This window comes from Mesocricetus auratus, unplaced genomic scaffold (assembly GCF_017639785.1).
Source record: "Mesocricetus auratus isolate SY011 unplaced genomic scaffold, BCM_Maur_2.0 Super-Scaffold_100003, whole genome shotgun sequence".
NCBI classification, from domain to species: domain Eukaryota; kingdom Metazoa; phylum Chordata; class Mammalia; order Rodentia; family Cricetidae; genus Mesocricetus; species Mesocricetus auratus.
The window spans coordinates 51,394,131-51,451,855 of NW_024429188.1; the positions used below are offsets into that span (position 1 = coordinate 51,394,131).

The window sequence follows — 57,725 nt, forward strand, 5'->3', positions numbered from 1 at the left end:
AAGTCAAGGAGGATTCTGGGAAACAGAGGCACAGTCAGTCACAATGTAGGATGCCAGAGGAGTAAGAGGTCCAGACCCTTTCTTCGGTAAAAAAAAGACCATTTGGAAATACTCAGATTAGCAGTTATAGATTAATAATTAAGTCAGAGCTAGCTGATAAGAAACTATAGCAAATGACCAACAGCTTGATAATTAATATAGTGTCCTGTGTGTTCATTTGGGACTGATGTAGCTCTGGGACCAGGCTGGTGGGAAAGAATGCTCATTACATGACCCCCCCCATAAAGAAATGGGAATTTCCCTAGGAATCTTATGCTGGAAGAAAGAAAAGGTCTTAGTCAGAGGGAGAAACTTCTGGAAAGAGGATTCACAGTTCTAATAATTTGTCAGATCACCTCACAGGATGAGATAATGATGGCTTAGTGGTGGGCAAGACCACACTTTACCTTAGATTGCCTAGATGCGCATGTCTTTAACTCTCAATTTAAACTTTAATCTCACTTCAAAACCTAGAAGTTGGACTGGCAAGGTTCACTGAATTGCTCTGTCCCTTTTCCAAGTGTGAACCCATTGAAGACATTCACAAGAAAACAAAAGGAGGGAGGGAAGAAATAGAAAGAAAGAAAGAAAGAAAGAAAGAAAGAAAGGAAGAAGTTCTTTATGAAGAAACAGTACCGTGTGTATCTTGACTTTTCAATATTCTAAATGATGTAATCCTGAATTGACTGTCAACATATTTCTCTGTTATCATTTTACCTCATGCCCTAGATAGCACTTTTCTACTCAAATTCTGATTTTCTAGTTCAAGTCACCAAATCTCATCTTACTGACTTTTCTTTCATCAAGCAAAAAAAAAAAAATACTGTAAACATCAGTGTGGAAGATTGGCAGAATCTAGTCTGCAGCGAAATTTTCACTATTTTTGTATCACTAAATATGAGGTTTTAAAATAAATAATAGAAAAATGTTTATGTTGAGTGCTTTTTTGCACTATATTCTGCTTAATAAGAGCATTATTTTTTATCAAGTTGCAGTAAGATTATTGATACTTATGGAAGACCTGCCCTTTCTTGAACAGAAATGGAAGGGAAGTGGATTTGGAGTGGGAAGAGAGGGGGTGGAGGGAGGGTATGGGAGGAGAGGAGAGAAGGGAAACTGTGACCAAGATGTAAAATATATAAATTTATTTTTTAAAAAGAACATTACTTTAAAATTAGCACAAAATATATCCACCCATGTAAGGAGAGACTTACATACCTGTAGCACTGACCATGTCCAGACAGGTATGTGGGAGAAGGCAGGGCATAAAGGACTAGGAGGACGTGGTCACTGCTCTCTTGGGGTTCTCGTAGAGGTTCAGAGGCCAGCAGGGGGCTGACCTCAGGTTCTTGGCTTCTCATGTAAGTGACTTTCCCCTCAATAAATACTATATGACAACCTACCCTGTGCAGCTCCATATTCCACATTACACCCATTTTATAGATTGCTTCTAAAGGTTATCTAATATGCAAATGTAGATAGATAGCAGGTAGAAACTAATAACCAGCATGTTCACATATAATTATTATTTCTTAATTGCCACTGTTATTTGTACAATTTTTATGCACAACTGTGTTTTGCTCATTGACATTGACTATTTTGACATTTTAGAATACAAACTGAATTCATCATTTGTCTCAGCATGCTGTGTTGCTTTAACTTCTTTAGATATAGTTTCAGCAACCCTTAAAGCAGAATTTAATGAACTGGTATTTCCTGCCTAAAGTATACAATATCCAGGGTTCTGCAAGTGAATCTAGTTAGATCCTCAGCCTGAACATGGTTTTGCTTTTTGGAAGCTCTAGGTTGGCAAAGTGGTATATAAGTACGCTTGAAAAACATGCCATTTTCTGACATGTCAAGAAGCAAGTGAGTACTTCAGAATAAAACTCTAGCATAAAAGTGCCATCACTGCTGAGGCACAGCCTAACTTTCTGGCTTTGTGATACACCTCTGCCATCTGTACTCTTCCCTAAATATGCATGGATCTACTTATGATTTCTGAGTGTATGGTTCTTATTTTTAGATTTCTGTTGTTCTCAGTGTAAAATCTTTTGTAACTTCTGTGTGCTGCTTATAGTCTTGAAAGTGATTTTACTCAGACATGTTCTGTTCAGTGTGCCCTGACCCATTCATGAGTATTGATTTTACTTTCTTTGCTTCCATTATATATCACACTTTATTAATTTAAAGTTTAAAAATTTTGTAGTTATTTCTCTCTCACTAAGTAGTTGGTGTCTTTGAGGATAAATTGCGTTATTTAAATTTCATCATATAAAAATAAACATTTTCACATACTTTTTTAAGAAGTTGTTTTGGAGTGGATTTGTGTGATCTATCTTCATTGCTTCCTCTCTTGCTATCTCCTTGGACAATACATCATCCAGGGAACAACCAGATCCCCCAGTGCTGACTCTATGTGACTTCTGATTCCTACTCTGTTATTGTATCCATTCCTTATTTCAGAAGATTGCACCATGGTCAGTGTTGCCTACACATCCATTGGCAGATTACTCTGGCAATGTACTACTGACAAGAGTCACCACAGGGAGAGACACACAATGGTGGATCAATTTAAGGAGAAGGGGATCACACCATTGGGCATTTGGGTTACACAATCCCATTAATATAACCACAGACATCCTTACTACGGCTAGAGTTCCTTTTTTTTAGTGCTTATACCATTCAGACTAAGCTGTATCCTAAGGTAGTACTTTTGATTCATAACTACTTTCTAACTTCTACGATCGAACTTTTACTTCAAATTAGATTAAACTCCTACTATTAACTACTGCAGAAGAATCATAAGTTCCAGGTAAGTTTGACCTGTTACAGCAAATCCCTGTCTTAAAAAAGCTATAATCCAAGGCCAATACTAACAAAACCCAGAGAGTTATCAAAATAAAATTATAACATTTGAGATATGATTACAGTAATGAACAATGTGAGTCTCTACACTATTGCCCTCATTTCTTGTTATATTTTTATTACACTAACCCCTCCCCTGTAAGTCCCATTTATAGAGACCCAAAACTATATAAATGGCTAGAGGGACTTTGTCATGAATTTCCATCATGACTGACAATCAATGTGAATAAGTAAAATCATGCATGTTACACCCATATTGAAAGTTCCTCCAAGGCTTAACCTTCTCCCAGTACTAAGTTTTCTATAATACTCAGTGGAAACAAGCTGGACAACAATAGAAAAGTTGGCTGCCATATTAAATAGTCAAAGCTCTTAAGTGTTACCTCAAAGATGGCTCTACTAAAAATTTATTAGATCCTATGTAAAACTCTACCATCTCTCTGCTAATAGGGCAGGAGAGTTTCTATCCAGATGATCAACTAATTCCTTATAGCTATTAGAAAATTGCTGGGCCCTAGCACAGACACTGAGGTCAACAATACATGGGACCTCCTGAAACTGAGAAGCTTCTGTAAGGCAAAGGACACAGTCAACAAGACAAAAGGGCAGCTCACAGAACGGGAAAAGATATTCTCTAACCCCACATCTGACAGAGGGCTGATCTCCAAAATTTACAAAGAACTCAAGAAGCAAGTCTCTAAAAAAACCAAAGGATCCGATTAAAAAGTGGGCTACAAAACTACATAGAGAATTCTCAATAGAGGAGTCTAAAATGGCTGAGAGACACATGAGAAAGTGCTCAACATCCTTAGCCATCCGGGAAATGCAAATCAAAACAACTCTGAGATATCATCTTACTCCTGTCAGAATGGCTAAAATCAAAAACACCAACGACAATTTTTGCTGGAGAAGATGTGGAGAGAGGGGAACACTCCTCCACTGCTGGTGGGAATGCCGACTCATACAGCCACTTTGGAAATAAGTATGGAGATTCCTCAGGAAAATGGGGATAAGCCTACCACAAGACTCAGCAATTCCTCTCTTAGGCATATACCCAAAATATGCACATTCATACAACAAGGACATCTGTACCACTATATTCATAGCAGCATTATTTGTAATAGCCAGAACTTGGAAGCAACCTAGATGCCCCTCAACTTAAGAGTGAATAGAGAAACTGTGGTACATTTACACAATGGAGTACTATTCAGCAGAAAAAAACAATGGAATCCTGAAATTTGCAGGCAAATGGATGGCACTAGAAGAAACCATCCTGAGTGCGGTAACCCAGTCACAAAAAGAGAAACATGATATTTACTCTCTCATATATGGATTTTAGACATAGATCTGGGGAGTGCCAGCCTACAATCCTACTGCCAGAGAGTCTGGGAAACAAAACCTGTCTGCTGTAGGCAGACTCCTACAGCAAAACACTGAGCTCAACTCAAGAAACCCAGTGACAGAGAGGGAGGACTGATGAGCAAAGTGGTTAATACTGGGTTGGTTTAACCCCCAGAAACAGCTGGCCTAACAAGGGTTAGCTCTCGAATCCCAGACTGATGGCTGGGAATCCAGCATGGGACTGATCAAGACCCCCTGAATGTGGGCATCAGTGAGGAGGCCTAGGTAATCTATTGGGCCTTGGGTAGTAGATCAGTATTTATCCCTCACATTCAAATGGACTTTGGGTGCCCATCCCACAATGAGAGATGCATTCTCACCCTGGACTCTTGGGGGAGGGTCTAGGCCTTGCCCTGGATGAAATGACAGAATATGGACACCCCCATGGAGGGCCTCACCCTCCCTGGGAAAATGAGGGGATATTGGGGGGGGTTGGTGGGAGGGCACGGGAGGAGGGGAGGGAAATGGAGAGGGACCTGGGATTGATATGTGAAGCAACCTTGTTTCTAATTTAAATTTAAATCTAAAAATAAAAAATTAAAAAAAGAAAATTGCTGGGCCCACTAAACCTAATAACAATAAAACATTGACAAATACTTGAAGGACATTTCTGATCAATGTTACTTTTTTTGTGGTGCTGGGGAATCAAACTCACATTAGGCAAGTGTTCTACTACTGAGTCACATCCAAGTTCCAATATGAATATTTTTGAAGGATCCTAAAATAACATATAAGGGAAATAGTAAAAATCACACAATATGCAAAGAGTTTTATTCAGGGCTTACTACAGCAAAGAGACAACCACTGTAGCTTTTATTTTAGCAGAGACTCCGTGGCAGGTAGAGGAGTGAGAAAATTTTGTAGTGGGAAAGGGCAAGATTCTGGTATGTACAGATTGGCAGCTATTAAATTTGGGAAGCTGCAAACCAGCTAACTAGAAATGGGGCATCCTATGTGATTTCTCAGAGTTGTATATTCAACTGTCTCTTGTTGGTCCAAAGTTAGAAGCATAGACAAAAAGTATGGAAGTTGTTAATTATTAATCAAGTCCTGGCCATTTGGGGCTGATTGTTACAGAAGTTATTCTTTAGCTTCCTAGGTCATTACTAGTGTTAGCCAAATGACATCATACAAGGTCTTATTTGAAGTAGGTGGCTTTCCAGGGATATTTATTGTAGACAAACATGTTATATTTTTTAGAAGGTTGTTAAAAGTTGTGGATTATAATTCTACTTTCATATATGGTCCAACCCTTGCCAATTTGTGTTTTCTGTCACTCAGTGCACATCTACCATACAGAGATGAGACCAATAGTTTTCAAGTTGACCCAGGAAGAAATGTGTTGGTGTTCTGGTACTGCTGCACCCTCAGGGAGCATCCCTTAAGGCTGTTAAAACTATATAAATTAACTCCCTTGAAAAGATTCTTTATGAGTGGATATGATAGAGCAGGTGGCCCTTCACTGAAATATAGCATCATGATAAGAAGGGACAGAAATAGACGGGATGTATGATACAGTCAGTGCTTATTTTTGAAATAACATGGCCACCTCTGAGTATCCCATATGTAACTATTCTATAGTACACGGTATAATTTTGTGTGTGGCTATCAAAGTAACTTTATTTAAATTGCCAATAATTCATGTGAAGTCTATTGCAGGCCCATGGAAGGGCCCTTTTTGTGTGTACTTGACAATCATCAGGAAACGGGCTCTAGTGCACACCAACATGAATAAGAAGGAACTCTCAACTTCCCAAATCTAGATGTGTCTTCAGCTGCAGCACAGTATAAGACGGTATATTGAACTGCATTCTGGAAAGCTCACCCCCCCTCACCCTGGCCAAGCCTCACTTATGAAGGTGAGCCTGACCTCCAAGCCATGGACATTCACCACTTCATTTAGAGGCTAACCAGATACAACTATTTGGGTAATGGTGTGCTAGGCCCATAAGAAATTTTGTGGACCCATGTAACGAATGCAAGGTGGATAACATAAAATCTTGTCAGAATATGGCATCATATGGTCTATTAAAACCAGTTTGTATTGCACTAAGTCACACAAAATTATCTTCACGAGAACATACAGAATACTGGCAGCATAGGTTACCATGTAGGCTTATAAGGAAAACAAATGATTCCCTCTCCTTCCAATCCTGGGCAATGTTTCCTGCACTTGACTGTGGTTCAAAATCCCAGTCACTTTTGAGAAACTAATAGAAAGCTCCCCCAAAGATTTGCCTCCATAAGCCCTGCTAATTGCAGTTTTCCAAATCTGGCAATGAGGTTTCCTAATAATCCCCATAGTGCTAACTGCCCTAGGATCACTAATTTTGGATGTGGCTGGACCAATTGCAGGACTCCACATAAAGAGATCATATTTTTCTGTATTGGTAAGGGTTGGGATTGCAGTGAAATTATCTACGTAGCTACAGGTTTCCTAATTAAAACTAAATCCCAGCCCTTTGACCCTTTGGAGAAGGGGCAGGTTCTTATATCTGGCAGCCATATAAGAGTGATTAGAGGCTTCAGTAGAGAAAATGACAGAGGAGACAAGGGAAGGGATGAGAGCTTCACTCTTGCAAGCAGCACGCATATTTTTCCTCATAAACGGGTTTGAGGAATATACAAATCCTAAGGATACTAACTACCAATTTTGGAAATCTATTACCCTCTAATAGGTACCCTGGGTCTGAGAAATAGTGTTACCTCCATTTTTATTCTCTGCGCATCTGCTTCAAGTTCCATGTTTCACCCTACCAAAGCCTCCCTCCAGCTATTGCGCAGTTTTTGGTGCAGAATCACCAGGTCCACTTTCGCAGACCCACGGGAGGGGCTGGGTGGGGCGGGGTCGCCTTGTCGCAGAGCCCATCTGCGCTTGCGCGGACTGCGGCAGAAGGCGGGGTGTGAGAGGCGAGTATTCTGAGACTAGCGTTCACTGTTGGCTAGAACCTTCCTTCTTTCCCACCACCTCTAATTTCGGCTCCTGTGACTTGCTTGGAACTTTGGTTCTGGCAGCAGCAGCAGCATTACTGCTAGCGGCAGTGCTGGGCAGAGGCGCCTACACACCTCGCGTCCTCTTCTGCGAGATCGCGGGCCTGTCGGTGTCAGCTTCCACACGCCGGTCGACAAGACCATGTCGCTGGTAAGCCAGAATTCGCGCCGCCGCCGCGGTGGAAGGGCAAATGGGCGCAACAGCAGCGGGAAAGGTCTCCCTGCTGCCGTGCCAGGCCCAGACGTCCCTCAGGATCCCAGCGATCCTAAGCTCCTCCAGGGCCACTCCGCCTCTGATGGCCCAGGCACCTCCGTGCTGCCCACCCCCCGGGAGGGCCCAAGCACCTCTGTGCCACCCACCGCCCCAGGGGGCTCAAGCGCCTCCGGGCAGCTCATCATCTCTGAGGGACCAAACACCTCCGAGCTGCCCATCTCCGGGGAGGAGGGCCCTGGCACCTCCCGGCCTCCTGCAGTCTCCGCGGGGCTGAACACCGCTATGTCAATCCCCGCCGCAGAGGGCCTGAGCACCTCTGTGCCGCCCACCGCTCCTAAGGGCTCAAAGGCCTCTGAGCATCTCGATGTCTCTGAAGGGCTGAACATCTCCGAGCAGCCCCACTCCGATGAGGGCCCTGGCGTGCAGCCCACCCTGGGTGAGGGCCTGGGAACCACGGTGCCGGCCACCTTCTCCGAGGAATCGGGCATTTCCGTGCCGCTTCCCTCTGATGAGGGCCTGAGCACCCCGGTGTCACCCACCATCTCGGAGGGACCGGGCATCAACGTGCCCTCCCCCGCTAGTGAGGCCCCAAGCACCTCGGTGCCGCCCACTGCCTCTGATGGACTGGGCATCAACCTGCCGCCCACTTCTGCTGAGGGCCCGAGCACCTCCGTGCTGCTCTCGGCTTCGGAGGAACCCGACATCTCCGTGTCGCCCCCCTCCGCGGAGGGACTGAGCACTTCCATGCTGCCCCCCTCCGGTGAGGTCCAGAGCACCTGGGTGCCGCCCACCATCTTGGAGGGATCTAGCGTCAATATGCCACCCACGTCCAAAAAGGGACTGCGCACCTCGGTCCGGCCCGCTGCCCGTGAGAGCCCGAGCACCTCGGCTGAGGGCCGGGTCACATCCCTGCAATCCATTTCTGCTGAGGGCTTCGGCATCTCAGCGGCGGCGTCCTGTGCTGCGGAGGGATCCGCCACCTGCGGGCTGCTTCCCTGCGGGGAGGGCCCGAGCACCTCCGGGCTGCACATCCTGGGGAAGGGCCCGAGCACCTCCGGGCTGCACATCCTGGGGGAGGGCAGGAGCACTTCTGGGTTGCACACCCTGGGGGAGGGGCCGAGCCCTTCGCAGATCCCCCTAGGTGCCGAGGGCCTTGGCGCTTCCGCAATGTCCACTGCCGCTGACAACCCTGCCGCAGCAGCGTTGAGCTGCGGTGCTTCGGCGGGCATGAACTTGTGCAAGTGTACCTCCCTTGGTTTGCAAAAGGCCTCTGCTCCCTCTGTACGCCCGAAGCGTTCGGAAGGCCCCCTGGAATTCCAGGTCCTGAGAGACAGTGAGAATTCCAACTCCATTACCATTATGGGCCTTGGCACCGCCCACGTTGCTCTCACCCTGAAGCCTCAGGATCCTATGGAGCAAAACGTAGCAGAATTGTTGCAGTTTCTGCTGGTGAAGGATCAGAGCAAGTACCCGATTAAGGAATCTGAAATGAGGCAATTCATTGTTAAAGAATATCGCAACCAATTCCCTGAGATCCTCAGACGAGCAGCAGCCCACCTGGAGTGCATTTTTAGGTTTGAACTGAAGGAGCTAGACCATGAGGAGCACACCTACATCCTGCTCAACAAACTGGGACCTGTACCCTTTGAAGGGCTGGAAGACACCCCAAATGGGCCAAAGATGGGCCTCCTGATGATGATCCTGGGACAGATATTCCTAAATGGCAACCAAGCCAGGGAAGCTGATATTTGGGAGATGCTCTGGAGATTCGGAGTGCAGCGTGAAAGAAGGCTGTCTGTTTTTGGGAACCCGAAGAGACTTCTGTCTGTAGAGTTCGTGTGGCAGCGTTACTTGGACTACAGGCCCATAACTGACTGTGTACCTGTAGAGTATGAGTTTTACTGGGGCCCGCGATCCCACCTCGAAACTACCAAGATGAAAATTCTGAAGTTCATGGCTAAGATCTATAACAAAGATCCTATGGACTGGCCAGCACAATACAATGAAGCGCTGGAAGAAGATGCAGTCAGAGATGTTGCTGATGATTGGCGGCCTGTTCCTCACTTTAGGAGGCCCTTTTTTGAGGAAGTTTCTCCAGAGCTACTGGCTCCTGATTCAGATGCTCCTGGCTATCCCTCAAAATATTCTCCCCATTCATGGCCTGAGTCAAGATTAGAGAGCAAGTCAAGGAAACTGGTCCAGTTATTTCTGCTGATGGATTCAACTAAGCTGCCTATACCAAAGAAAGGAATCCTGTATTACATCGGTCGAGAGTGCAGCAAAGTGTTCCCTGACCTCCTGAATCGTGCTGCTCGCACCCTAAACCATGTGTACGGCACAGAGCTTGTGGTCCTTGATCCCAGGAACCACTCCTACACCCTGTACAACCGAAGAGAAATGGAAGATACTGAAGAAATTGTGGACAGTCCAAACAGGCCTGGCAACAACTTCCTAATGCAGGTTCTAAGCTTCATCTTTATAATGGGCAACCATGCCAGGGAGTCTGCAGTCTGGGCCTTTCTGAGGGGCTTGGGAGTTCAAAATGGAAGAAAGCATGTGATTACCTGCAGGTATTTGAGTCAGCGCTACATAGACAGTTTGCGGGTTCCTGACAGTGATCCAGTGCAGTACGATTTTGTATGGGGCCCTAGAGCCCGCTTGGAAACCTCCAAGATGAAAGCCCTGCGATATGTGGCCCGAATCCACAGGAAGGAGCCTCAGGACTGGCCAGAGCAGTACAGGGAGGCCCTGGAAGATGAGGCCAATAGAGCTGAAGCCGGGCACCGGCCACTGGTTGTCCGTAACTTGCGATAGATGACTGTGTGGCAGTCAGAGTGGCCTTGTATGGCCGGGCCTAGAGCCCTGGTTCTCACGTATTGGGGTTGGGGGGGTACGTATTGTATTTGATATTTGTGTTCCAGTTCCATTTATGTATTTTCATATTTAGTTCTTGTCTGGTATCTTGAAAAGTTTCAATTGTTTTAATAATATTGTCCAGTAATGTAAATGTGATTGACCACTTGCTGTCTCTGTTGTACTTTGCTATAAGAGTTTTGATAGTGTTATAAAATGTTTTGGGACTCTTTCCATCTTGTTGCATTGTCTAAAAGATAATATATAGCATATAGCTATAGATATAGGCTTTTCCTTGAAAGCTTGAAAAAAAATCATCAGTAAAGTGATCTAGCTTCAGATGTTAAACAAATATACAACAACTGACAAAGTGCTAAGTTGTGGCTGGCTTCCCTTTCTGTCTGCTATTGTGTAAAGAATACTACTGTTTACCTGTATTTGCTTTGCTGTACTAAAAATGTATTGAAAAATAAAGGTGTGATAAATCAAGCAATGTTAATCCACTAACTTATTCAGTAGATATTTATTATTTTCCTCTCATATAACAGGGACAGTAGTGTATTCTGGTTATAGTCTGATAGACATATACAAGATATAGCCCCTTCTCTAGAACTCAAAGACCAGAAGTTTTATTATTATATAAGCTAGATAGTACACTAAGTAGAGAGTTCTATGGGAGTTAAGAGAAGGTACACCAATATAATTCCTGAATCCAACTAGTCCATAGTGAACATCATAGGGATGGGAGGACAAGATTGGGTTCTTGATACAACATGAAGTAAATGGACTCAAACCTGGATTTTAGTCTTCAGTGGGTATTGGCGTGGATTGAAGACAGTGATCTGAAGGTAAGGCATTTCACATGGCATATGCTGTCTCATTGGGCTGGAGTGATAGTTCAGTGATTAAGAGTACTTGGGTACTCTGCTTTTCCAGAGGACCCAAATCTGGTTCCCAAGCACCCACTTTGGACACCTCACAACTGCATGTAACTCCATTTCTAGGGTATCTAATGCCTTCTGGTCCTGGCAGCTACCCACACAGGTGGCAGACACTCACACATGCACAAAAATAAAAAATTAATAAAAAGGTATGTGAATTCGCAAGCTGTGGATGTAGCTCAGAGTGTCTGCACAAGGTCCTGGGTTCTATCCCAAGCCACACATAAACCAGTTTGGTGGCTCACATCTGTAGTCCTGGCACTCAGGAAGTAGAGGCAGGAGGTACAGAAATTCAAGGTTATTGTGAGCTACATAGAGAGCTCAAGGCCAGCCTGGGATCCATAAGGACTGTCTTAAATACTTTAAGAGGATGTTTAAATTAATTTCCTTTGAGATATACTGTACTTTTAATATGCATCCCCAAACTGAGTGTTTAGCCCTAAGTGGTACACCTTTCTTACCCCTACCACCACCAAGGTTCAGGGAACATCAAAAGAGGAAGAGAACATGGAAATAACTTTAAGAGCTGGCTGGTGGGGCAGAGGGCTATGGAATGCAAAGTGCTGCACTTGGCGTGGCTGCTGTATTCATGAACTCACACCAACTGTGGTTGCCCTCACAAGACCTGCACAAGATCACTCTAGCAAAAACTCTCATATAGATGGGGAAAGTGCTCTCCAAGCTCCACCTTTATTGAGCAGCTAGCTCTTGGCAGTTGATAGCTGCAGTGGGAGGGAGAATAATTCTTTTTTAAATGTGTGGCCACTGGTAGGTTTTCCATGCTCCATTAGATGGCCCCACACACGTGTACACAGGGGCAGTACAAACTGGACTTTGTAGGTTATGTTTTAAAAGTGGACACAAAATTGTGAGGGGGCGTTAGGGAGGATTTGGAGGGAGTTGGAAGAGAAAATGGGGAAGGGGTGGATATGATCATGGTTAATTGTATGTATGTGTGATGTTCTCAAGAATAAAGAAAAGGTAATATTTTAAAAGGGGGCTAGAGAAATGGCTCAGAAGTTAAGAGCACTTGCTACTCTTCTAGAAGACTTCAGTCCAGTTTCCCAGCACCCATACCAAGCAACTCACTGCCATCCGGAACTCCAGCTCCAGAGATCCTACATCCTCTTCTGGATTCCACAGGTACTTGCACACATATGGCATACACACAAACACATGTGCATGTGTGCACATGCACTTACACATGATTAAAAGTAAATAAATAAATACATGTATAAATAAATCTCTTATCTTTCAGCAATATACACCAGCACACTTTTTGAACCCATTTTGCATGATGACCATAGGTTCCTTATCATTCTATTTATATTGTCTTCATTCAGGTAAACAAGTTAAAGGAGTAGACCACATGCAGAAAACCTATTTTTCTAGCAAAGGTAAAATAGCCATACAAGAGTAATATGGTGTTTTTTAAAATTTTCTGCTTAGGTATATTATAGTCCATTGGCAAAATACTAGTCAAATAGTCAACATTGTTGTCAATGGAAGGAGAATGTACTTCTTCCAAGGAAGGATATGTAGTGGTCAGCCTCATAGAGAAGCTACACATATTTTGAATAAAAAAGTCAGTTGACCACATAAAAATTAGTATTTCTTGTGAGATGGAAAGCTATTGGAAGATTTTCATCTGAGGAATGGATGGATTGGAGTTAGTTTTGACACTGAATTGAGTTAGCTCTTGCCCTGAAAAACCAAGGGGCCAAGGAAAATATAACTTCTAATTTTAGGATAGCATTTCTTTTCTAATTCTTTTATGAAATTTTCTTTTTAAAGGAAAATTGGACTAATATAGTTATAGACAGGCATTTTTAAAAATAAAATACCCAAGAAAACAGCTTCCTTTGTATGAGGATATTAAATGAATTAATGCATAATGATTAAGATTATGTGGTCTAGGGCTATAGTGCCTGGTACAAATTCATGGTCTCCATCATTATCAGGCATGGGACACTGAATAAATTAATTAACACTTTTGCACTTCAGTAGCCCTGTTTGTAAAATGGGCATAATGATTTTTACCTGGCCCATAATTTTGTAATAATTAAAATAACATGTAAAATACAACTGGGTCTTTTCTAGTTAGCAATATGTAGATGATGTTGCAGGCTGATTTTTCCAGGAATTAAAATGAGAAGTGGAAATTTCCCTGAAAATTTTATTGGGGCTCAATACCCACAAGAAAGCAAAGGAGGTTGAAAAGTGGAACAGTAATAGTTGCTGGAAATAGATTAGTTGATCTCACCAGCAAGTTTCAAGTCATGGTGATCTTACAGATTTGTCCCAAGTTAGGAAACCGGCACTGAATTTTATACTTCCATAGTGCCGCTCAGTCATTGGATCTATCCTGTCTGCTAGTAAAGAGCCTTGTCTAAGGGCAAGTCAGTTCTTTCCAGACAAGAGTGATCTGTTGAAGCATAAACCCAGTAAACATCAACAGCTTCAAGTGCTGGAGGAATAAGAACTGGGACATCTGGGTGATACATAAAACATCCACTAAAGCTGTTGCTTCATTCCCTTTAACACACCCCCTCTGTAGTTCTTTCTCTTATTGTTATTATCAGTAACTACTGTTGCCATCAAAAGGGATTAAATAACTTTGCATTGCTCTTCATGGGTGTTGTTCATCCACATCAATGAACCATTTTACTTTAGACATGCCCTTCTTGAAAGAAAGACTCTAATAATATACCTTTTACTAGTTGAGCTCTGTATTAGTTTTCCATGTTTCTTAGTAGAAGTGTGTCTTTTGTAGTAACATATATTCATTGTACAAAATATTGGATTTGATTATGACATTCTTATGCATATATCATGTATTTTTATCTTTATTACCTCATCATACTCTCTTGTTCTTTCTCCCCCATTTCATTGGTCCTGTTCATCTTCCTTCTGTTTTCTTTCTTTTTTTTTTTTTTTTTTTTTTTTTGGTTTTTCGAGACAGGGTTTCTCTGTGGCTTTGGAGGCTGTCCTGGAACTCGCTTGGTAGTCCAGGCTGGTCTCGAACTCACAGAGATCCGCCTGCCTCTGCCTCCCAAGTGCTGGGATTAAAGGCGTGCGCCACCAACGCCCGCTTCCTTCTGTTTTCAAGTCTTCATTTTATTTAGACTGAGATTATACATATGGGAGAAAACATGAGACATTTGATTTTCTGGGCTTGGCTTATTTTGGTTAACATGATTATCTTCAACTCCACCCATTTTCTTATCATAATATAGTTTTATCCATTTATAGTTACACCGTATATATGTGACACATTTCTTTATCTAGCCATCTAAGATGGACATGTAGACCTACTGCATCACTTGGGGATTGAGGATATGGCCACAGTAAACATGGATGAACAGACATCTCAGTACCAAGCTAACCTGGAACCTTGAGGGTAAGTACCCAGGAATAATAACTGGATAATGTACGCATTTTGGTGAATCAGATGGGACAGGTATTCTGGCACTCGGGAGTCACAGAATACTGAGTGTTACACAGGTCAGGTGGAAAGGTATCCTGGAGCTCAGGAGTCACAGAATACTGAGTGTTACTCAGCTCAGATGGAAAGGTATCCTGGAGCTCGGGAGTCACAGAACACTGAGTGTTACACAGGTCAGGTGGAAAGGTATCCTGGAGCTCAGGAGCCAAGGATCACCACAGGTGACAGTAAGCATAGCAGCTTACAGCCCTGCCTCAGGGAAAGGCTTCCCCAGGATATGGGCTCGACTCAGGCAGGACAGCATCTTCAAGCTGAGGCTGTTCGCTCACTGTTGCAGTTTTGCTCGGCATGAGGTTTCTCAGGAGAAGTTGTTACACTTCAGCTCTGCTCCAGGAGAGTGGAGAGAACAGATTGCAGCTCTGCCAAGAGAAGGTTTCCCTAGCAAAAGGGTTACAGCCCTGCTCGCTCTGCTCTGCTCTGCCCAGGGTCTCCTCTGCTCTGTCGCCACCGCAAAAGTATTTCACCCAAAGCTTATTGAAGGTTTTTTTTGGAAGAAAGAAACCAAGGAATGGCTGCCCTCTGCCAGAGTAGCAGGGGACAGCAGGGTAGCACGAACAGCCACAAGTTGAACAGAAACACAGTTTATATCGGGTTTACAGGGTGGGGATTGGTCAGATTTAGTGCTGAGCTCCGATTGGCTAGAGCTCCTGCTCAAGGATTGGCTAGTTTTCTGCACAGGATTAGGGTGAGATTTGGCTCTGGTTTCAGGGCCAAAGTGTGTTTCTTTTTCTGGTCCTTTTTAGCCTTTTGGCTCCAATTTTAGGTCCAGGATGCATTTCTTTCACTGGCTCTATTTCCTGGGACAAAAATGTGTTTCTTTGGCACTGGTTTCAGGGTCAGGGTTCATTTCTTGGTTCTGGTTGCAGGGCCAAAGTGTGTTTCTTTGGCTCTGCTCAGGGTGTGCTTCTTTGACTCGTCCTTTTCCCCTACATACTCTGCACCACTTGCATGCCTGGTATCAGCAGCAGACGATTTGAGAGACCCTGAGGTGAATTAAGGTGGAAGCAAGCCTTCATGTGGGTGCTGGGTGTTGAGGACTGGTCCTTTGTAAGAGCAGACAGTTTAACTGATGAACCACCTACAGCCCTTGCTCCGGAAGTCCTTAAACTGTTCTAGGTCTAATATCACAAACTCAGGAAAACACCCAGAGGTTCTAGAAGGTTCTTTGTGACTTGACCGTTGAGGCAGGATTGTAAACAAAAATAAAAAAACAAAAAGAAAAATTAAGAAGGGCTTGAGTTTTTCTACAGTCCATGCTGCACGCCTACACAGACAGCCTCCATTAACAGTCCTGGTGGCAAGAACACCCGGAGAGTATATAAGGGGCGGGCTGTAAAGAGGATCACCACATGGGCCAACCAGAGTGCAGTAGTGAATCACGCCACCAGGTGGGCGACCAATAGGAATGCAGTGGGCTCTATAAAAGCCGAGCCCTCAAGGCACCTAGCACACTCGAGGAGCAGAGGAGAAAGGGCTTCTTCACGATGGCACGCACCAAGCAGACAGCGCGGAAGTCGACAGGAGGCAAGGCTCCGCGGAAGCAGCTAGCTATGAATGTGGCTCGCAAGACTGCACCGGTTACTGGCGTAGTGAAGAAGAAGCAGCACCGCTACCGCCCAGGCACTGTGGCGCTTCGTGAGATCCGCCGCTACCAGAAGACCACCGAGTTGCTGATTCGCAGGGCGCCGTTCCAGCACTTGGTGCATGAGATAGCTCAGGGTTTCAAGACTGACCTGCGCTTCCAGAGCTCTGCGCTGATGGCGCTGCAGGAGGCCTGCGAGGCCTACCTCGTGGCGCTGTTCGAAGACACCAACCTGTGTGCCATCCACGCCAAGCGGGTGACCATCATGCCGAAAGACATCCACCTGGCTCGTCGCATTCGCGGAGAGCACTCTTAAACTTAGACTCCACAGGCTCCTGATTATTGCACTATCCTAAACCCAAAGGCTCTTTTCAGAGCCACCCACCACATCTATAAAAGTGGTTGTAACCTTGTATGTAAATTTGATCGATAATTGAAAATATATGCAAATTTTTTGCTTTTAAAAGCTGGCCTCAGAATAAAATCTTTGAAACCTTAAAAAAAATCACAATGAATGCATGGGATGTCTTCAAGAATAAACAGGCCAGGTATTTTGCTCTTTGGGACCTTATACGAACATTTCTACTGACTCAGTAATTAATTAATAGGGATGTTTAGTATGTTACGTGATGATAATGAGTATATGGGCTTGTAGTAAGTGAACGGAAGAAAGACATCCCAAACACAAAACAGCAGTGTGCAAATAATAGGAATTACACAGACAATGTTTAGGGAGCCAGTTTCAGGGACTGGCATAGAAGATGCATGTGGCAGGTAGGCTTAAAAACACAGTAATTTTTTCTCTTTTTTTTATCATTTTTTATTTTAATTTTAAATAGCTTGTTTTACATGTCAATCCCAGTTAATTTTGCTGGGCGGTGGTGGCAAATGCCAGCACTAAGGAGGCAGAGGCAGGTAGATATCTGTGAGTTTGGACCAGCCTGGTCTACAGAGTGAGTTCCAGGACAGCCTCCAAAGCCACACAGAAACCCTGTCTCGAAACCCACCCATAAAGTATAGCAATTTGCCAACATTTCACAATAATCATGTGCCTTTCATAGAAGCAGAGATTCAAAAAGGCAAAGGAAAGGTCTCACTTGGAGATCTCTTATTAATCTGTTACAGCCTACTAAGAATTTTACATATACTCCAGTTTGTTTGCTTTTCTGGTCAACAAATGATAAACATATATAGCCAATTGACTTTACAGAAGATATGGCTAAGTATTGAGACATATTTGTCCTACCTTAAAGAAAAACTCTCTTCATTAACCTGATTAAATGCCCAAGGAGAGAACAATTATCCTTCAAAAATGTATATGCTTGCCTTAAATAAGTACAGACAGACGTATCTGAGCAATATCCACAGCTGAAAAGTTCAGCTGTAAATGGAAACACAAATTTCTCCTTTAAAAAACATTCACATGGACTGGTGACATGGTTCAGACAGTAAAGGTGACTGCTACCAAGCGTGATGACCTGAGTTTGATCCCCAGAACCCACATTGTAGAATAGAGCTAGGTGATTGATTGATTGATTGATTGATTGAGTGATTGATTGCCTGATTGAATGCGACAAAGAATTAAAAGACCCACACTTGCTAATCAATAGAGCTTCTCTCCGGAACAAAGGAGATGAGTAAGGAAATAAAATTTGATTTCTACTGAATCTGCTACCCTCAATCCACTCATCCGGAGAACACTATTTAAGAAAGCAGATGGCAGATGGGTGGCAGTGGCACACACCTTTAATCCCAGCACTTGGGAGGCAGAGGCAGGTGGATTTCTATGAGTTTGAGGCCCATCAGAGCTACACATACAGGAATCCTGTCTCGAAAAAAAAATCAAGCAAGCAGAATGCATAAGTGATCGATATACTATACAGGTTTATTTATTTATTTATTTATTTATTTGGATTGGTCTTCAGAAGTACTCTCAGTTCCCATTACAGGACAAGCAGGAAAGTGTGAAGATGAAGCAGGAACGCGAGCACTACTACAACCTCACATGCAAGTGTTTTTCCTTTTTGCTTTTTCGAGACGGGGTTTCTCTGTGTAGCCTTTTCTGTCCTGGAACTCACTCTGTAGACCAGCCTGGCCTCAAACTCATAGAGATCTGCCTGTCTCTGCATCCCTGAGTGATAGATAGTATTAAAGGCACGTGCCACTACATTGGGCTGTATCTCTTTTTTTAAAGACTGCCATTATGATTACAATTAGATGGACTCTCAAAATAATTTGAAATTCCTGAATGACCAATGCGTCCATTTCTTTTCTTGTTGCTGTGACAAAGTATCTGAAGCAGAATTTCAGGGAGGAAGAATTTATTCTGGCTCACAAACTGAAGATTTAGGTTGAGGAAGACACGACAGCAGGAGTGTGAGGCAGCTAGTCACACCGATTCCCAGTTAGGACACAGAGACAGAACGCAGATGTTCCTCTACCTTTCTCCTTTTGATGCAACCAGGACTCTGTCCACAGAATGATCCCTCCTGGAGTTAGGTTTTAATTAACCTAATCTAGATAATCCTTCACAAACTCGTCCAGGGGCTCCTTTCTGTGGTGACTTTAGATCCTGCCATATTGACAATCAATATTAACCATCACAGATACTGAGGTTGAACAATTTTTCACGCATTTATTTTACATTTTGCTTTATCCTTTGAAAGAACTATCTGTTATTGCTTTGATTGAGGTGTTTGATTTCTGTAGGGTTTTTTTTTCACTCTTTGTGCATCCTCGGTATTAAGCTTCTGTCTGCTATGCAGCTGGCAAAGACTTCCTCCCATTCTTCCGGCTTCCTCTTGTCTTAGTTGTTTCCTTCCCAGCTTGGAACTTTCTTCATTTCATGAATCCCATTTGTCGACTCTTAGGCTTATTTTCTGATCAAGTAGAGTCTTGCTCAGGAATCCTTGCTTGTGCTTGAAGTGTTTTCTCTCCTTTTTCTCACGACAGTTTCAGAGTTTAAAGTATTATATCATTTACACTGATCCAGGAGGAGTTGACTTTTATATAGGCTAACAGACAGGGATCTAGTTCATTCTTCTTTATATAGATAGCCAGATCTCCCAGCATCATTTGATGAGGAAACTGACTTTTCTTCAATGCACTTTTGTACATCTTTAGAATCAGTTGGCTGTATTCACATGGGTTTATATCATGGTCCTCTCTTCTATTCCATTTATCTGCGTGTCTCTTTTTGTGCCATTAGCATGCTACTTTGTTCCTGCCGCTGTATGTATAACTTGAAATCAGTTTTCATGATACCTACAGCTTTCTTTTTTATGTTCAGATTTCTTTGACTATGTAGAATCTTTTATGCTTCCATCACTGTCCATCCATTCCTTTGAGACTGGGTTGCAAATTGAGCCTGCAGCTAGGCTGGTGACCACCAAGCCTCAGTATCCTCTTGTCTCTGTCCCTAACAATGCTAAGTTTATGAACACATAGCCAGGCATGCCTTTTCTTTTTAAGTATAGGGTCTGAGGATTCTACCTTAGGTCCTTTTCTTATTATCAAGTGCTCCTACTCACTGAACCATTTGTTTAGCCACTAAAATATATTTTAAGACAAATGAAAATGGGGTTGTTTTCTTGATTTAATTCTCAACACGTTTGTTATTTGTACATCTAATGATTTTTGTGTGATAATTTTGTATCCTGCCATTTTCCTGCAAGTACTTGTGAAATCTATAAGTTTTCTTATATAATCTATTATGTATAGAATCATATCATCGCACATGTGAATAATTTGACTCTTCCTGTCTGTATCCCTCTTATTCCTGTCTCTTATTACTTTAGCTAAGACTTGGGATACTGTATTGAAATAGGTGTAATCAAGATATATACTGAAGGAGAGACCAGCGTGGGTGGAGGGCGCGAGCCGACCGAGCGCGCCAACCATGGCCTCCAAGTGTCCCAGCTGTGACAAGACCTTGTACTTTTCTGAGAAGGTCAGCTCCCTGGGCAAGGACTGGCACAAGTTCTGTCTCATGTGTGAGCGCTGCAACAAGACGCTGACCTCCCGGGTCATGCTGAGCATGATGGGAAACCTTTCTACCACAAACCCTGCTGTGTATGCCTCATTGTTTGGACCCAAAGGCGTGAATATAGGGCATGCTGGTTCCTATGTCTAAGAGAAGCCTCTGACTGAGAGCCTCAGGCCTCAGGTAACATTGGCCCCATTGAGGTCCCTGTGGTGCGAACAGAAGACCAGCAGACCCCCAACGGTCCCACCAAAGACTCTAGTGTCACCACATTCACTGGGGTACACAATATTTGTCTGCGATGCAACAAGAGGGTGTGCTTTGCTGAGAAGGTGACCTGCTGCCACCAGCTCTTACTGCTCTGGGAGTGCTGCTCCAAGACACTGACCCCTGGTGGCTATGCTGAGAATGAAGGCCAGCCCTACTGCCACAAGCCTTGCTATGGAATTCTCTTTGGACCCAAGGGAGTAAATACCAGTACTGTGGGCAGCTGTAGCTATGACAAGGACCCTAAAGGCACAGTCCAGCCTTAGACCTGCAGATGCTGTCCTCAAGGTCCCATGCTTGACTCTGAGGGAAAATGGCCCACTGTCTCCACTGCCTGCTGCTGTGTCCGCTGAGCTGCCTGTGTCTGAGAATGTGCAGAGGGTGTCGGGGATTGACAACACAGAGATCGGAAGGCTCCTCAAGAAGGCTCTCCTTTATTCCTACTCTGGCTGGTTATTATATACCCTGACACCAGAGGTGGAGGTGGGTGGGTTTGAAGAGGTGAATAGTCTTTGGAAAAGGTCGAACGCAGGGCGGTTGCCGTGGGCCAGCCCTTTTCAGGAACTTATTGCCCTTGGCATTGTATTGCTTTTAGTAAACATGTTTTCAGTAAACATTGTCTTACAGCTGCCTACTCCCAGGCCAATGGGGAAGTGGGTCTCTGCTCAAGGTCTGGTATCCCCACAATTCCCCCTTTTTAATTTTTTAATGAGGCACTCCTGGCTTAGGTCAAGTAGGGTCACCTTCTCTTGCCTGTCTTTGGGGGACCTTGAACCCCTGTCTTAGGTGGGAGGTGTCTTCCCCACAGGTTGACCGTCAACGGAAGAACTTCATCCTTAAATCATCTGTAACCCACCTTCATAGCTATCGGGATTGCCATGGACTAAGGTAAGCAATACTTGGTTATGGATCTCTTGCCTCTGGAACAAGGCACGTTTGAGCTCGGCATAAGGCCAGAATGAGTACTGCCACTGCCACCATTTCCAGGACCCCCATTGACATAGCGCCTCTCCATCACCGTACCCATCACCAGATCAGGGCCATAACATTCTACCAGCCTTCCTCTGTTACAAGGGTAACCCAAATGTGATTTACATTTACAATTTGATGGTGAAAACAGTGATAAAGTTTACAATCGTTCTAATATCTGCTCAGGAAAGCATTTAGAAAGTGCGCCTGCACAGATACATTAGGTACAACCATTGATGTTACACATGTAGCATTATAAAAAATATGAACAATAGGCTTGTTGCACTATCCACAGAGCACCAATTTGTTCCTGTGGTGATGCAGTTTGTTGATTTAAAGTCACCAGCCTCAGCTGACTATGCGACTTGAGACAAAGGTCTCTTTTTGTCACATTAGGACAAGTTCCATTTCTCCAGAAAAATACACTGGCATAGGTGTGATTCCAGAAACAGGAACCACCAAGTCTGATATTTCAAGTGACCATGTCCTGTTCAAATACTGAAAAGAGGCTTTTGCCACTCATCACAGTCCATACCAATGTGCAAATGTTTTAAATGGGTCCTTTTTTCCCCCAAAGGGAAAAACTGGCAAAATGAATTCTGTTGTTTCAAGGTGTGTCAAGGGCAGACAGTTAGTCTTTCCAGTTCTCTGTTGGCTTCGGGATGAAAACTCACAGGTCCGGGAGGTTGATGCAGCAGGCCTGTTGAGAAACTGGAAATCTAGAACCGACTGTTTTCCTTCTTTCTCGGGCTGTAGATTGGATGACATCAAGGGTCAGGAACACTGATTTAGGAGATCTCACTCAAACTGGCTTAGGTAAGCTCCTATGGTCTCAGGTCCAGTTTTTCTCTGCTCCATGCATCTCACTAAATGGTCTGACAGCTGCCAAAGCTTTATTCTTTTCCTGCAAGAAAACACAAACATGCCCTCGACACCAAATTAGGGTCTTCTCCACTGTCTAGTGCATGGATGTCTCCGTTTGACCTCAGCAATGGTTGCTCTGAGGGCGATCTCTCAGGGTCCCCTTACTTTCCTGACCTTTGACAGGCGAAGGCCTGGAGATTTAATCTGGTACACCTAGCTTGGTACCCCTTTTTAACACTTTTGCATAGCCTTACAGGCCAGCCTTTTAGATCTCTCAGTTCCCCTTTACTTTCCTGACCTCAGTGGATCAGGTGAAAAACTTGAGATTTTTTATTTTATTTCTTATTTTACCTTTATTTTTTGAGACTGGGTTTCTCTCTATCCTTTTGGAGGCTGCCCTGGAACTCAATCTATAGACCAGGATGGCCTCGATCCTACCTACCTCTGTCTCTCGAGTGTTGGGATTAAAGGCATATGCCACCAACACCCGACTCTCTGAAGATCATAGCAAACCTCCTCCCAATCAGGGACATTTATGCCTCCCCCAGTAATGAACCATGGGCTCACTCGCTCAATCCATTTTAAAAAGCCTTCCATGGTTGTAGTCCCCTGTTCTTCAAGTCACTTTTTTACGTGATACTGTAATTTAAACTTCCAGGGACTATTTCCCTTACCTCAGTGTGTCTTGACTGCAAACCCCGGGGCCTGAGTGGCTTAGTAGGAAGTCTGCTGGGTAATGTCCAGAACAGCACAGAACTTCAACACTACTTCTTTCTTCCTTCCTTCCTTTCTTTCTTTCTTTCTTTCTTTCTTTCTTTCTTTCTTTCTTTTTTGTTTTTTGAGACAGGGTTTCTCTGTAGTTTTTGGAGGCTGTCCTAGAACTCGCTCTGTAGACCAGGCTGGCCTCAAACTCACAGAGTTCTGCCTGCCTCTGCCTCCCGAGTGCTGGGATTGAAGGTCGGCGTCACCAACACACAGTGCGAGGTTTCAGGATTTTTAAAAAAAAGATATATATTGAAGAAAGTGGGTATACAATCTCATTCCTGATTTTAATGAAATGTCCCCTGTAGTCTAGAGCATTTTTATGAAGCTAGTACTATCCTGATTCCAAAACAGATAAAGTCATCGCAAAAAGAAAAAATAAAATTGCTGATGGCTAACCAGTCTCCTTGATAAACACAGATGCAAAATGCAAAGTGAATTCAACATCACATCAAAAAGACCATGTACGTCAACCAAGCTAGCATCATTACAGAGACATAGAGATTGTTCAATATATTTTAGTAAAATCAATGAATGTTATTCAGCACATAGGCGCATAGTCAGAAATCATATGATCATTTACATGGATGCAGAAAAGGCATTTGATAAAATTCAATATCTATGATAAATGATTATTTATGTGGGACACAATTTATTTACAAAAGAGTGTAAAATTCACCATCGAATATGCCATGTTTTGTTTATTCTCATAGGAGACCTGCCCTTTGCTAAACAGAAACAGAGGAGGAATGGATGGGGGAGACTGGGGAAGGGCTGGGGAAGGGCCTGGGAGTAGAAGAGGGAAAGGAAAGCTTGGCCAGGTTGTATAAATAAACTTATTTTAAAATGAAAATATCAACATAAGAAGTTGAGTGTCTGAAGTGCTGTGCCTTCTAAGGGCTGACTTTTCTCCCTTACAACCTCACCCAACCCTTGCCAAGGAGCCAAGGCAACTATACAACCACTTAGTCTTCAAAGATTCCTCCTCCCCCAGCTCTGCTCAAAGAGGGTGAGAGCCAGGTGAGCCTGGGGCAGTGGGACAGATGCCACCATAAACCACCATGTAGGGAGTGGTCCATCCTAGCAACAAACAATGAGATCCTTTACGATAGCCAAATAAGGAATGAGGAACCCATCCAAAAAGTCTCTCCCAGGATGACAACCACCAAATACACTAGACATAAGCAAGGGTTAACAGCCTTGAGACATGTCACTTTGCTATAGAGGAGCAAGCCACTGCTCAGCACTAAGAAATATCCCACTAGGACCTCCTCTCTCCCATCTGCCAAGGATCCTTAGACTGAGGCTATTCTATTCCCTCTCTGTTCATCCAGCCACGCAGAGTGGAGCTTACAAAATCCACTGGGAACCAGGCAGTGGTGGCAATCTCCTTTAATCCCAGCACTTGGGAGTCAGAGGCAGGCAGTTCTCTGTGGGTTTGAGGCCAGCCTGGTATACAAGAGCTAGTTCTAGGGTAGCCTCCAAAGCCACAGAAAACCCTATATCGAAAAAAGCAAACAAAAAAGCTACTTGGGAACAAGAAGACAGAACGTCGGTCACCAGATAGACATCATGCAGCTGCCAAGGACCAGAGACCCGAGCATCACAGGCGTTTGGCTTACGTGTATACTGTGTTGGCATTTAGGTGGAATTTGGATGGGTCAGATATTCTGGCACTAGGGAGTCACAGAATATTTAGTGTTACACAGCTCAGGTGGGAAGGTATCCTGGAGCTCGGGAGCCAAGGACCACCACAGGTTGCAGTAAGCATAGCAGCTTACAGCCCTGCCTCAGGGAAAGGCTTTCCCAATGTATGGGCTCCACTCAGGCCGAACAGCATCTTCCAGCTGAGGATGTTCGCTCAGTGTTGCAGTTTTGCTCGGCAGGAGGTTTCTCGGGAGAAATTATTACAGTTCAGCTCTGCTCCTGGGGAGCAGACAGCACAGATTGGAGCTCTGCCAAGAGAAACTTTCCCTGGCCAAAGGGTTACAGCCCTGCTAGCTCTGCTCTGCTCTGCCCAGGGTGGCCTCTGCTGTCTCCACCGCAAAAGATTTTCACCCAAAGCTCATTGAAGGGGTTTATTGGAAGGAAGAATCCGGAGGAATGGCTGCCCTCTGCCAGAGTAGCAGGGGACAGCAGGGTAGCACGAACAGCCACAAGCTGAACAGACACACGGTTTATATGGGGCTTCCAGGGTGGGGATAGGTCAGATTTAGTGCTGAGCTCCGATTGGCTAGAGCTCCTGCTCAAGGATTGGCTAGTTTTCTGCACAGGATTAGGGTGAGATTTGCCTCTGGTTTCAGAGCCAAAGTGTGTTTCTTTCTCTGGTCCTTTTTAGCCTTTTCACTCCAATTTTAGGGTCAGGGTGCATTTCTTTCACTGACTCTGATGCCAGGGACAAAGTGTGTTCTTTTGGCACTGGTTTCAGGGTCAGGGAACATTTCTTTGGTTCTGGTTGCAGGGCCAAAGTGTGTTTCTTTGGCTCTGCTCAGGGTGTGTTTCTTTGACTCGTCCTTTTCCTATACATACTGTGGACCACTTGCATGCCTGGTACCAGCAGAAGATGGTTTCAGAGCCCCTGAGGTGAATTAAGGTGGAAGCAAGCCTTCATGTGGGTGCTGGGTGTTGAGCACTGGTCCTCTGGAAGAACAGACAGTTTAACTGCTGAACCACCTCCAGCCCTTGCTCCGGAAGTCCTTAAACTGTTCTAGGTCTAATATCACAAACTCAGGAAAACACCCAGAGGTTCTAGAAGGTTCTTTGTGACTTGACCGTTGAGGCAGGATTGTAAAAATAAAAAAAGAAAAATTTAAGAACAGCTTGAGTTTTTCTACAGTCCATGCTGCACGCCTACAGAGACAGCCTCCATTAACAGTCCTGGTGGCAAGACCACCCGGAGGGGCAGGCTGTAAAGAGGATCACCACATGGGCCAACCAGAGTGCAGTAATGAATCACGACACCTGGTGGGCGACCAATAGGAATGCAGTGGGCTCTATAAAAGCCGAGCCCTCAAGGCACCTAGCACACTCGAGGAGCAGAGGAGAAAGGAGCTTCTTCACGATGGCACGCACCAAGCAGACAGCGCGGAAGTCGACGGGAGGCAAGGCTCCGAGGAAGCCGCTAGCTATGAATGTGGCTTGCAAGACTGCACCGGTTACTGGCGTAGTGAAGAAGAAGCAGCACCGCTACCGCCCAGGCACCGTGGCGCTTCGTGAGATCCGCCGCTACCAGAAGACCACCGAGTTGCTGATTCGCAGGGCGCCGTTCCAGCACTTGGTGCGTGAGATAGCCCAGGGTTTCAAGACTGACCTGCGCTTCCAGAGCTCTGCGCTGATGGCGCTGCAGGAGGCCTGCGAGGCCTACCTTGTGGCGCTGTTCGAAGACACCAACTTGTGTGCCATCCACGCCAAGCGGGTGACCATCATGCGGAAAGACATCCACCTGGCTCGTCGCATTCGCGGAGAGCACTCTTAAACTTAGACTCCACAGGCTCCTGATTATTGCACTATCCTAAACCCAAAGGCTCTTTTCAGAGCCACCCACCACATCTATAAAAGTGGTTGTAACCTTGTATGTAAATTTGATCGATAATTGAAAATATATGCAAATTTTTTGCTTTTTAAAACTGGCCTCAGAATAAAATCTTTAAAACCTTAAAAAAATCACAATGAATGCATGGGATGTCTTCAAGAATAAACAGGCCAGGTATTTTGCTCTTTGGGACCTTATACGAACATTTCTACTGACTCAGTAATTAATTAATAGGGAAGTTTAGTATGTTACGTGATGTTAATGAGTATATGGGCTTGTAGTAAGTGAACGGAAGAAAGACATCCAAAACACAAAACAGCAGTGTGCAAATAATAGGAATTGCACAGACAATGTTTAGGGAGCCAGTTTCAGGGACTGGCATAGAAGATGCATGTGGCAGGTAGGCTAAAAAAATACAGTAATTTTGCTGGGCAGTGGTGGCACATGCCTTTAATCCCAGCACTAGGGAGGCAGAGGCAAGAGGATCTCTGTGAGTTCAGACCAGCCTGGACTACACAACGAGTTCCAGGACAGCCTCCAAAGCCAGACAGAAACCCTGTCTAGAAACCCACCCACCCACAAAATACAGCAGTTTGGTACCATTTCACAATAATCATGTGCCTTTCAGAGAAGGCAGATATTCAAAAAAGCAAAGGAAGTCTCTGATTTGGAGACGTCTTATTAATCTGTTACAGCCTACTAAGAATTTTACATATACCCCAGATTGTTTGCTTTTCTGGTAAACAAATGATAAACATATATTGCCAGTTGATATAACAGAGGATATGGCTAAATATTGAGATATATTGGTCCTACCTTAAAGGAAAACTCTCTTCATTAGCCTGAGTAAATCCCCAGGGAGAGAAAAATTATTTTCAAAAAATATATTTGCTTTCCTTAAAAAAGTACAGACAGACGTATCTGAGCAATATCCACAGCTCATAAGTTCAGCTGAAAATGGAAACCCAATTTTCTCCTTAAAAATGCACGTGGACTGGTGACATGGTTCAGACAGTAAAGGTGACTGCTACCAAGCGTGATGACCTGAGTTTGATCCCCAGAACCTACTTGGTAGAATAGAAGTGATTGATTGATTGATTGATTGGTTGGTTGAATGCAACAAAGAATTAAAAGGCCCACACTAGCTAATCAACAGAGCTTCTCTCTGGAACAAAAGAGATGAGTAAGGATCAAAATTTGATTTCTACTAAATCTGCTACCCTCAATCCACTCATCCGGAGAACACTATTTTAGAAAGCAGATGGCAGATGGGTGGCAGTGGCACACACCCTTAATCCCAGCACTTGGGAGGCAGAGGCAGGTGGATTTCTATGAGTTTGAGGCCAGCCAGAACTACACACACAGAAATCCTGTCTTGAAAAAAAAAAATCAAGCAAGCAGATTGCATAAGTGATCGATATGGTGTTTTTTTTTTTTTTTTTTGGTCTTCAGAAATACTCTCAGTTCCCATTACAGGACAAGCAGGAAAGTGTGAAGATGAAGCAGGAACGCGAGCACTACTACAACCTCACATGCAAGTGTTTTTGCTTTTTCGAGACGGGGTTTCTCTGTGTAGCCTTGTCTGTCCTGGAACTCACTCTGTAGACCAGGCTGGCCTCAGACTCATAGAGATCTGCCTGTCTCTGCCTCCCTGAATGATAGATAGTATTAAAGGCACGTGCCACTACATTGGGCTGTATCTGTTTTCTTAAAGACTGCCGTTATGATTACAATTAGATGGACTCTCAAAATAATTTGAATTTCCTGAATGACCAATGCGTCCATTTCTTTTCTTGTTGCTGTGACAAAGTATCTGAAGCAGAATTTCAGGGAGGAAGAATTTATTCTGGCTCACAAATTGAAGATTTAGGTTGAGGAAGACACGACAGCAGGAGTGTGAGGCAGCTAGTCACACCGATTCCCAGTTAGGACACAGAGACAGAACGCTGATGTTCATCTACCTTTCTCCTTTTGATGCAACCAGGACTCTGGCCACAGAATGATGAATCCCTGGGGTTAGGTTTTAATTAACCTAATCTAGATAATCCTTCACAGACTCGTCCAGGGGCTCCTTTCTGTGGTGACTTTACATCCTACTAAATTGATAATCAATATTAACCATCACAGATACTGAGGTTGAACAATTTTTCACGCATTTATTTTACATTTTGCTTTATCCATTGAAAGAACTATCTGTTTATTGCATTGATTGAGTTGTTTGATTTCTGTAGGGTTTTTTTTTCACTCTTTGTGCATCCACGGTATTAAGCTTCTGTCTGCTATGCAGCTGGCAAAGACTTCCTCCCATTCTTCCGGCTTCCTCTTGTCTTAGTTGTTTCCTTCGCAGCTTGGAACTTTCTTCATTTCATGAGTGCCATTTGTCGACTGTTATGCTTATTTTCGGAGCAAGTAGAGTCCTTCTCAGGAGTCCTTGCTTGTGCTTGAAGTGTTTTCTCTCCTTTTTCTCACGACAGTTTCAGAGTTTAAAGTATTATATCATTGACACTGATGCACTAGGAGTTGACTTTTATATAGGCTAACAGACAGGGATCTAGCTTCATTCTTCTTTATATGGATAGCCAGATCTCCCAGCATCATTTGATGAGAGCCCTGACCTTTCTTCAATGCACTTTTGTACATCTTTAGAATCAGTTGGCTGTATTCACATGGGTTTATATCATGGTCCTCTCTTCTATTCCATTTATCTGCGTGTCTCTTTTTGTGCCATTAGCATGCTACTTTGTTCCTGCCGCTGTATGTATAACCTGAAATCAGTTTTCATGATATCTACAGCATTCTTTTTATGTTCAGATTTCTTTGACTATGTAGAATCTTTTGTGCTTCCATCACTGTCCATCCATTCCTTTGAGACTGGGTTGCAAATTGAGCCTGCAGCTAGGCTGGTGACCACCAAGCCTCAGTATCCTCTTGTCTCTGTCCCTAAAAATGCTAAGTTTATGAGCACATAGCCAGGCATGCCTTTTTTTAAAATATAGGTTCTGAAATTTCAACCTTAGGTTCTCTTCTTATTTACCACGTGCTCTTACTCTCTGAACCATGTTTTTAGCCGCTAAAATATTTTAAGGCAACTGAAAATGGTGTTGTTTTCTTGATTTAATTCTCAACACGTTTCTTATTTGTACATCTAGTGATTTTTGTGTGATAATTTTGTATCCTGCCATTTTCCTGCAAGTACTTGTAAAATCTACAAGTTTTCTTATATAATGTATTAGGTAGGGAATCATATCATCGCACATGTGGATAATTTGACTCTTCCTGTCTGTATCCCTCTTATTTCTTTCTCTTATTACTTTAGCTAAGACTTCAGACACTATATTGAAATAGGTGTATTCAAGATATATATTGAAGCAGAGACCAGCGCGGGTGGAGGGCGCAGCCCGGCCGAGCGCGCCAACCATGACCTCCAAGTGTCCCAGCTGTGACAAGACCTTGTACTTTTCTGAGAAGGTGAGCTCCCTGGCAAGGACTGGCACAAGTTCTGTCTCATGTGTGAGCGCTGCAACAAGATGCTGACCTCCCGGGGCCATGCTGAGCATGATGGGAAACCTTTCTACCACAAACCCTGCTGTGTATGCCACATTGTTTGGACCCAAAGGCGTGAATATAGGGCGCCATGGTTCCTCCATCTACGAGAAGCCTCTGACTGAGAGCCCTCAGGCCTCAGGTAACATTGGCCCCATTGAGGTCCCTGTGGTGCGAACCAAAGAACGGGAGACCAGCGGACCCCGAACTGTCCCAGCAAAGCCTCTAGTTTCACGACATTCACTGGGGTACACAATATTTGTCTGCGATGCAACAAGAGGGTGTGCTTTGCTGAGAATGTGACCTGCTGCCACCAGCTCACCCTGCTCTGGAAGTGCAGCTCCAAGACACTGACCCCTGGCGGCTATGCTGAGAATGAAGGCCAGCCCTGCTGCCACAAGACATGCTATGGAATTCTCTTTGGACCCAAGGGAGTAAATACCAGTACTGTTGGCAGCTGTATATGACAAGGACCCTAAAGGCACAGTCCAGCCTTAGACCTGCAGATGCTGTCCTCAGGGTCCCATGCTTGACCCTGAGGGAAAATGACCCACTGTCTCCACTGCCTCCCCTTACCTCAGTGTGTCTTGACTGCAAACCCCGGGGCCTGAGTGGCTGCGGGGGGAAGTCTGCTGGGTAGTGTCCAGAACAGCACAGAATTTCAACACTGCCTCTTTCTTTCTTCCTTCCTTCCTTTCTTTATTTCTTTTTATTTTTTGTTTTTGTTTTTTTTTTTTTTTGTTGTTGTTGTTTGATTTTCGAGACAGGGTTTCTCCGTATTGTTTTGGAGGCTGTCCTGGATCTCGCTCTGTAGACTAGGCTGGCCTGGAACTCACAGAGTTCTGCCTGCCTCTGCCTCCTGAGTGGTGGGATTAAAGGTCTGCGCCACCAATACTCGGCACACGGTTTGAGGATTTTTAAAAAACATATATATTTAAGAAAGTGGGCAAACACACCTTATTCCTGATTTTAATGAAATGTCCCCTGTAGTCTAGAGCATTTTAATGAAGCAAGTAGTATGCTGCATCCAAAACCAGATAAAGACATCGCAAAAAGAAAAAAGAAAATTGCTGATGGCTAACCAGTCTCCCTGATGAACACAGATGCAAAATGCAAAGTGAATTCAACATCACATCAAAAAGACCATCTCCATCAACCAAGCTGACATCATTACAGAGACATAGAGATTGTTCAATATATTTTAGTAAAATCAATGAATGTTATTCAGCACATAGGCGCATAGTCAAAAATCATATGATCAACTACATAGATGCAGAAATGGCATTTGATAAACTTCAACATCTATGATAAATGATTATTTATGTGAGACACAATTTATTTACAAAAGAGTGTAAAATTCAACATCAAATATGCCATGTTTTGTTTATTCCCATGGGAGACCTGCCCTTTCCTAAACAGAAACAGAGGAGGTGTGGATTGGGGGGAGGGCGTCTGGGGAAGGACTTGGGGGAGGGCCTGGGAGGAGAAGAGGGAAAGGAAAGCTTGGCCAGGGTGTATAAATAAACTTATTTTAAAATGAAAATATCAGCATAAGAAGTTGAGTGTCTTAATTGCTGTACCTTCTAAGGGCTGACTTTTCTCCTTTACAAACTCACCCAACCCTTGCCAAGGAGCCAAGGCAACTGCACAACCCCTCAGTCTTCAAGGATTCCTCCTCCCCCAGCTCTGCTCAAAGAGGGTGAGAGCCAGGTGAGCCTAGGGCAGTGGGTCATATGCCATGACAAACCACCATGAGTGGAGTGGTCCATCCTAGGAACAAACAGTGAGATCCTTTACGGTAGCCCAATAAGGAATGGGGAATCCATCCAAAAAATCTCTCCCAGGATTGCAACCATAAAATAGACTAGACATAAGCAAGGGTTAACAGCCTTGAGACATGTCACTTTGCTATAGAGGAGCAAGCCACTGCTCAGCACTAAGAAATATCCCACTAGGACCTCCTCTCTCCCATCTGCCAAGGATCCTTAGACTGAGGCCATTCTACTCCCTCTCTGTTCCCCCAGCCACGCAGAGTGGAGCTTTAAAAATCCACTGGGAACCAGGCAGTCATGGCAATCTCCTTTAATCCCAGCACTTGGGAGGCAGAAGCAGGTAGCTCTCTGTGGGTTTGAGGCCAGCCTGGTCCTCAAGAGCTAGTTCCAGGGCAGCCTCCAAAGCCACAGAGAAACCCTGTATTGGAAAAAAAAGCTACTCGGGAAGAGCAAGGCAGAGAGTAGGTCACCAGATAGACACCATGTATCTACCAACGAAGAGACACTTTAGCATCACAGGCATTTGGCTTATGTGCATACTGTATTGTCATTTAGGTGGAATTTGGATCGATCAGGTATTCTGGCACTGGGCAGTAACAGAATAGTGAGTGTTACACAGCTCAGATGGAAAGGTATCCTGGAGCTTAGGAGCCACAGAATATTGAGTGTTACACAGCTCAGATGGAAAGGTATCCTGGAGCTCGGGAGTCACAGAATATGGAGTGTTACACAGGTCAGATGGAAAGGTATCCTGGAGCTCGGGAGTCACAGAATACTGAGTGTTACACAGCTCAGGTGGAAAGGTATTCTGGCACTCGGGAGTCACAGAATACTGAGTGTTACACAGCTCAGGTGGAAAGGTATACTGGAGCTTGGGAGTCACAGAATACTGAGTGTTACACAGCTCAGGTGAAAAGGTATCCTGGAACTCAGGAGCCACAGAATACTGAGTATAACAGAGCTCAGGTGGAAAGGTATCCTGGAGCTCAGGAGAGAAGGACCACCACAGGTTGTTGTAAGCTTAGCTGCTTACAGCCCTGCCTCAGGGAAAGGCTTCCCCAGTGTATGGGCTCCCCTCAGGCAGGACAGCATCGTCCAGCTGAGGATTTACGCTCAGTGTTGCAGTTTTGCTTGTCAGGAGATTTCTCAGGAGAAGTTGTTACAGTTCAGCTCTGTTCCCTGAGAGCAGAGAGCACAGATTGGAGCTCTTCCAAGAGAAGCTTTCCCTGGCCAAAGGGTTACAGCCCTGCTAGCTCTGCTCTGCTCTGCCCAGGGTGGCCTCTGCTGTCTCCACCGCAAAAGATTTTCACCCAAAGCTCATTGAAGGGGTTTATTGGAAGAAAGAATCCAGGAGAATGGCTGCCCTCTGCCAGAGTAGCAGGGGACAGCTGGGTAGCACCAACAGCCACAAGCTGTACAGACACACGGTTTATATCGGGGCTTCCAGGGTGGGGATTGCTCAGATTTCAATGCTGAGCTCCTATTGGCTAGAGCTCCTGCTCAAGGATTGGTTAGTTTTCTGCACAGGGTTAGGGTCAGATTTGCCTCTTGTTTCAGAGCCAAAGTGTGTTTCTTTCTCTGGTCCTTTTTAGCCTTTTGGCTCCAATTTTAGGGCCAGGGAGTATTTCATTCACTGACTCTGATTCCAGGGACAAAGTGTGTTCTTTTGGCACTGGTTTCAGGGTCAGGGTACATTTCTTTGGTTCTGATTACAGGGCCAAAGTGTGTTTCTTTGGCTCTGCTCAGGGTGTGTTTCTTTGACTCGTCCTTTTCCCCTACATACTGTGCACCACTTGCATGCCTGGTCCCAGCAGAAGACGGTTTGGGAGCCCCTGAGGTGATTTAAGGTAGAAGCAAGACTTCATGTGGGTGCTGGGTGTTGAGGACTGGTCCTTTGTAAGAGCAGACAGTTTAACTGATGAACCACCTACAGCCCTTGCTCCGGAAGTCCTTAAACTGTTCTAGGTCTAATATCCCAAACTCAGGAAAACACCCAGGGGTTCTAGAAGGTTCTTTGTGACTTGACCGTTGAGGCAGGATTGTAAACAAAAATAAAAAAACAAAAAGAAAAATTAAGAAGGGCTTGAGTTTTTCTACAGTCCATGCTGCACGCCTACACAGACAGCCTCCATTAACAGTCCTGGTGGCAAGAACACCCGGAGAGTATATAAGGGGCGGGCTGTAAAGAGGATCACCACATGGGCCAACCAGAGTGCAGTAGTGAATCACGCCACCAGGTGGGCGACCAATAGGAATGCAGTGGGCTCTATAAAAGCCGAGCCCTCAAGGCACCTAGCACACTCGAGGAGCAGAGGAGAAAGGGCTTCTTCACGATGGCACGCACCAAGCAGACAGCGCGGAAGTCGACGGGAGGCAAGGCTCCGAGGAAGCCGCTAGCTATGAATGTGGCTCGCAAGACTGCACCGGTTACTGGCGTAGTGAAGAAGAAGCAGCACCGCTACCGCCCAGGCACCGTGGCGCTTCGTGAGATCCGCCGCTACCAGAAGACCACCGAGTTGCTGATTCGCAGGGCGCCGTTCCAGCACTTGGTGCGTGAGATAGCCCAGGGTTTCAAGACTGACCTGCGCTTCCAGAGCTCTGCGCTGATGGCGCTGCAGGAGGCCTGCGAGGCCTACCTCGTGGCGCTGTTCGAAGACACCAACCTGTGTGCCATCCACGCCAAGCGGGTGACCATCATGCCGAAAGACATCCACCTGGCTCGTCGCATTCGCGGAGAGCACTCTTAGACTCCACAGGCTCCTGATTATTGCACTATCCTAAACCCAAAGGCTCTTTTCAGAGCCACCCACCACATCTAAAAAAGTGGTTGTAACCTTGTATGTAAATTTGATCGATAATTGAAAATATATGCAAATTTTTTGCTTTTAAAAACTGGCCTCAGGATAAAATGTGTAAAACCTTAAAAAAAAATCACAATGAATGCATGGGTTGTCTCCAAGAATAACCAGACCAGGTATTTTGATGTTTGGGACCTTATACGAACATTTTCTATTGACTCAGTAATCAATTAATAGGGAATTTAGTATGTTAGGTGATGTTAATGAGTATATGGGCTTGTAGTAAGTGAACGGAAGAAAGACATCCCAAACAGAAAACAGCAGTGTGCAAATAATAGGAATTACACAGACAATGTTTAGGGAGCCAGTTTCAGGGACTGGCATAGAAGATGCTGGGTGGTGGTGGTGCATGCCTTTAATCCCTTTAATCCCAGCACTAGGGAGGCAGAGGCAAGTAGATCTCTGTGAGTTTGGACCAGCCTGGACTACAGAGCGAGTTCCAGGACAGCCTCCAAAGCCACACAGAATCTCTGTCTCGAAACCCACCCACCTCCAAAATACAGCAATTTGGTACCATTTCACAATAATCATGTGCCTTTCAGAGAAGGCAGAGATTCAAAAAAGCAAAGGAAAGGTCTCACTTGGGGATCTCTTATTAATCTGTTACAGCCTACTAAGAATTTTACATACACTCCAGTTTGTTTGCTTTTCTGGTCAACAAATGATAAGCATATATAGCCAGTTGACTTTACAGAGGGTATGGCTAAATATTGAGACATATTTGTCCTACCTTAAAGCAAAACTCTCTTCATTAACCTGAGTAAATCCCCAAGGAGAGATCAATTATCCTTCAAAAAATGTATATGCTTTCCTTAAATAAGTACAGACAGACGTATCTGAGCATTATCAGCAGCTCAAAAGTTTAGCTGCAAATAGAAACCCAAATTTCTCCTATAAAAACATGCACGTATTCAGTGGCTGATGGAAGAAGAGGCAGACTCTCTCGGTTAAGTACTGAGCTGAACTCAAGAAAGCCAGTAACAGAGAGGGAGGACTGATGACCAAAGGGATTAAGACTGGGCTGGTTTAACCCCAGAAACAGCTGACCTGACAAGGGTTAACTCCTGAATCCCAGGCATCAGCCTGGGAATCCAGCATGGGACTGATCAAGACCCCCTGAATCTGGGTGTCAGTGAGGAGGCCTAGGTAATCTATTGAGCCTTGGGCAGCAGGTCAGTACTCATCCCGGGTTATACACACGGACTTTGGACTCCCATCCAACAATGTGAGGTGCACTCTCACCCTGAACTCTTGGGGAAGGGTCTAGGCCCTGCCCTGTATGAAATGACAGACTATGGACACCCCCATGGAGGGCCTCACCTTCCCTGGGGAAATGAGGGGATAATCGGGGATTGGGGGAATGGCACGGGAGTAGGGGAGAGAAAGGGAGAGGGACCTGGAACTGACTTGTGAAGCAATCTTGTTTCTTATCTAAATTTAAACTGAAAAACAAATTAAAAAAAACATGCACGTGGACTGGTGACATGGTTCAGACAGTAAAGGTGACTGCTACCAAGCCTGATGACCTGAGTTTGATCCCCAGAACCCACATGGTAGAATACAACTTTGATTGATTTATTGATTGATTGATTCAATGCAACAAAGAATTTAAAAATGCACACTTGCTAATCAATAGAGCTTCTCTCCGGAACAAAGGAGATGAGTAAGGAACTAAAATTTGATTTCTACTAAATCTGCTACCCTCAATCTACTCATCCAGAGAACACTATTTAGAAAGCAGATTGCAGATGGGTGGCAGTGGCACACACCCTTAATCCCAGCACTTGGGAGGCAGAGGCAGGTGGATTTCTATGAGTTTGAGGCCAGCCAGAACTACACACACAGGAATCCTATCTTGAAAAAAATCAAGCAAGCAGATTGCATAAGTGATCAATATATTATAGAGGTTTATTTATTTATTTATTTGGATTGGTCTTCAGAAGTATTCTCAGTTCCCATTACAGGACAAGCAGGAAAGTGTGAAGATGAAGCAGGAACGCGAGCACTACTACAACCTCACATGCAAGTGTTTTTCCTTTTTGCTTTTTCGAGACGGGGTTTCTCTGTGTAGCCTTGTCTGTCCTGGAACTCACTCTGTAGATCAGGCTGGCCTCAGACTCATAGAGATCTGCCTGTCTCTGCCTCCCTGAATGATAGATAGTATTAAAGGCACGTGCCACTACATTGGGCTGTATCTGTTTTTTTAAAGACTGCCATTATGATTACAATTAGATGGAATCTCAAAATAATTTGAATTTCCTGCATGACCAATGTGTCCTTTCTTTACTTGTTGCTGTGACAAAGTATCTGAAGCAGAATTTCAGGGAGGAAGAATTTATTCTGGCTCACAAATTGAAGATTTAGGTTGAGGAAGACACGACAGCAGGAGTGTGAGGCAGCTAGTCACACCGATTCCCAGTTAGGGCACAGAGAGAGAATGCTGATGTTCATTTACCTTTCTCCTTTTGATGCAACCAGGACTCTGGCCACAGAATGATGCCTCCCTGGGGTTAGGTTTTAATTAACCTAATCTAGATAATCCTTCACAGACTCGTCCAGGGGCTCCTTTCTGTGGTGATTTTAGATCCTGCCATATTGACAATCAATATTAACCATCACAGATACTGAGGTTGAACAATTTTTCACGCATTTATTTTACATTTTGCTTTATCCTTTGAAAGAACTATCTGTTATTGCTTTGATTGAGGTGTTTGATTTCTGTAGGGTTTTTTTTTTCACTCTTTGTGCATCCTCGGTATTAAGCTTCTGTCTGCTATGCAGCTGGCAAAGACTTCCTCCCATTCTTCTGGCTGCCTCTTGACTTAGTTGTTTCCTTTGCAGCTTGGAACTTTCTTCATTTCATGAGTCCCATTTGTCGACTCTTAGGCTTATTTTCTGAGCAAGTAGAGTCCTGCTCATGAATACTTGCTTGTGCTTGATGTGTTTTCTCTCCTTTTTCTCACGACAGTTTCAGAGTTTAAAGTATTATATCATTGACACTGATGCACTAGGAGTTGACTTTTGTATAGGCTAACAGACAGGGATCTAGCTTCATTCTTCTTTATATGGATAGCCAGATCTCCCAGCATCATTTGATGAGAGCCCTGACCTTTCTTCAATGCACTTTTGTACATCTTTAGAATCAGTTGGCTGTATTCACATGGGTTTATATCATGGTCCTCTCTTCTATTCCATTTATCTGCGTGTCTCTTTTTGTGCCATTAGCGTGCTACTTTGTTCCTGCCGCTGTATGTATAACTTGAAATCAGTTTTCATGATACCTACAGCTTTCTTTTTTATGTTCAGATTTCTTTGACTATGTAGAATCTTTTATGCTTCCATCACTGTCCATCCATTCCTTTGAGACTGGGTTGCAAATTGAGCCTGCAGCTAAGCTGCTGACCAGCAAGCTTCAGTATCCTCTTGTCTCTGTCCCTAACACGGCTAAGTTTATGAACACATAGCCATGCCTGCCTTTTTTTTAAGTATAGGAGCTGAGGATTCTACCTTAGGTCCTTTTCTTATTTATCAAGTGCTCCTAGTCTCTGAACCATTTGTTTAGCCACTAAAATATTTTTAAGACAAATGAAAATGGGGTTGTTTTCTTGATTTAATTCTCAACACGTTTGCTATTTGTATATCTAGTGGTTTTTGCGTGATAATTTGGTATCCTGCCATTTTCCTGCAAGTACTGTGAAATCTACAAGTTTTCTGATATAATCTATTATGTATGGAATCATATCATCGCACATGTGGATAATTTGACTCTTCCTGTCTGTATCCCTCTTATTTGTGTCTCTTATTACTTTAGCTAAGACTTCACATACTATATTGAAATAGGTGTATTCAAGATATATATTGAAGCAGAGACCAGTGCGGGTGGAGGGCTCGGGCCGACCGAGCGCGTCAACCATGACCTCCAAGTGTCCCAGCTGTGACAAGACCGTGTACTTTTCTGAGAAGGTGAGCTCCCTGGGCAAGGACTGGCACAAGTTCTGTCTCAAATGTGAGCGCTGCAACAAGACTCTGACGTCCCGGGGGCCATGCTGAGCATGATGGGAAACCTTTCTACCACAGACCCTGTTGTGTATGCCACACTGTTTGGACCCAAAGGCGTGAATATGGGACACATTGGTTCCTAGGTCGAATATAAGCCTCTGACTGAGAGCCCTCAGGCCTCAGGTAACATTGGCCCCTTAGAGGTCCCTGTGGTGCGAACCGAAGAACGGGAGATCAGCGACCCCCAACGGTCCCACCAAAGCCTCTAGTGTCACCACATTCAATGGGGTACCCAATATTTGTCTGCAATGCAACAAGAGGGTGTGCTTTGCTGAGAAGGTGACCTGCTGCCACCAGCTCTTCCTGCTCTGGGAGTGTCGCTCCAAGACACTGACCCCTGGCGGCTATGCTGAACATGACGGACAGCCCTACTGCCACAAGCCTTGCTATGGAATTCTCTTTGGACCCAAGGGAGTAAATGCCAGTTCTGTGAGCAGCTGTAGCTATGACAAGGACCCTAAAGGCACAGTCCAGCCTTAGACCTGCAGATGCTGTCCTCAGGGTCCCTGAGGGAAAATGACCCACTTTCTCCACTGCCTCCCCTTACCGTCAGTGTGTCTTGACTGCAAACCCTGGGGCCTGAGTGGCTGCGGGGAAGTCTGCTGGGTAGTGTCCAGAACAGCACAGAATTTCAACCCTACTTCTTTCTTTTCTTTCTTCCTTTTTTTCTTCGAGACAGAGTTTCTCTGTATTGTTTTGGATGCTTCCCTGGAACTTTCTCTGTAGACCAGGCTGGCCTCAACCTCGCAGAGATCCGCCTGCCAAGTGCTGGGATTAAAGCTGTTCGCCACCAACGGCGGGTTTTAACCCTACTTCTTTGTCACCTCAGCATGTCGTCTCTTACCCACTGCCTCCTTTGTGACTGTGTGCCTCTGTAGCTTCACGTGTCCTGTGTCCTGTTCCCGTGCCCAGCATTCTCTCTATCCCTGTGTCTCCATGTCCCCAATGGCTCTTCGAGGTGGCTGTCCTATGATGTCCCTGTTGCCCACACATGCCCACCTGTACTTTTTTATGCTCTGCTGGCCGGTGATGGCCATGTTCTCACAGTATTCCTAGGGTGGCAGCACCCCTCCAAGGAGACCTTTGCTGGTTCCCACACGACTCCCTACCTGCCCCTCACATTGTTCACAGGTACCCAGACTTTGCTGTGAATAAATGGTTTGAGGATTGTTTTGTTTTTGCTTTTTTGAGACAGGGTTTCTCTGTATTGTTTTGGAGGCTGTCCTAGAACTCGCTCTGTGGACCAGGCTGGTCTCAAACTCACAGAGTTCTGCCTGCCTCTGCCTCCCGCGTGCTGGGATTAAAGGCCAGTGACACCAATACTCGGCCCACGGATTATATTTAAGAAAGTGGGCAAACACACCTTATTCCTGATTTTAATGAAATGGCCCCTGTAGTCTAGAGCATTTTAATGAAGCAAGTAGTATGCTGAATCCAAAACCAGATAAAGACATCGCAAAAAGAAAAAGAAAATTGCTGATGGCTAACCAGTCTCCCTGATGAACACAGATGCAAAATGCAAAGTGAATTCAACATCACATCAAAAAGACCATCTACGTCAACCAAGCTGACATCTTTACATAGACATAGAGATTGTTCAATATATTTCAGTAAAATCAATGAATGTTATTCAGCACATAGGCGCATAGTCAGAAATCATATGATCAATGACAAAGATGCAGAAAAGGTATTAAATAAAATTCAATACCTATGATAAATGATAATTTATGTGGGACACAATTTATTTACAAAAGAGGATAAAATTCAGCATCAAATATGCCATGTTTTGTTTATTCTCATGGGAGACCTGCCCTTTCCTATACAGAAACAGAGGAGGAATGGATGGGGGTGAGGGAGACTAGGGAAGGGCTGGGGAAGGGCCTGGGAGTAGAAGAGGGAAAGGAAAGCTTGGCCAGGTTGTATAAATAAACTTATTTTAAAATGAAAACATCAACATAAGAAGTTGAGTGTCTGAAGTGCTGTGCCTTCTAAGGGCTCACTTTTCTCCCTTACAACCTCACCCAACCCTTGCCAAGGAGCTAAGGCAACTATACAACCCCTCAGTCTTCAAAGATTCCTCCTCCCCCAGCTCTGCTCAAAGAGGGTGAGAGCCAGGTGAGCCTGGGGCAGTGGGACAGATGCCACCATAAGCCACCATGTAGGGAGTGGTCCATCCTAGCAACAAACAATGAGATCCTTTACGATAGCCAAATAAGGAATGGGGAACCCATCCAAAAAATCTCTCCCAGGATGACAACCACCAAATACACTAGACATAAGCAAGGGTTAACAGCCTTGAGGCACGTCACTTTGCTTTACAGGAGCAAGCCACTGCTCAGCACTAAGATATCCCACTAGGACCTCTTCTCCCATCTGCCAAGGATCCTTGGACTGAGGCCATTCTACGCCCTCTCTGTTCATCCAGCCACGCAGAGTGGAGCTTACAAAATCCACTGGGAACCAGGCAGTGGTGGCAATCTCCTTTAATCCCAGCACTTGGGAGGCAGAGGCAGGCAGCTCTCTGTGGGATTGAGGCCAGCCTGGTGTACAATAGCTAGTTCTAGGGTAACATCCAAAGCCACAGAGAAACCCTGTACCGAAAAAAACAAACAAAAAAGCTACTTGGGAACAGGAAGACAGATCCTAGTTCACTAGATAGACACCATGTATCTGCCAAGGAACAGAGACCCTAGCATCACAGGCATTTGGCTTACATGTATACTGTGTTGGCATTTAGGTGGAATTTGAAAGGAACAGGTATCCTGGCACTGGGGAGCCACAGAATACTGAGTGTTACACAGCTCAGGTGGAAACGTATCCTGGAGCTCTGGAGCCACAGAATACTGAGTGTTACACAGCTCAGGTGGAAAGGTTTCCTGGAGCTCGGGAGTGACAGAATACTGAGTGTTACACAGCTCAGGTGGAAAGGTATCCTGGAGCTCAGGAGCCACAGAATACTGAGTGTTACACAGCTCAGATGGAAAGGTATCCTGGAGCTAGGAGTCACAGAAGACTGAGTGTTACACAGGTCAGATGGAAAGGTATCCTGGACCTCGGGAGTCACAGAATACTGAGTGTTACTCAGCTCAATTGGAAAGGTATCCTGGAGCTCGGGAGTCACAGACTACTGAGTCTTACACAGCTCAGGTGGAAAGGTATCCTGGAGCTCAGGAGTCACAGAACACTGAGTGTTACACAGCTCAGGTGGAAAGGTATCCTGGAGCTCAGGATCACAAAATACTGAGTGTTACACAGCTCAGATGGAAAGGTTTCCTGGAGCTCGGGGGCCAAGGACCACCACAGGTTGCAGTAAGCATAGCAGCTTACAGCCCTGCCTCAGGGAAAGGCTTCCCCAGGATATGGGCTCGACTCAGGCAGGACAGCATCTTCAAGCTGAGGCTGTTCGCTCACTGTTGCAGTTTTGCTCGGCAGGAGGTTTCTCAGGAGAAGTTGTTACAGTTCAGCTCTACTCCTGGAGAGTGGAGAGCACAGATTGGAGCTCATCCAAGAGAAGCTTTCCCTGGCAAAAGGGTTACAGCCCTGCTAGCTCTGCTCTGCTCTGCCCAGGGTCTCCTCTGTTCTGTTGCCACCGCAAAAGTATTTCACCCAAAGCTTATTGAAGGTTTTTTTTGGAAGAAAGAAACCAAGGAATGGCTGCCCTCTGCCAGAGTAGCAGGGGACAGCAGGGTAGCACGAACAGCCACAAGTTGAACAGAAACGCAGTTTATATCGGGTTTACAGGGTGGGGATTGGTCAGATTTAGTGCTGAGCTCCGATTGGCTAGAGCTCCTGCTCAAGGATTGGCTAGTTTTCTGCACAGGATTAGGGTGAGATTTGGCTCTGGTTTCAGGGCCAAAGTGTGTTTCTTTTTCTGGTCCTTTTTAGCCTTTTGGCTCCAATTTTAGGTCCAGGATGCATTTCTTTCACTGGCTCTATTTCCTGGGACAAAATGTGTTTCTTTGGCACTGGTTTCAGGGTCAGGGTTCATTTCTTGGTTCTGGTTGCAGGGCCAAAGTGTGTTTCTTTGTCTCTGCTCAGGGTGTGCTTCTTTGACTCGTCCTTTTCCCCTACATACTCTGCACCACTTGCATGTCTGGTCCCAGCAGAAGACGGTTTGGGAGCCCCTAGGTGAATTGAGGAGGAAGCAAGCCTTCATGTGGGTGCTGGGTGTTGAGGACTGGTCCTCTGGAAGAAAAGACAGTTTAACTGATGAACCACCTACAGCCCTTGCTCCGGAAGTCCTTAAACTGTTCTAGTTCTAATATCACAAACTCAGGAAAACACCCAGAGGTTCTAAGAGGTTCTTTGTGACTTGACCGTTGAGGTAGGATTGTAAAAAAAAAAAAAAAAAAAAAAAAGAAAAGAAAAGAAAAGAAAGAAAGAAAAATTTAAGAATGGCTTGAGTTTTTCTACAATCCATGCTGCACGCCTACACAGACAGCCTCCATTAACAGTCCTGGTGGCAAGACCACCCGGAGAGTATATAAGGGGCAGGCTGTAAAGAGGATCACCACATGGGCCACCCAGAGTGCAGTAGTGAATCACGCCACCAGGTGGGCGACCAATAGGAATGCAGTGGGCTCTATAAAAGCCGAGCCCTCAAGGCACCTAGCACACTCGAGGAGCAGAGGACAAAGGAGCTTCTTCACGATGGTACGCACCAAGCAGACAGCGCGGAAGTCGACAGGAGGCAAGGCTCCACAGAAGCAGCTAGCTATGAATGTGGCTCGCAAGACTGCACCGGTTACTGGCGTAGTGAAGAAGAAGCAGCACCGCTACCGCCCAGGCACCGTGGCGCTTCGTGAGATCCGCCGCTACCAGAAGACCACCGAGTTGCTGATTCGCAGGGCGCCGTTCCAGCACTTGGTGCGTGAGATAGCCCAGGGTTTCAAGACTGACCTGCGCTTCCAGAGCTCTGCGCTGATGGCGCTGCAGGAGGCCTGCGAGGCCTACCTCGTGGCGCTGTTCGAAGACACCAACCTGTGTGCCATCCACGCCAAGCGGGTGACCATCATGCCGAAAGACATCCACCTGGCTCGTCGCATTCGCGGAGAGCACTCTTAAACTTAGACTCCACAGGCTCCTGATTATTGCACTATCCTAAACCCAAAGGCTCTTTTCAGAGCCACTCACCAAATCTAAAAAAGTGGTTGTAACCTTGTATGTAAATTTGATCGATAATTGAAAATATATGCAAATTTTTTGCTTTTAAAAGCTGGCCTCAGAATAAAATCTTTGAAACCTTAAAAAAAAATCACAATGAATGCATGGGATGTCTTCAAGAATAAACAGGCCAGGTATTTTGCTCTTTGGGACCTTATACGAACATTTCTACTGACTCAGTAATTAATTAATAGGGATGTTTAGTATGTTAGGTGATGTTAATGAGTATATGGGCTTGTAGTAAGTGAACGGAAGAAAGACATCCCAAACAGAAAACAGCAGTGTGCAAATAATAGGAATTACACAGACAATGTTTAGGGAGCCAGTTTCAGGGACTGGCATAGAAGATGCATGTGGCAGGTAGGCTTAAAAACACAGTAATTTTTTTTCTTTTTTTATCATTTTTTATTTTAATTTTAAATAGCTTGTTTTACATGTCAATCCCAGTTAATTTTGCTGGGCGGTGGTGGCAAATGCCAGCACTAAGGAGGCAGAGGCAGGTAGATATCTGTGAGTTTGGACCAGCCTGGTCTACAGAGTGAGTTCCAGGACAGCCTCCAAAGCCACACAGAAACCCTGTCTCGAAACCCACCCATAAAGTATAGCAATTTGCCAACATTTCACAATAATCATGTGCCTTTCATAGAAGCAGAGATTCAAAAAGGCAAAGGAAAGGTCTCACTTGGAGATCTCTTATTAATCTGTTACAGCCTACTAAGAATTTTACATATACTCCAGTTTGTTTGCTTTTCTGGTCAACAAATGATAAACATATATAGCCAATTGACTTTACAGAAGATATGGCTAAGTATTGAGACATATTTGTCCTACCTTAAAGAAAAACTCTCTTCATTAACCTGATTAAATGCCCAAGGAGAGAACAATTATCCTTCAAAAATGTATATGCTTGCCTTAAATAAGTACAGACAGACGTATCTGAGCAATATCCACAGCTGAAAAGTTCAGCTGTAAATGGAAACACAAATTTCTCCTTTAAAAAACATTCACATGGACTGGTGACATGGTTCAGACAGTAAAGGTGACTGCTACCAAGCGTGATGACCTGAGTTTGATCCCCAGAACCCACATTGTAGAATAGAGCTAGGTGATTGATTGATTGATTGATTGAGTGATTGATTGCCTGATTGAATGCGACAAAGAATTAAAAGACCCACACTTGCTAATCAATAGAGCTTCTCTCCGGAACAAAGGAGATGAGTAAGGAAATAAAATTTGATTTCTACTGAATCTGCTATCCTCAATCCACTCATCCGGAGAACACTATTTAAGAAAGCAGAGGGCAGATGGGTGGCAGTGGCACACACCTTTAATCCCAGCACTTGGGAGGCAGAGGCAGGTGGATTTCTATGAGTTTGAGGCCCATCAGAGCTACACATACAGGAATCCTGTCTCGAAAAAAAAATCAAGCAAGCAGAATGCATAAGTGATCGATATACTATACAGGTTTATTTATTTATTTATTTATTTATTTATTTATTTATTTATTTGGATTGGTCTTCAGAAGTACTCTCAGTTCCCATTACAGGACAAGCAGGAAAGTGTGAAGATGAAGCAGGAACGCGAGCACTACTACAACCTCACATGCAAGTGTTTTTCCTTTTTGCTTTTTCGAGACGGGGTTTCTCTGTGTAGCCTTTTCTGTCCTGGAACTCACTCTGTAGACCAGCCTGGCCTCAAACTCATAGAGATCTGCCTGTCTCTGCATCCCTGAGTGATAGATAGTATTAAAGGCACGTGCCACTACATTGGGCTGTATCTCTTTTTTTAAAGACTGCCATTATGATTACAATTAGATGGACTCTCAAAATAATTTGAAATTCCTGAATGACCAATGCGTCCATTTCTTTTCTTGTTGCTGTGACAAAGTATCTGAAGCAGAATTTCAGGGAGGAAGAATTTATTCTGGCTCACAAACTGAAGATTTAGGTTGAGGAAGACACGACAGCAGGAGTGTGAGGCAGCTAGTCACACCGATTCCCAGTTAGGACACAGAGACAGAACGCTGATGTTCATTTACCTTTCTCCTTTTGATGCAACCAGGACTCTGGCCACAGAATGATGCCTCCCTGGGGTTAGGTTTTAATTAACCTAATCTAGATAATCCTTCACAGACTCGTCCAGGGGCTCCTTTCTGTGGTGACTTTACATCCTATCAAATTGATAATCAATATAAACCATCACAGATACCGAGGTTGAACAATTTTTCACGCATTTATTTTACATTTTGCTTTATCCATTGAAAGAACTATCTGTTATTGCTTTGATTGAGGTGTTTGATTTCTGTAGGGTTTTTTTCACTCTTTGTGCATCCTCGGTATTAAGCTTCTGTCTGCTATGCAGCTGGCAAAAACTTCCTCCCATTCTTCCGGCTGCCTCTTGACTTAGTTGTTTCCTTTGCAGCTTGGAACTTTCTTCATTTCATGAGTCCCATTTGTCGACTCTTAGGCTTATTTTCTGAGCAAGTAGAGTCCTGCTCATGAATACTTGCTTGTGCTTGATGTGTTTTCTCTCCTTTTTCTCACGACAGTTTCAGAGTTTAAAGTATTATATCATTGACACTGATGCACTAGGAGTTGACTTTTGTATAGGCTAACAGACAGGGATCTAGCTTCATTCTTCTTTATATGGATAGCCAGATCTCCCAGCATCATTTGATGAGAGCCCTGACCTTTCTTCAATGCACTTTTGTACATCTTTAGAATCAGTTGGCTGTATTCACATGGGTTTATATCATGGTCCTCTCTTCTATTCCATTTATCTGCATGTCTCTTTTTGTGCCATTAGCGTGCTACTTTGTTCCTGCCGCTGTATGTATAACTTGAAATCAGTTTTCATGATACCTACAGCTTTCTTTTTTATGTTCAGATTTCTTTGACTATGTAGAATCTTTTATGCTTCCATCACTGTCCATCCATTCCTTTGAGACTGGGTTGCAAATTGAACCTGCAGCTAAGCTGCTGACCAGCAAGCTTCAGTATCCTCTTGTCTCTATCCCTAACAATGCTAAATTTAAGAACACATAGCCATGCCTGCCTTTTTTTTAAGTATAGGATCTGAGAATTCTACCTTAGGTCCTTTTCTTATTTATCAAGTGCTCCTAGTCTCTGAACCATTTGTTTAGCCACTAAAATATTTTTAAGACAAATGAAAATGGGGTTGTTTTCTTGATTTAATTCTCAACACGTTTGCTATTTGTATATCTAGTGGTTTTTGCGTGATAATTTGGTATCCTGCCATTTTCCTGCAAGTACTGTGAAATCTACAAGTTTTCTGATATAATCTATTATGTATGGAATCATATCAACGCACATGTGGATAATTTGACTCTTCCTGTCTGTATCCCTCTTATTTGTGTCTCTTATTACTTTAGCTAAGACTTCACATACTATATTGAAATAGGTGTATTCAAGATATATATTGAAGCAGAGACCAGTGCGGGTGGAGGGCTCGGGCCGACCGAGCGCGTCAACCATGACCTCCAAGTGTCCCAGCTGTGACAAGACCGTGTACTTTTCTGAGAAGGTGAGCTCCCTGGGCAAGGACTGGCACAAGTTCTGTCTCAAATGTGAGTGCTGCAACAAGACTCTGACGTCCCGGGGGCCATGCTGAGCATGATGGGAAACCTTTCTACCACAGACCCTGTTGTGTATGCCACACTGTTTGGACCCAAAGGCGTGAATATGGGACACATTGGTTCCTAGGTCGAATATAAGCCTCTGACTGAGAGCCCTCAGGCCTCAGGTAACATTGGCCCCTTAGAGGTCCCTGTGGTGCGAACCGAAGAACGGGAGATCAGCGACCCCCAACGGTCCCACCAAAGCCTCTAGTGTCACCACATTCACTGGGGTACCCAATATTTGTCTGCAATGCAACAAGAGGGTGTGCTTTGCTGAGAAGGTGACCTGCTGCCACCAGCTCTTCCTGCTCTGGGAGTGTCGCTCCAAGACACTGACCCCTGGCGGCTATGCTGAACATGACGGACAGCCCTACTGCCACAAGCCTTGCTATGGAATTCTCTTTGGACCCAAGGGAGTAAATGCCAGTTCTGTGAGCAGCTGTAGCTATGACAAGGACCCTAAAGGCACAGTCCAGCCTTAGACCTGCAGATGCTGTCCTCAGGGTCCCTGAGGGAAAATGACCCACTTTCTCCACTGCCTCCCCTTACCGTCAGTGTGTCTTGACTGCAAACCCTGGGGCCTGAGTGGCTGCGGGGGAAGTCTGCTGGGTAGTGTCCAGAACAGCACAGAATTTCAACCCTACTTCTTTCTTTTCTTTCTTCCTTTTTTTCTTCGAGACAGAGTTTCTCTGTATTGTTTTGGATGCTTCCCTGGAACTTTCTCTGTAGACCAGGCTGGCCTCAACCTCGCAGAGATCCGCCTGCCAAGTGCTGGGATTAAAGCTGTTCGCCACCAACGGCGGGTTTTAACCCTACTTCTTTGTCACCTCAGCATGTCGTCTCTTACCCACTGCCTCCTTTGTGACTGTGTGCCTCTGTAGCTTCACGTGTCCTGTGTCCTGTTCCCGTGCCCAGCATTCTCTCTATCCCTGTGTCTCCATGTCCCCAATGGCTCTTCGAGGTGGCTGTCCTATGATGTCCCTGTTGCCCACACATGCCCACCTGTACTTTTTTATGCTCTGCTGGCCGGTGATGGCCATGTTCTCACAGTATTCCTAGGGTGGCAGCACCCCTCCAAGGAGACCTTTGCTGGTTCCCACACGACTCCCTACCTGCCCCTCACATTGTTCACAGGTACCCAGACTTTGCTGTGAATAAATGGTTTGAGGATTGTTTTGTTTTTGCTTTTTTGAGACAGGGTTTCTCTGTATTGTTTTGGAGGCTGTCCTAGAACTCGCTCTGTGGACCAGGCTGGTCTCAAACTCACAGAGTTCTGCCTGCCTCTGCCTCCCGCGTGCTGGGATTAAAGGCCAGTGACACCAATACTCGGCCCACGGATTATATTTAAGAAAGTGGGCAAACACACCTTATTCCTGATTTTAATGAAATGGCCCCTGTAGTCTAGAGCATTTTAATGAAGCAAGTAGTATGCTGAATCCAAAACCAGATAAAGACATCGCAAAAAGAAAAAAGAAAATTGCTGATGGCTAACCAGTCTCCCTGATGAACACAGATGCAAAATGCAAAGTGAATTCAACATCACATCAAAAAGACCATCTACGTCAACCAAGCTGACATCTTTACATAGACATAGAGATTGTTCAATATATTTCAGTAAAATCAATGAATGTTATTCAGCACATAGGCGCATAGTCAGAAATCATATGATCAATGACAAAGATGCAGAAAAGGTATTAAATAAAATTCAATACCTATGATAAATGATAATTTATGTGGGACACAATTTATTTACAAAAGAGGATAAAATTCAGCATCAAATATGCCATGTTTTGTTTATTCTCATGGGAGACCTGCCCTTTCCTATACAGAAACAGAGGAGGAATGGATGGGGTGAGGGAGACTAGGGAAGGGCTGGGGAAGGGCCTGGGAGTAGAAGAGGGAAAGGAAAGCTTGGCCAGGTTGTATAAATAAACTTATTTTAAAATGAAAACATCAACATAAGAAGTTGAGTGTCTGAAGTGCTGTGCCTTCTAAGGGCTCACTTTTCTCCCTTACAACCTCACCCAACCCTTGCCAAGGAGCTAAGGCAACTATACAACCCCTCAGTCTTCAAAGATTCCTCCTCCCCCAGCTCTGCTCAAAGAGGGTGAGAGCCAGGTGAGCCTGGGGCAGTGGGACAGATGCCACCATAAGCCACCATGTAGGGAGTGGTCCATCCTAGCAACAAACAATGAGATCCTTTACGATAGCCAAATAAGGAATGGGGAACCCATCCAAAAAATCTCTCCCAGGATGACAACCACCAAATACACTAGACATAAGCAAGGGTTAACAGCCTTGAGGCACGTCACTTTGCTTTACAGGAGCAAGCCACTGCTCAGCACTAAGATATCCCACTAGGACCTCTTCTCCCATCTGCCAAGGATCCTTGGACTGAGGCCATTCTACGCCCTCTCTGTTCATCCAGCCACGCAGAGTGGAGCTTACAAAATCCACTGGGAACCAGGCAGTGGTGGCAATCTCCTTTAATCCCAGCACTTGGGAGGCAGAGGCAGGCAGCTCTCTGTGGGATTGAGGCCAGCCTGGTGTACAATAGCTAGTTCTAGGGTAACATCCAAAGCCACAGAGAAACCCTGTACCGAAAAAAACAAACAAAAAAGCTACTTGGGAACAGGAAGACAGATCCTAGTTCACTAGATAGACACCATGTATCTGCCAAGGAACAGAGACCCTAGCATCACAGGCATTTGGCTTACATGTATACTGTGTTGGCATTTAGGTGGAATTTGAAAGGAACAGGTATCCTGGCACTGGGGAGCCACAGAATACTGAGTGTTACACAGCTCAGGTGGAAACGTATCCTGGAGCTCTGGAGCCACAGAATACTGAGTGTTACACAGCTCAGGTGGAAAGGTTTCCTGGAGCTCGGGAGTGACAGAATACTGAGTGTTACACAGCTCAGGTGGAAAGGTATCCTGGAGCTCAGGAGCCACAGAATACTGAGTGTTACACAGCTCAGATGGAAAGGTATCCTGGAGCTAGGAGTCACAGAAGACTGAGTGTTACACAGGTCAGATGGAAAGGTATCCTGGACCTCGGGAGTCACAGAATACTGAGTGTTACTCAGCTCAATTGGAAAGGTATCCTGGAGCTCGGGAGTCACAGACTACTGAGTCTTACACAGCTCAGGTGGAAAGGTATCCTGGAGCTCAGGAGTCACAGAACACTGAGTGTTACACAGCTCAGATGGAAAGGTTTCCTGGAGCTCGGGAGCCAAGGACCACCACAGGTTGCAGTAAGCATAGCAGCTTACAGCCCTGCCTCAGGGAAAGGCTTCCCCAGTATATGGGCTCGACTCAGGCAGGACAGCATCTTCAAGCTGAGGCTGTTCGCTCACTGTTGCAGTTTTGCTCGGCAGGAGGTTTCTCAGGAGAAGTTGTTACAGTTCAGCTCTACTCCTGGAGAGCGGACAGCACAGATTGGAGCTCATCCAAGAGAAGCTTTCCATGGCAAAAGGGTTACAGCCCTGCTAGCTCTGCTCTACTCTGCCCAGGGTCTCCTCTGCTCTGTCGCCACCACAAAAGATTTTCACCCAAAGCTTATTGAAGGTTTTTTTTGGAAGAAAGAAACCAAGGAATGGCTGCCCTCTGCCAGAGTAGCAGGGGACAGCAGGGTAGCACGAACAGCCACAAGTTGAACAGAAACGCAGTTTATATCGGGTTTACAGGGTGGGGATTGGTCAGATTTAGTGCTGAGCTCCGATTGGCTAGAGCTCCTGCTCAAGGATTGGCTAGTTTTCTGCACAGGATTAGGGTGAGATTTGGCTCTGGTTTCAGGGCCAAAGTGTGTTTCTTTTTCTGGTCCTTTTTAGCCTTTTGGCTCCAATTTTAGGTCCAGGATGCATTTCTTTCACTGGCTCTATTTCCTGGGACAAAATGTGTTTCTTTGGCACTGGTTTCAGGGTCAGGGTTCATTTCTTGGTTCTGGTTGCAGGGCCAAAGTGTGTTTCTTTGTCTCTGCTCAGGGTGTGCTTCTTTGACTCGTCCTTTTCCCCTACATACTGTGCACCACTTGCATGTCTGGTCCCAGCAGAAGGCGGTTTGAGTGCCCCTAGGTGAATTGAGGTGGAAGCAAGCCTTCATGTGGGTGCTGGGTGTTGAGGACTGGTCCTCTGGAAGAAAAGACAGTTTAACTGATGAACCACCTACAGCCCTTGCTCCGGAAGTGCTTAAACTGTTCTAGTTCTAATATCACAAACTCAGGAAAACACCCAGAGGTTCTAGAAGGTTCTTTGTGACTTGACCGTTGAGGCAGGATTGTAAAAAAAAAAAAAAGAAAAGAAAGAAAGAAAGAAAAATTAAGAAGGGCTTGAGTTTTTCTACAATCCATGCTGCACGCCTACACAGACAGCCTCCATTAACAGTCCTGGGGGCAAGACCACCCGGAGAGTATATAAGGGGCAGGCTGTAAAGAGGATCACCACATGGGCCACCCAGAGTGCAGTAGTGAAACACGCCACCAGGTGGGCGACCAATAGGAATGCAGTGGGCTCTATAAAAGCCGAGCCCTCAAGGCACCTAGCAGGCTCGAGGAGCAGAGGACAAAGGGGCTTCTTCACGATGGTACGCACCAAGCAGACAGCACGGAAGTCGATGGGAGGCAAGGCTCCACAGAAGCAGCTAGCTATGAATGTGGCTCGCAAGACTGCACCGGTTACTGGCGTAGTGAAGAAGAAGCAGCACCGCTACCGCCCAGGCACCGTGGCGCTTCGTGAGATCCGCCGCTACCAGAAGACCACCGAGTTGCTGATTCGCAGGGCGCCGTTCCAGCACTTGGTGCGTGAGATAGCCCAGGGTTTCAAGACTGACCTGCGCTTCCAGAGCTCTGCGCTGATGGCGCTGCAGGAGGCCTGCGAGGCCTACCTCGTGGCGCTCTTCGAAGACACCAACCTGTGTGCCATCCACGCCAAGCGGGTGACCATCATGCCGAAAGACATCCACCTGGCTCGTCGCATTCGCGGAGAGCACTCTTAAACTTAGACTCCACAGGCTCCTGATTCATTGCACTATCCTAAACCCAAAGGCTCTTTTCAGAGCCACCCACCACATCTAAAAAAGTGGTTGTAACCTTGTATGTAAATTTGATCGATAATTGAAAATATATGCAAATTTTTTGCTTTTAAAAACTGGCCTCAGAATAAAAACTTTGAAAGCTTAAAAAAATCACAATGAATGCATGGGATGTCTCCAAGAATAACCAGGCCAGGTATTTTGTTCTTTGATGCCTTATACGAACATTTTCTATTGACTCAGTATTCAATTAATAGTTCAGTTTAGTATGATAGCTGATGTTAATGAGTATACAGGCTTTTAGTAAGTGAACGGAAGAAAGACATGCCAAAGAGAAAACAGCAGTGTGTAAATAATAGGGATTACACAGACAAAGTTTAGGGAGCCAGTTTCAGGGACTGGCATAGAAGATGCATGTGGCAGGTAGCTTAAAAACACAGTAATTTTGCTGGGCAGTGCTGGCACAAGTGTTTAATCCCAGGACTCGGGACTCAGAGCTAGTAGATCTCTGTGGGTTTGTACCAGCCTGGTCTACAGAGCGAATTCCCAGGACGGCCTCCAAAGCCACACAGAAACCTTGTCTCGAAACCCATCCCCCCCAAAAAAACACAGCAATTTGCTACCATTTCACAATAATCATGTGCCCTTCAGAGAAGGCAGAGATTCAAAAAAGCAAAGGAAAGGTCTCACTGGGAGATCTCTTATTAATCTGTTAAAGCCTACAAATATTTTATATACACTCCAGATAGTTTGCTTTTCTGGTCAACAAATGATATACATACATAGCCAGTTGACTTTACACAATATATGGCTAAATATTGAGACATATTGGTCCTACCTTAAAGCAAAACTCTCTTCATTAACCTGATTAAATCCCCAAGGAGGGAACAATTATCCTCCAAAAAATAAATACAGACAGAGGTATCTGAGCAATATCAGCAGCTCAAAAGTTCAGGTGCAAATAGAAACCCAATTTTCTCCTTTAAAAAAATGCAAGTGGAATGGTGACATCGTTCAGACATTAAAGGTGACTCCTCCCAAGTCTGATGATCTGAGTTTGATCCCCAGAACCTACATGACAGAATAGAACTGATTGATTGATTGATTGAATGCAACAAAGGTTTGAAAGACACACATTTGCTAATCAATAGAGCTTCCCTCAGGAAAAAGGAGATGAGATAGGATCAAAATTTGATTTCTACTAAATCTGCTACCCTCAATCCACTCATCCAGAGAACACTATTTAAGAAAGCAGATGGTAGATGGGTGGCAGTGGCACACACCTTTAATCCCAGGACTTGGGAGGCAGAGGCAGGTGGATTTCTATGAGTTTGAGGCCAGCCAGGGCTACACACACAGAAATCCTGACTTTAAAAGAAAAAATCAAGCAAGCAGATTGCATAAGAGATCGATATGTTATACAGGCTTTTTTTTTTTTTTTTTTGGTCTTCAGAAGTACTCTCAGTTCCCATTACAGGACAAGCAGTAAAGTTTGAAGATGATGCAGTAACTGGAGCACTACTAGAACCTCACATGCAAGTGTTTTTCCTTTTTGCTTTTTCAAGACCGGGTTTCTCTGTGAGGCCTTATCTATCCTGGAACTCACTCTGTAGACCAGGCTGGCCTCAAACTCATATAGACCTGCCTGTCTCTGCATCCGTGAGTGATAGATAGTATTAAAGGCACGTGCCACTACATTGGGCTGTATCTGTTTTCTTAAAGACTGCCATTATGATTAAAATTAGATGGAACCTCAAATTTGAATTTGAATTTCCTGATTGACCAATATGTCCTTTCTTTACTTGTTGCTGTGACGAAGTATCTGAAGCAGAATTTCAGGGAGGAAGAATTTATTCTGGCTCACAAACTGAAGATTTAGGTTGAGGAAGACACGACAGCAGGAGTGTGAGGCAGCTAGTCACACCGATTCCCAGTTAGGACACAGAGACAGAACGCAGATGTTCATCTACCTTTCTCCTTTTGATGCAACCAGGACTCTAGCCACAGAATGATGAATCCCTGGGGTTAGGTTTTAATTAACGTAATCTAGATAATCCTTCAGAGACTCGTCCAGGGGCTCCTTTCTGTGGTGATTTTAGATCCTGCCATATTGACAGTCAATATTAACCATCACAGATACTGAGGTTGAACAATTTTTCACGCATTTATTTTACATTTTGCTGTATCCTTTGAAAGAACTACCTGTTTATTGCTTTGATTGAGGTGTTTGATTAGTGTAGGGTTTTTTTTTCACTCTTTGTGCATCCTCGGTATTAAGCTTCTGTCTGCTATGCACCTGGCAAAGACTTCCTCCCATTCTTCCGTCTTCCTCTTGTCTTAGTTGTTTCCTTCCCAGCTTGGAACTTTCTTCATTTCATCAGTCCCATTTGTCGACACTTAGGCTTATTTTCTGAGCAAGTAGAGTCCTGCTCAGGAATCCTTGCTTGGGCTTGAAGTGTTTTCTATCCTTTTTCTCATGACAGTTTCAGAGTTTAAAGTATTATATCATTGACACTGATGCACTAGGAGTTGACTTTTGTATAGGCTAACAGACAGGGATCTAGCTTCATTCTTCTTTATATGGATAGCCAGATCTCCCAGCATCATTTGATGAGAGCACTGACCTTTCTTCAATGCACTTTTGTACATCTTTAGAATCAGTTGGCTGTATTCACATGGGTTTATATCATGGTCCTCTCTTCTATTCCATTTATCTGCGTGTCTCTTTTTGTGCCATTAGCATGCTACTTTGTTCCTGCCGCTGTATGTATAACCTGAAATCAGTTTTCATGATATCTACAGTATTCTTTTTATGTTCAGATTTCTTTGACTATGTAGAATCTTTTGTGCTTCCATCACTGTCCATCCATTCCTTTGAGACTGGGTTGCAAATTGAGCCTGCAGCTAGGCTGGTGACCAGCAAGCTTCAGTATCCTCTTGTCTCTGTCCCTAAAAATGCTAAGTTTATGAGCACATAGCCAGGCATGCCTTTTCTTTTTAAGTATAGGGTCTGAAATTTCAACCTTAGGTTCTCTTCTTATTTATCACATGCTCTTACTCTCTGAACCATGTTTTTAGCCGCTAAAATATTTTAAGGCAACTGAAAATGGTGTTGTTTTCTTGATTTAATTCTCAACACGTTTGTTATTTGTACATCTAGTGATTTTTGTGTGATAATTTTGTATCCTGCCATTTTCCTGCAAGTACTTGTGAAATCTACAAGTTTTCTTATATAATGTATTAGGTAGGGAATCATATCATCGCACATGTGGATAATTTGACTCTTCCTGTCTGTATCCCTCTTATTTCTTTCTCTTATTACTTTAGCTAAGACTTCAGACACTATATTGAAATAGGTGTATTCAAGATATATATTGAAGCAGAGACCAGCGCGGGTGGAGGGCGCAGCCCGGCCGAGTCCGCCAACCATGACCTCCAAGTGTCCCAGCTGTGACAAGACCTTGTACTTTTCTGAGAAGGTGAGCTCCCTGGCAAGGACTGGCACAAGTTCTGTCTCATGTGTGAGCGCTGCAACAAGATGCTGACCTCCCGGGGCCATGCTGAGCATGATGGGAAACCTTTCTACCACAAACCCTGCTGTGTATGCCACATTGTTTGGACCCAAAGGCGTGAATATAGGGCGCCATGGTTCCTCCATCTACGAGAAGCCTCTGACTGAGAGCCCTCAGGCCTCAGGTAACATTGGCCCCATTGAGGTCCCTGTGGTGCGAACCAAAGAACGGGAGACCAGCGGACCCCGAACTGTCCCAGCAAAGCCTCTAGTTTCACGACATTCACTGGGGTACACAATATTTGTCTGCGATGCAACAAGAGGGTGTGCTTTGCTGAGAATGTGACCTGCTGCCACCAGCTCTTCCTGCTCTGGAAGTGCAGCTCCAAGACACTGACCCCTGGCGGCTATGCTGAGAATGAAGGCCAGCCCTGCTGCCAAATGCCTTGCTATGGAATTCTCTTTGGACCCAAGGGAGTAAATACCAGTACTGTTGGCAGCTGTATATGACAAGGACCCTAAAGGCACAGTCCAGCCTTAGACCTGCAGATGCTGTCCTCAGGGTCCCATGCTTGACCCTGAGGGAAAATGACCCACTGTCTCCACTGCCTCCCCTTACCTCAGTGTGTCTTGACTGCAAACCCCGGGGCCTGAGTGGCTGCGGGGGAAGTCTGCTGGGAAGTGTCCAGAACAGCACAGAATTTCAACACTGCCTCTTTCTTTCTTCCTTCCTATCTTTCTTTATTTCTTTTTTTTTGTTTTTGTTTTGTTTGTTGTTGTTGTTGTTTGTTTATGGAGACAGGGTTTCTCCGTATTGTTTTGGAGGCTGTCCTGGACCTCGCTCTGTAGACTAGGCTGGCCTGGAACTCACAGAGTTCTGCCTGCCTCTGCCTCCTGAGTGCTGGGATTAAAGGTCTGCGCCACCAATACTCGGCACACGGTTTGAGGATTTTTAAAAAACATATATATTTAAGAAAGTGGGCAAACACACCTTATTCCTGATTTTAATGAAATGTCCCCTGTAGTCTAGAGCATTTTAATGAAGCAAGTAGTATGCTGAATCCAAAACCAGATAAAGACATCGCAAAAAGAAAAAAGAAAATTGCTGATGGCTAACCAGTCTCCCTGATGAACACAGATGCAAAATGCAAAGTGAATTCAACATCACATCAAAAAGACCATCTACATCAACCAAGCTGACATCAGTACAGAGACATAGAGATTGTACAATATATTTTAGTAAAATCAATGAATGTTATTCAGCACATAGGCGCATAGTCAAAAATCATATGATCAACTACATAGATACAGAAATGGCATTTGATAAACTTCAACATCTATGATAAATGATTATTTATGTGAGACACAATTTATTTACAAAA

At 44.6% G+C, this 57,725-nt stretch overlaps 3 protein-coding genes and 5 pseudogenes across 3 annotated transcripts; all 8 read left to right on the forward strand.

Annotated features, from left to right (window-relative positions):
- The first annotated feature begins 7,189 nt into the window (after positions 1-7,189).
- Positions 7,190-10,855, forward strand: Magee1 (MAGE family member E1). Its single transcript, XM_013125567.3, has one exon. It carries the CDS (start codon positions 7,442-7,444, stop codon positions 10,325-10,327), a length of 2,886 nt encoding a protein of 961 aa, XP_012981021.1. The 5' UTR covers positions 7,190-7,441; the 3' UTR covers positions 10,328-10,855.
- A 4,798-nt stretch (positions 10,856-15,653) lies between these two features.
- LOC121139772 (histone H3-like centromeric protein CSE4) lies at positions 15,654-26,823 on the forward strand. The gene is made up of 3 exons (XM_040743757.1): positions 15,654-16,707; positions 21,452-21,531; positions 26,218-26,823. The coding sequence occupies exons 1-3, from the start codon at positions 16,297-16,299 to the stop codon at positions 26,711-26,713; spliced, it is 987 nt and encodes a 328-aa protein (XP_040599691.1). The 5' UTR covers positions 15,654-16,296; the 3' UTR covers positions 26,714-26,823.
- LOC121139995 lies at positions 20,293-21,024 on the forward strand (annotated as a pseudogene).
- A 3,364-nt stretch (positions 26,824-30,187) lies between the features above and the next one.
- On the forward strand, positions 30,188-30,811 carry LOC121139840 (annotated as a pseudogene).
- Positions 30,812-38,855: 8,044 nt separating this feature from the next.
- LOC121139997 lies at positions 38,856-39,482 on the forward strand (annotated as a pseudogene).
- Positions 39,483-43,652: 4,170 nt separating this feature from the next.
- On the forward strand, positions 43,653-44,191 carry LOC121139998 (histone H3-like). The gene has a single exon (XM_040744300.1). It carries the CDS (start codon positions 43,653-43,655, stop codon positions 44,064-44,066), a length of 414 nt encoding a protein of 137 aa, XP_040600234.1. The 3' UTR covers positions 44,067-44,191.
- A 3,466-nt stretch (positions 44,192-47,657) lies between these two features.
- On the forward strand, positions 47,658-48,284 carry LOC121139996 (annotated as a pseudogene).
- A 7,976-nt stretch (positions 48,285-56,260) lies between these two features.
- On the forward strand, positions 56,261-56,884 carry LOC121139841 (annotated as a pseudogene).
- The last annotated feature ends 841 nt before the right edge of the window (positions 56,885-57,725 follow it).

Coding starts and splice junctions, on each gene's coding strand:
- Magee1 (XM_013125567.3), top strand. CDS start 7,442: ATGTCGCTGGTAAGCCAGAATTCGCGCCGCCGCCGCGGTGGAAGGGCA.
- LOC121139998 (XM_040744300.1), top strand. CDS start 43,653: ATGGTACGCACCAAGCAGACAGCGCGGAAGTCGACAGGAGGCAAGGCT.
- LOC121139772 (XM_040743757.1), top strand. CDS start 16,297: ATGGCACGCACCAAGCAGACAGCGCGGAAGTCGACAGGAGGCAAGGCT. Junction 16,708..21,451: donor GCATTCGCGGAGAGCACTCT/TAAACTTAGACT, acceptor TCTTCCCCACAG/GTTGACCGTCAACGGAAGAA. Junction 21,532..26,217: donor CGGGATTGCCATGGACTAAG/GTAAGCAATACT, acceptor GGCGACCAATAG/GAATGCAGTGGGCTCTATAA.